Source organism: Podarcis erhardii (genome assembly GCF_964252035.2).
Source record: "Podarcis erhardii genome assembly, chromosome: 2".
Classification (NCBI taxonomy): Eukaryota; Metazoa; Chordata; class Lepidosauria; order Squamata; family Lacertidae; genus Podarcis; species Podarcis erhardii.
Window position 1 is genome coordinate 53313430 of NC_138498.1, and position 72089 is coordinate 53385518.

Genomic DNA, 72089 nt, shown 5'->3' on the forward strand with positions numbered 1-72089 from the left:
TCTTTGGCGACAAGGCTCGTCCTGCTAAAGCCACAGATATTGCACGTCGCCCTGTCTAACGCCGGAGCCGTGCCCGTTTGCAAATGACATCATACCAGGCAGACGACGATGCACGCCTACTTGTTGGAGACGCGCATGCGATGCCGGGCCAGAAATCCAGCCGCGGGTTTCTCCGAGCTGCCTGTAGGCGTCGCGGTGGGTAAATGCCTCGTTTTCTGGGCGAGCTCTTGCGGCTCCGCTCTGCAGGCGGCAGGTGGCGCCAGATCCCGCCTAGAAGCCGCCGCCCCAGCTTGCGAGCGTTTGCGTTCCCGCAGGCTCGAGCTCCTTTCTCTTGCGCACTCGGTCCCAGCTTCGCCTTCAGTAGCATTTGCAAGCAGCCGGGCTGAGGAGCGAAGCGCTGTCCGTTCAGCACCACCTAGGCGAGAGCGCGGGGGGGAGAGCAGAGCCAGCCCTTTTGCGCAATCCGGACAGAACCTCCTTCTGAGAGCGCGGTGTGCCCTGCAGTAAGTAGCCAGCGCGGGAGACTGGCGGGCTCCGAGGTGGCTGGGCTGGGCTGGGCTGGGCTGGGGGTCTTGCGTGGGCGTTTGGCTCGGTCTTTCTGCTGGTGAAGCGCCCGTTCGCTTGTGCCTCTGCCGCCCAGCACTCCTGGCGCAGATTTATCAGCTCTCCGGAGAAAACGAGGGCTTTCCGATTCCCTTCCTGTTCAAAATGCAGCCCCAGACGCAAGCGTGCCCATCCTCGAACGGCAGGCTCGGAACAGGGGGGTGGCTAAAATAATGATTCTGATTAAACACCACACCCCAAGGGGTTAATGCAGCAGTCGTGATTAAAACAACAACGCAGAGCGCAACACACACACGCACACACAAAAGCCCCAGGCCAGAACCACGCTTTCCTTGTGCAAGCCTCCTGGTTTCCTTGGGTTTCTAACAAAGCAGCAAGGCGGGGTTCGCTCATCTGACATGATCGTGATTTATCGCTTTGCTTATTATGTTTGGATCTAAGCAAGGGGAGGCTTGATCTGGACTCTCTTGGAAGGCGGCTCCAGAAGCATGCTTGGTAATGATGTTCTGTTGTTTTAAATGGTGCCCAGAGATTGCTACCAAATGTGAGATGCTTCCCCCGCACCCACCAGTAACTTCCTCCAGTGATCTAGCAGAGACATTCAAATGGAAAGGAAGGGGTGATAGGCAAGGTTGATGGAAGCAAGGCAAAGCAACATCTCTCTTCCTTAATTTCCAGTTTTCTCCCTCCCTCTTAACACTAGTCGTCTCTATATGTTTTTAGGTCTGGAAAGTGAGGTCTAAGGATGGTGAAACTTGGGAGCAATTTGAATGACAAGAACAAGCAGCAGCCGTCCAATGAGGATGGCTTTCAGACGGTTCCATTGATAACACCCTTGGAAGTAAATCATTTGCAGTTCCCAGCTCCGGAAAAGGTAAATGGAACAGAACAGAACAAAACAAAACAAAACAGGAGCAGGCAACACTGTCTTCCCACTAGTTTGTTCTGTTGTCCCTTGGAAGCGTTTTTTTTTTTTTTTTAAAGCACAGCTATGGTTCCAATTAAATGCTACCTTATAAAAAGGGATTGACTGTTTCCTGTGTGTGTGTTTGTGTGTGTGAGAGAGAGAGATTTAAAGCCCAGCAGACACACCACCTAAACCTGGGAAATGGTTCGTGACTGAAGTCTTCAAAATGGCAGAGTCGGTTCAACAGATTATTCACTCAAATTTAGTGGGGGAAGAAATAAAGCTGCATCTGATCCACTAAAATGATTTTATGAATCATTGTGTTCTGTGCCTGCTCTGAGATTGTGATGATTTGGGGTGTTTTATTTTACAATTCTCAGGAGTGTGGTTAATATCTGCAATCCATATTGGTTATTCAATATTACACTAACCTTCTATAGATGAGCAGGTAAAATAATGCAGAGGGTCATTCAGTGCCTTCATCTCCTCCCCCCCCCCCATAAATGGGCTTCTGGGAAGTGATCGCTTTTGTGAAACTCATAATCAAACCTCGTAGCTTTCGACTGGCATGCTGAAAAGTGGGCATCATTGATTAGCTTTGCATCGACCTGTTATCTTTATATAGTCTGTTTTGTATTCCATACACATGGCTAACTCCCAACTGTATTATATTTGGAGAGATAATGCAATGCCATCAACACATCTCACCATAATACTGTGTGCCCAGAGCATCTATGTAGCATTAATCCTTATTGGAAAAAGAGAGCCACTGCAGTGCTGCGTTTTTTTATTTTAATGAAGTATATACAATACAAAGAAGGTGTTGCCCTCATGGAGTAATGACAGAGTAAATGCATTTGATTCTCAAATTGCACATGTCATAAATGTTCAGAAAAACATGTTGATATGGGTGGTGTAATGCTAATATATCTGTTGGCAAATAGAAAAGGGGAAAGGCGCAAGAGCCTGGGCTCGATTACTTCAGTAAAATCAGACTTGTGGCAAAGGACTGTAATATGCCTAGTGAATCATTATAACAATATAGAGGAACTCCGTTAATGCAACCTGGGACTATGCTATGGTAACTGAGGGAGGACTGAGTTTGGTATAAGCAAGGAGAGATGAAGACAAGCTGAGCACCCACAATTTTGGTTGCAAGAAGGTAGAATCCAAACTGATTTCTCAGAAGCAAAGAACACACAGTTTGCAAGATGAGTGTTCGTACTGTGGTGTTAAACTTCTGGAAGCAGGTCTGACATTGGGGTTTGGAATTGAATATTTCTTTTCTTTTCTTATATTTTTCAAAAAATAAGGAAGAGGGTTGCTTCCTAAGTGCCAGTTTTGGGGAGTTGTTCCTTTCCTGTTGTCGCTGCAAAATAAGACTGCAATTCTTTGTCCGTCCTCTACCTCCCAAATCTTATAAACCAAGGCACACATTTTGCCAAGTAGATTAAACATTTCAACGAAAATAAAATAAAAATGTGGAAATGCAAATCTGCCCCTCCCCCATTCTTTCCTTTTCTAAATGAAAACAGTTCCTCTGAATTCCACAGGAGTAGCCTAGTGACTGACACATCAGTTGTAGCATGTAGGCAAGAGCCTGTCTGCTTCATCAGGGGCATGCAGTGGACTCTTTCCCTGTCCACTTCAGATATATGATATGAATAAAAACCTTGCCTATGAAATCAATTTGCTGTAGTTTTGCATGAACCTAAATGGTTGGTTCACCAAAAAGCATGTTTTGCCTGGGGCTTCAAGGTCCAGTGAGTAGCATTAGCAAATCATTTTATCACCCTCATCACTCCATTTCTCAAAATGGGAAGAGGAGGCAACTACTGCTGGCCTGGCTCTATTTAGGCAAAAGCTCTTGGACCAAGTGGATGAACCAGATCTTAGAATTGCAGCCTGTTGTAGGTTGTGCAGCCCCAAGATCTGGCAGGCAAGCGCTTAAGCAGGTATACACAGGGGGACAGAAAGCTGCAAGGTCAGCATGAACGACAGCAGCTTAAGTAGAGTCCGGGGAGCTAGGCTAAAATAAGTTGTTGCACAAGCAACTGCTGGGTTCACACTGACCACCTTCATAATGCTGCAGCTCAGCTGTGTGATTGATGACAGTGTGAGTCGAGAGCTGAATCAGAGTCTTCATTTAACATTTGCTGCCTCATGGGTGGGTCAGATTAATTTGGCCTCCAGGGCGTGTAAGTAAGGCATAACATCCTGGTTGTTGCTGTTGTGGTGGTGATGCTTTTTGGAGGAGTGAGAAGGATCTCATGGTTTTGTGATGCAGAACCAGGAGGTTTGGGGTGCGGGATGCTGTTCGAAGGAGACACACAGCACAGTGCAACTAAATCCTTATGGTGTGAGGACTCAGTATCTGTTGAGGAACCAGCAAGCTAAATAGTGTGGAAGGCTGTTTTGGAAACCCGACTAATGTCTCAGATAAAGCAATTGTTTTATCATTACTTTCCAAACCCCTTTTGTCTCATTCCAACAATTTCTTCCGGTCCTGAACGCATCAACTCATGTAAGGGCAGCTCACCTTTTATTTGATTGGCAAGGTGGACAGCAAAAAAAGATCACACTTGAAGCTGGCCCACCTACTAGGATGGAAAGAGAACTTAAATTACCTTGAAGCTCCACATGCATCTTTGAGCACAAGTGGAGCTTTTGACCGAGGACTGAATAATAATGAACAGTCATGATGATGATGCTAATAACAGCCAGCATTACGTTGTTGTTATACTTTAAATTTTCATATCAAACAACTAAGAAGCTTTTAGTGAAAAAGACTTTCTCTCCTTTAGTGACAGCACAAGGCAAAACAAGGTGTTAGATGTATCACATTTTATTATTTTAAACAAATTAGCAGGTGTTTCTGCTTGAAAATACAAGAAAACTTTCCATTATGTGCAGCCAGGCCACTGATTTTTTTTATACTGAAAAAGAATACTGTTGTACTGAAGTACTGAAGAAGAATACTACTGAAAAATCATTTGAACAGTATGGATCCGTTGTCTGGTTCCCCACTCAATGTGACTTCTGAGAATAAATGTGCTATTCTCATGCCAACTCTTCCATGGATGTGTAGTTAATAAGTAAATATTTCTTACAGCCAGTTGACAGAGGTTTCATATGTAGGAGCTATAAGTAAGAGGTCAGCTCTTAAAAATACTGAGTATTTCAAAGTAGGTTGTGGGATGCTCTGGCCCACACTATAACTTACTTAAAATGGATTAAATTGAACATAGGCACTTGAATGGTGAGTAGCCAAAGAATAGTAACTGAATAAAATGATGATGGAATCACCACTGTATATTCTAATTGTTTCCTTTTCTTTTGATAGATCTGAAATTGGTCAGTGTTGGAAACATGTTAGTAGGTGAGATAGACTTAGCTAAGTGTAGCTCTTATCTATGGGAACTCTGGAGCTGATTGGAAGCACACTGGTTTGTTTTATATTGAGTGTGGATTGGTATCAGTTGCCCAGGAGACAGATCCTTAAGAAGTTCCTATTAATTAAATGAGGCTTTGTTTGAGAAGAGGTTAAGTAAGGAAGGAAATTTTCCCCAACTAGAATATCAGCATGTCCTCCAGCAACCTGTTGATGCCCATGAGGGTTTTCCTGTAGCTGAACTACAATGGCCTTTCCAAATTCTCCATGCTATTTGTGTGTGGCAAAATAGTATGCATGTGGTTGGGGGCATATTTCCCTCAGAAAACCCTTACAAGAAATTTTGCTCAGGGGTAGTGTACATCTGCTTGGGATGCAGAAGGTTCCAAGTTCAGTGTGTGCCATCTCTCAGGACCAGTTATCCAGTGGTGGGAAAACCCTTCTCCCAAGACCCTGAGGAGCCATTCCTAGTCCCAGCAGGACCAGATGGGCTAATTCTTGGACCTGATCCTAGTCTTATGTTCTTGCCTCTGTTCCTGTAACCACGCTCCTGCCCTGCAGAACTCATAATTCATTGGTTTTCCAAAATCCATCCCTCTTGTTCTGATACATCATTCTGTACTTTTTAGATAACCTGGGTTTCAAGTACAGAATATGTTAAATAATAATAATAGTAAAGCAGAGAGGTGTATGTTTGCTTAATTTGCACAAAGGATAGTAGTGGCTGATGCAGAATGTTTGTATTTTTGAAGGAGCTCTGTGTGCAAGCCAAGGTGGGGTGGGGCCTCTCTCACCAAGGCCTCCCTTTTCTAAGCTGTGTGCTGAGCGCTTCTTTCTCCTACGTGTGTCACTGAGCAGCAGCCTTCGGTGGACATTTTGTGAGCATTTGCACATGAATATGTGAACAAAAATGTGGCAGCCGCAGAAGGAGTAGAGAAGAGAAAATGTGTGCATGAATGTGAGAAAAGAAAAGGGGGGGGTGGTAAATGAGAGAAAGGCAGTGGTTTGTTTGGGTTGCAGGGTTTTTGCTTTTGTTTCCCCAGTGGTAAGTGTTTTCTCTTTTCAGTTTTCCCAAACAGCCTCCTTAAAATGGTACTTTAAGGTTTCAGTTCTATATCTGCTTTCCTGGGAGTAAGCACCTTTGAACTCAATGGGGTTTAATTCTGAGTAGACTTGTGCTCTTAGAATGTGCTGTTAAAGCACTTGTTGAGGTTTCATAATCTCGCTATCTATCCTGACGATGTGCTTTGTAAGCTTTTCTTTCTTAGAAACCCAGTGTTCTCCCAGGCTACTAGCCTATTGTAAATGTGTGCAATAAATTGGGTTGAGCATTATCCCCATGGCATTTCTGAATGTGGATTTTAGCTGATGAATCCATTTTTCATCTTGTCTTAATGGGGATTTTTACTGCATCCTTCTTTAGCTCTCCCAGTGAAAGTGTGACAATCCAAAAGGCATTTAAACCACTTCAAGGATTTTGTTGTAGAGCCAGAGCCAGTTGATACCGTTTGTTAGAGGTTGTTATCTAGTGGGTTTGTTTATGGATTTTTCTGCTAGGCTTATTTATGGGTTAATGCAGGTGTGGGAAACCTCCAGTCTGTGGGCCAAATTTGGCTTGACACAGTCCCCAGTTCAGATTGTGAGGCTGATTAATGCAAACCATGCCCACTTGCCCCACACCTGGTGTCATATATGATTGTCAGATGCAGGGCAGGTGGTAGAGACCCAGCTGATCTCAGCAGAAAGCAGGGTTGAAGTCACCACCCATAAGCATCTGGGTTATGAGTTTGAGCCTACTGGCTTGTCTGCATGACTGAGTTTCCTGCAGCTGATTCAACCAGAAAGCAGCTTTGCCAACCCTGTGGGAAGTACTAAGTATCAGTCTAGTGAAGGGTTTTGCAAATGGGTCTCCAGCTGTTTTTGGACTACAATTCCCATCATCCCTGACTACTGGGCTTGCTAGTTAGAGATGTTGGGAGTTGTAGTCCAAAAACAGCTGGAGACCCAAGTTTGGGAAACACCATTCTAGTGGTTCAAGTGTTGGGACCTGGAAGACCAGTGTTCAAATCCCAACTCAATCACAAAACTTCCTGGGTGATATTAGGACTGTCATTTCTTAGCCTAACCTGCCTCATGTGGCCATTGGCAGGATAAAGTGGGAGGGGGGGGAGAGAAACTATGTATGTCACCCAAAACTCATTGGAGGAAAAGCTGGGATTGAAATGAAATAAATCATAGGGAAAGTTGCCAACAACTGAGTCCACCACAGATTTGTTTTTAATGGAGAATTAATGAGAGCAGTGCTCCATGAATTTTGTGTTCCGGTTGTGTGTCCTTTGCTTTGGTGGCATTAAATGCCAGTACGTTGTGATGATAAACGACCAATTCCCAGCTGATTTGCAACATACACAGGCAAGCGGTTTTCTGACACTGGTGGGTCACATGTGGAGCATGGGTAAATGCATGACAGATTGGAGAACAGAACAAACGGGCCTGCCCTCAAAAGCTCCGTAGACCTACCAGTGTTCAGTTCCAGGTTTTGATGGATAGGCAATGTGCTCTTACTCATTGGGCCCCATTCCCCAAGTGTCCCCAGCTCCTTATCCTCACCCCTGCTGTTGCGGTGGCACCCATTCACTTGCCTCCCATGTGTGCAGCATGTGTGCTCAGATATTTCCATTCAACTGGAGTTGGTCTGAAGGAGAAGGTGCACAGTGTTCTCAATGTGGCTCTGTGACTGATGGAACATGCAGCACATGACACCAGTTCCTTCTTGAATGTCCTAGGATATGAGGAATCTGCACTTTGACATCAAAGTATTGCTTTTTATATCCCCTGCTTGTTTAAGATATAGGAGCATTATTATTATGTTTTATTCAAAAGGATAGTGCCAATCTGGTGGTGTTCTCTGCAGGTTCAAATGCACTACACCCCATATAGACTTTAGGTTTCATATTGCTTTCTGTCAGATTAGGAAGGCTCTCTGCACATGCCTGGAGGTAATCAGCACTTCATTTCATTTTTAATAGAACCTGGGGCTGGATTCATCTAATGAGATCCACCAGCATAAATGTTCTGCTAGTGAACTAGGGCTTTTTTGCCTCTTCTCTTTGTCTCACATGCCCCCTGCCCCCCAATTGGCTTTGGGGTGTGTGTATCAAGGGAACCCTCAGAAGAGTGCATGGGAGGAGGAGAGGAGAGATAATTCCATCTGGGAAAATGAAATGCTTGCATTGATGGAACAATCTCCTTAGTGCTCTGCTGAATTCCTTCTGGTGTTCCTTCACAATGCACAATGGAGCAACATTCTGTTCATGGTCAGAGGAACTTTGTGTGTGTGGTGTGTGTGTGTGTGTGTGTATATATATATATATATATATATATGTATATGTGTATGTGTATGTGTATATATATGTATATGTGTATATATATATATATATACAGTGGTACCTCGGGTTACATACACTTCAGGTTACATACGCTTCAGGTTACAGACTCCTCTAACCCAGAAATAGTACCTCGGGTTAAGAACTTTGCTTCAGGATGAGAACAGAAATTGTGCTCCGGCAGTGCGAAAGCAGCAGGAGGCCCCATTAGCTAAAGTGGTGCTTCAGGTTAAGAACAGTTTCAGGTTAAGAACGGACCTCTGGAACGAATTAAGTACTTAACCCGAGGTACGACTATATATATATATATTGTTCCCTATGGGGGAAATATTTTGTTTGTGCCCAGAGGCATTCAGCTCGATATACTGAGTTGGCAAACCTATTCATAATAGCAGCCAGAGGCACATGCATACTTATTATGAGAAATAGATGTGTGCTTGGTTCCCTTGAAAGCAAGAAATTGCTTTCTCTGAGGGCCAGGTGAGATGTTAATTAGGTTGGATTCATTCCAACTAGAGAGGGCTCCATTCCACCCCCTGCCCCAACCCTAGCACATGCTCCCGATAGTGTGGGCACTTCAGGACTGCAGTTAATGGAAGAGTAGGCCTCAAAATGGCCAATAATGCCCATGCTAAAAAGTACACAGAGATGTAACTTGTGAAAAAAAGAAAAAGAAAACCGGTATCCTAGTTACATATCAATGATGACTGCTTATACATGAGTTGCTACCCCTCAAAAAGAAACCTTGAATAACTTACTGAATGTGATAGCTCAATGTGTTGCAGTCGCCAGAAACCTGAACAAGCTGTTAGGAACAACTGGGGGGGGGGGGAATGTCATTAAAATAATCAAAAGGTGCTTCTGCTATAAACTGCTAAGGTATCTTTAACATGAAGTAGGAATGGGGGACCCTGGTGTGCTACAGATACTGGACTACAACTCCCATCATCTCTGACCATTGGCCCTGCTGGCTAAGGCTAATGGGAGTTGGAGTCCAACAACATCTGGAGGTACAGAGTTTCCTCATCCCTGACCTAGAGCCATCCAGTTTAAAGAGGAGATAATAAAAATGAGAAATACTGACATACTGGGGGATAAAAGTGAATAGAAACCAGCAGTTTCCTCTTTCACAATACAAGCGTTAGAGGGCCAGTGCTAATAACATACAACAAAAATACTCCCACACAGGTTAATAGCATGCATAGCATGTACAGCTCATTCGCCCAGGGTGCAGCCTATAGCAAACTGGAGCGGGGGGTGGCGGCGGAAATAAGTCTGAATAAATCCATAGGAAAGAGGAATAGTTAGCAGGGGTGGATATTCTTGTGCTTAAAGTATCTCTGCATGTTAGAAAATCCTATCAGAGTGTCCTCCTGTGGTTTCTCTATCCCTTCTTTCTTATGTCTGTCAGCACTTCCTGTCAGACTCTAACAGCCGATTGTGGGCGCAGGCAAAAATGGCTCGCTTGATGTTATAGTGATGGCAGGTGAATGACAAGTGGGTGGCCCTATGGTGTGTGGGGGAGACAAGGAACCTGCCCACTGGCCGTATCCAGTTCCCTGACACTGTGTTAGGGAATTGGTGGACCAATAGGTGCTTCACCTGACTCTGCGGTGCTGTCTGTACATTGCTGTGCAGACAGAAAACGTTTTCTTTAAAAAATGGAGATCCTCCCCGCAGCAAACAAAGCATGGAGTCATGTTTCAGGATATGGACTGTGGATTTGGAAATTGAAGTACTGCATGAGGCAATGCCTTTTCATACCAAGAACTTCAAACTAGAGGTGATGGGATTGTCTGCGGCCAGCTTTAGATATGCAGCAGAAGGACTTGGTAGGATGCTGAGATGACAGAGTGGACTGTACCACTTCTGGCTGCAAAAGGTAAAGGTAAAGGGACCCCTGACCATTAGGTCCAGTCGCGAATGACTCTGGGGTTGCAGCGCTCATCTCACTTTATTGGCTGAGGGAGCCGGCGTACAGCTTCTGGGTCATGTGGCCAGCATGACTAAGCTGCTTCTGGGGAACCAGAGCAGTGCACGGAAACACTGTTTACCTTCCCGCCAGAGCTGTACCTATTTATCTACTTGCACTTTGATGTGCTTTCAAACTGCTAGGTTGGCAGGAGCAGGGACTGAAGAATGGGAGCTCACCCTGTTGCGGGGATTCAAACCGCCGACCTTCTGATTGGCAAGTCCTATGCTCTGTGGTTTAACCCACAGCGCCACCTGTGTCCCTCTGGCTGCAAAAGGGGGTGCAATTTTGTAATACTTCCCTGACATCAAACACATGCACCCATCCTCCTCCCTGCACATATCATATCAGGGAGAAAGAGTCTAGCATAGCCACCTCCTTTCTGTGTGTATCTCCTTGCAGGATTCAAAGCCTTGATTTCAACTCCACTAGCTGTCTGAAAGGAATATGGTCCATCCTCTCAGGACTCCACCACCTCATCCTCTTGTGCATTTAGATCAGGCCTGAGACTCTCTAGGAATAGTAACAGAGCCATTTTGAAAACAACTCGTATGTTCTGTCACTCAGACCTACCTAAGGAAGTTGCCTTGTATGGAATCAGACTATTGGTCCATTCAGCTCAGTATTGTCTATACTGTCTGGCAGGCTTTCAGACAATGACATCTCCCAGTCCTACCCGGAGATGCCAGGGATTGAACTGGGGATCTTCTGCGTGCAAAGCAGGGGCTATGAAGCTATTTTGGGACTAATGATGTGGGTAGGACTACTTCTGTATTAGTCTCCCTTCCCTTGAAGGACAAATGTCTTTCAGTAAAACCATAAGGGAATAATTCAGCATTCCACTAAGGAGATGTTCTGCCCATGCAAGCATTTCAGCTTTTGGCTGTGCTGGAGGTTTTTCCAATCCCCTCAGAGCCAATTCCAGGGGTGCAGGAGGGGTGCAGTGTAGGGAAGCCCCATTGTGCAGGTGGAGGTCCTGGCGCAGGGCTTTGGCTGATGGGGCTCATTAGGTGTGTCCCATCCTAAGGCTGGGTATGTTTAGCCTGTAAAAGAGGAGGCTGAGAGGAGATATGATAGCCATCTTCAAATAGCTTAAGGGCCATCTCATGTAAGGTAGAGCAAACTTGTTTTCTCCTGCTCCAGAGGGTTGGACCCAAACCAATGACTTCAAGTTACAAGAAAGGAGATTCTGACTAAACATCAAGAGGAACCTTCTGACAGTAAGAGCTGTTTGACAGTGGAATAGACTCTCACAGGAGGTGGTGGAGTCTCCTTCCTTGGAGGTTTTTAAGCAGAGGTTGGATGGCCGTCTGTCATGGACGCTTCTGCTTTGGAGAGGGTTGGACTAGATGACCCTTGGGTCCCTTCCAACTCTAGGATTCTTTGCTTCTTCATCAAAAACCAGATGCAGCAAACACATAGCATTCTACTTAATAGAGAGTTTACAGAGTTTAAAAAAGCAGCATGGAATTAGGTCCAAAGAAGACCACAGTATCTGAAGTCACATATTAGGTCTCACTTCTATTTGCTGCAATACTAAGCTGCTTATAAGGAGTTTCTATATGTCCACGGGCTCTTTCTAGTGCTGCTGTAATATAATTCGTGTCCCAGGCCCAAAGGGTTGGATTATTCTGAGGCTTCTGCAATTCACGATAATTCGGGGACGCGTGGCTTGCCCCATCCCCTGCAATGAGGCAAACCCTGCTAGACCTGAAGATGCAGTGTCTGGAAAATAATGAGTCGTCTTTTTCTGAAATAAGCCTCCTCCAGCAGTTAAGACTGCAGCTTCTGTAGGCACTAGCCAATTGCTGATATTGGTTGTAGTCTTGTGTGCACTTCAGTCTCTGTCAATCCACTGCTTTCATTTTAAACTGAACTTCTTGGTGTGTAGCTCAGTTGCACACTGCAGTCATGGGCCATGTGCAACAGATACATGAGTGTGTGCTTAACTTTCTCCCGTTGAAACTTTGCTGGATCATGCTTATAGTTAGGAAGACACTTCCCTGCAGTTTAAACCCATTGCATCTTGTCCCTGGCAACAGAGAGGACAAAATGATGCCTCCATCCTGCCAAGGAGATCCATGTGTGGAGCCACATCTTGCATTATGATCTGTGGGTGTGAACAAGCTGTGCATCATAATATACATCTGATTGTGCATTGGGCATGCATGCTTACTCCCCACATGCCATAGCTTTCAATGGGATGTGCATTTTGAAACCATAGTCCCCCAGTACATATTCAGGTACATATTCAGTCATGTATCAAAATACCCTTTTACCTCATGGTTAGATCAAAGTTGTTTATTCTATGAGGTGTTCGCGGATTGTCGATGCTTGACTTAAGAGATAGCAAACATATAACATCATGAAATGGTATTACTTCCCCTATCTCAGAGGGGATGCATTTCTGATACTGTGTTCTGATAGCAGTATTTTTCTTACTGGCAGCAACAGTTCAGTTTTTTGTCCAATAGAATCCTCCTGCCCCTCAAAAAATAACACAAAAAGCTATTTTGTTGTGTTATCCCTTTAGTTTGTGGTGGAAAGCTTAATTCACCCTTACCCATCCACACCGGTTCTCTCACAGTCTGTGTTTGCATTTGTTTTTTGCTGATTTCTATATATTGTTTGGAGCCAAAGTTTCCAGTTTGCCTTCATAGAATCGTAGAATTGTAGAGATGACCCTGAGGGCCATCCAGCCCAGCCCCCTGCAATGCAGGAATCTCGACTGAAGCATCCATGACAGAGGGCCATCCAGCCTCTGCTTAAAAACCTCCAAGGAAGGAGAGTCCACAACCTCCCAAGGGAGACCGTTCCACTGTTGTTCAAAACGTCAGTCCATCTTCCCATCACCAGTCCTGATGGGCTTATTTTCTGTGGTTTTAAAAAACATATGTGGTTCATAAAGATGAGCTGTGCAAATAAATAGATTGCCTTTTAAATTTACATATAATGACAGCCGTTTTTGGGAAGAGTTGTAGCTCGGTGGTAGAGCATTTGCCTTGCAGGTAGAAGGTCCTTCGTTCAATCCTCAGCATCTTTGGGTAGGGCTGAGGAAAAGCCTTTTCTGAAACTCCAGAGAACTGCTGCCAGCCAACTGTTCAGATCTGGGTGGACCAACAGACCGAGTCACTAGAACGCTGCTTCCTATATAAGCTGAGTATGTACATGAATCCATGAGGGCATGTTGGTCAGGGGATGTTTGTGTTGTATGCCTCAATAAATCTGGCTCTGGCTCAGATGGAGGATTGATTCATGGACTCACTTTTCTCCCATCATAAGGCCTTTTTTTTGTAACTACCCCTTCATGAGTTCCATGTGGGACTGGGCGTTGTGAAGAATTCAGCATACACTCAGTTTTTCCAGACATCATGCATTATCAGAGGGATAAGAAACTCCCGTTGCTTCCTGCCGCCGAGGAAATGCATTAATAAAAGGGCTTTGAATTATTTTATTTTTGGGGGTGGGTAAGTGAATTACTTCAGTATGAGAAATGGAAGGGATGAAAGCTAAAGAGTGGCAGCTTCTCTGCAGAGATTTATAAAGTAGTGTCATCTAGATATTCTAGATGTCAACATAGCACCAAGCGTTGATGGGCTCTTCATAACATGGAAATGTCCACTGTCTCTGCCTAGTAAGCACATCTGCATTGGATGGAGAAGACTGAAGGAGAGATCAAGGTCAGAGAGCATCACATGGCAAAGAGAAGGCAGGCAAGATGAGGCTAGGATAATCCAGGCAGGGATTTGTTGTTAGAGAAGCGGGTTTCTAGAGAAGTAACATGGAGGAGAAAAAAGAGAGTGAGCAAAAGACATCAAGCCTGATGGAGAGAGAAGAAGAGGCTTTTCTAGGTAGAGGAAGTGCAGCCTGGCAGATGGCATGGAGACTCAGGGGATCAGAGAAATGACATTGAGAGCAGAGGGGTGACTGAGAAAGGCAGGGCCACCCCAACATATTTTGTTGCCTGAAGTGGAAAAGCCCCCACTCCCTCTAGACATTAGATACCTAGTACCCAATGTCAGCCAAGATATTCTGGCATCCAACAAGTACCACTCAGACTTCCAGACAATAAAAATAAAATAGCAACAACATCAACATTATTTGCTGCTCTTTCATGACACCCCAGATTGGTTGTTTGAGATGCCTGTCTCACTCTGTCTAATGATAGGGCTGGCCTGAGAGAAGGGGTGTAAAAAGAAGTGGGAAAAGGGATGCAGAGCTGACCCACAATGCTGATTCAGACTGCAGATAGTCTACTACTATAAATTTGAATGCTCTCTTCTTACAAAAACATACTGCCTGTGAAAAGCTCACATGCCAAGGGTCAAGTCTTTCTACAGGCAAGAACAGCTTGATGTAGGAAAGCATTTCAAACACGCTGTGTGAAGTGATGTCGTCTCCGGAGGGGCAGTACTGTGTGACACTCTTGAATGTATAGTTCAGCCCATAGCAAGGGCTTGAGAAGGGGAATGCTATAGGACTCAAACTTTCATGTCAAGTGTTACAAAAAGACAGTGAAAAGACTTAAGGAGCTGAATGACATGGTCATAGTAACTGGAGAAAAAAGCCTAATAGTGACTTTCTGAACCAAACTGGAGTAGAGATATTTGGCAGGAGGGAAGGACAGTTAGGAAGATACCCCAGGAGGTTTGGTAGGCAACCACAGCTTGGACACAGGCTTTATTGGCCGTCAGTAAAAGAGAAGTGTAGCTATTGGAGATGCTTGAAACTACAAATTTGGTGACTGAATGGACATGGGAGAAGGAAGGTGGGAGGTCATTCATTGATGAATCTCAGGTTGTTTGACTCAAATGGTAGATAGATGACTGTCTTATTCATGGAGAAGGGAGGGATTGGTTGAGGAAAACCGTCCTGTTTTGACCTTCTTCAACTGGTGACATTGATGGAATATCTAAAAAGAAATCTCTAGAAATTTCTTTGCATACCATGTGAAATATTCTCAGAACGTCAAAATGTTACTCAGAATCAGGGATTTCCTGCTCCTTGAGCTTTTGGTGCAGTATGTCACGTGGGACCTCATGCGTCTCCCATGCGGTATGAGTTGCACTCACATCGGATAGGAGATGCAGGAGTTTCACCTTCAGATGTCACACTAGGAACATATGAAGAGGAAGACACAGACATCTGAGAACATAAGGAGAAGCTACTCAGTTTGGTTAGAGGAAAGTCACTGGAAACAACAAGCAAGTGAGAATGGCAAAAACTAGACAGAAGAGGGTCAAGGTACGCGTTGGAAGATGATATGTGATGGCCATTGTTGTGGATAGGATATATGAAGGATTTAAAGGTGAAATGAAAGATGACGTTGGTTTGTTTGTGTACTTCTTTTCAGCCCAAAGTGGTAAAGATGGGGACAGCATAGCAGCAGCAGAGAGAGTCTGTTGTTTCTTTATTCCAGATGGAGGAAGACAGAAGCGTGTTTGAAAGCAGAGAGGAAGGAGCCAGCAAGCAGGAGGAGAGTAAAGATGAGGGCGAGATGGGGGTGGTGGTGGAGATGGAAGCAAAGAGAAAGGACATTGTATTTTAATACAGCATTTTACTATTTTATGCTTCCCAGAGAACAATGCCGTTGGATGGCCTATATAAATGCCACAAATGAATAAATAATAAATGCAAGCTTTAGGGCGAAACTTTACTATGTATCTAAAAGACTGGTGCAATCCTATACATGCTTTCTCAGAATTAATTCCCCCTGTGCTCAGCAGAGCTTTTCTTCAGGAAAGTTTGTGTGTAGGATTGCAACCTTGAGTGAAAAGTTATGTAGGCTGTCTCTTGACATCCTTCTGTGGGATTCTGAAGGTGAAATTCAGGTGACCTCTCCCTCACTACCTCCAAGCTGGGCACATTAAAACCTAGAGTCCAGTTTGGCCACAATGACTGTCCTTGCCACAGAGATTGGAGCTGAGAGAACAACAGAAACATGCATGCGAAAGCAACATGAGCTTTGAATATAGACAAAACAAAAGAAAAGAAAAAAAATTCCTTCCAGTAGCACCTTAAAGACCAACTAAGTTAGTTCTAGGTATGAGCTTTCGTGTGCATGCACACTTCTTCAGATACACTGAAACAGAAGTCACCAGACCCTTCTATATGAATATAGAGTTAGATGAGTCAGAATTCACCAGCAAAATGTATGAAACCCCTTAGTTTGCTTTTCTCGTTCCTGCTCGGGGAATGCCCTGACCGTGAGCCTTGGAAGAGGGCACAGGCCAATCCTGAACCTGGAAGCAATCAATCTCCTTGGCAGGAACAATGTGTTTTATTTATCAGTCTTGCCAATCCCCGGGACTCCTGCAGCGAGCGAGACTTTCTATTATTAATAATCCCGAGGAGCAGTATTTTAAAATTTCATGATCTGCACTTTTTTTTGCACCACCTGACCTACAACATATTATATACTCCTTGGCGGCAAAGCGAGAATTACATCAGGGCTACATATCCTTTCCTGAAATGAAAAATTTAGGAGCATTCACGATGCCCAGCTCTGTTAAATGTTATCACTCTATCTTGGGCAAAGAAGGAAAGGAAGAGTTTTAAGTGCAAGCATAAATGATCCTGGATTTCCTCAAGTGATGGAAGGATTCTGAATAATTGCAAATCAGAGTGCTGGGTCTTCTTATTCTTCAACATGGAAAGCAAGCTATTGTAATCCTTTTTAAAGGTCTCCTATCTTCTTTCACTCGTTTGGGTTTCCATCAAAGGAGCGTCCTTGTTTTGACCTCGTTCATTGGTCCATTAGTACTGTTGCTTTTTAATTGGGAGCCTTCTCTAAGGCCTCAGAGCTCTTTCCCAGCCCTGCTAGCTGAGCGCTTTCAAGTGGAGAATACGGGAAAGCCATTTCTCTTCCCTGGGGAAATGGAGTTGTGGGCTGGACACAATCCTGCCCTGTGTGGCTAGCCCCTGCATCATAGGGAGTCCCCCCCCCCATGCCACATCCTAGGCCAATGAATCCGGTTGGCCGGGGGCGTGGCGTGCAGCATTTAAAGCCCCTTTTTCTGCTTCAAGTTGGTTTCCATCAACGGAGCTCCCCCTACTGATGGTTAACCCTTCTGAGACTTCCTGCATGTAGCCAGGAGTCAGATATAGTCTGTTCCAATGCCTAAGCCAATACCACTCACTTTCTGTACCCAATAAAGTTGCGGCCCTTTTTAGCCCATTAACCTAAAATATTGGTGTCAAGTGTCTTTATTCCAACATAGGGGGAGGGTTCGGGGCCTTGCCATACAATTGAGCTCATTCCTACAAAGCTGGTGATCTGCTGCTAGTCGTGGGGCAAACTGCCCCCCGTCAGAACTGAACTCAGAAAAATCAAATATCTCCACTCCACAAAGCTGGAAAATAGCATATTTTATTCTGAGCCCAAATCTGACCAAACACTCTTAACCACCCCCTGCTCCAGACTGCTTTTTCTATTGTGGGTGTACGAAGTAATACGTTGTGGTCCTAGTCACAGTGCCCCCCCCCCACTTCTGTGTGAGGTGTGGAAACCATGTGCTGCCAGCCTTTTAACCCCCTTTTAAACCTTTAGGGGATTTTAGCAGGAAACCAAGGGGCACACCTCAGTGGAAGCTGAAGCCATATAACCACCCTGAAGTTTTTGCAGGTACAAATGGCATTGAAAGTGTAATTGCATACAGCCACCCTGAAAGCATCATGAGCACAAATGATAATGCACAATAAAAACAACATCTGGAGGGGCCCTTAATGTAATCAAAAACACAAAGGAGAAAACCTTTGCATTGTGGAACATTCTTAGAGCACCATGTTGCATACAATCCATAGTTCTGAGACCATGAAGTAGGTATAATTTAGCAAGTTGTGAAAAGGAGAAAGGAGAGATTGCCTGTGAAGGATCCAGGGTGGAGTGAGACTTGCCAGCCCCTCTGGGATTGTTGGTGGGAAGGGCAGAGGAGTGCAGCTTCAGAATGAGATTGAAGTAACATGCCTTTGGAACTCATTAACATCAGCTAGTTAGCAGGGGCTCAGGTGTTAGTGGAGATTGGCCTGCAGGTAGGAAACAAACTAGCTCTGAGGGAATCCTTCAAAGTATATGGGAGACATGCAAGAATGTGGGACTCCTTTTTGAACATCACACAGTACTGAGGAAGTAAGATCTAGAGTTGGAGTCAAGTGATGTGAACGTTCCATTTAAGCCTTATTAACGACCATGATTTTGGAATGGCACTAGTTTGGCTCAGTGAGTATTGAAATCAGGCTGAGTTGCAGATCTCTTGGTGACTATAGGCAAGTCACTATCTCAGTCTCCATTCCTTGATATGAAGTATTCCTGTCTCATTCTGTGAGTCATATTAGTCACTGTAGAACCTTCTTGGAGAGGTTATAGCAGAAGTCATTAATGTTCTTACCTTCAAAGAGGAGCAGAAAGCCTCTTAGATAATAGTCCTTAATTTAGCCTGGTCTGTTTTTAAATCTAGGTCAACCCAAGTTTATTTTTGTGAATGACATGTTCTTGTTCTTTTTACCTACCCCATGGTTCTGTAAAGGGGGTTTAGCAAACATTCCACGTGTTACTCAGCAGCAGGGACCCACACCTGTTCTTGAGCATCTGGTGCAATGTGTCTTGTGGGATCTCCTGCCTAGCATCAGATGTCACACTAGGAGCGTCCAGCACATTTGTCCTACCCTGATCCTGTTTCTGTTGTAACACCCATGACTTCTCCTCCTGTGAGCTGGAGCACTCCGTAGCCTAAGTTCATAATAAAACACTTCCGTCATAGGCGAGGTTCTCTCCTTCAAGTCTCATGCTGAAACAATCCCTTATGTTTTGTGGCTCCTTGTGTGCACGTTAGCTTCAGTTTCTACCCGGCTATTCATAACTTCATTTTTATTAGGTTCTTTCAGGGAGCATTTTGAATTCTACCATTCTGCTTCAAGGGTGTTAGGCAGGTGTTAATTGTTTTGCCTTGTTTGAACAGCCTGGGCAGTATCTAAAGGGAATCAGTAGAGCGAGCACATACACTTTTATCCTTAACCATTGGGCTCCATCTCTGGAGGGGCACCTGCTGTGAGATCGAAAGAACATAGGGGCTTAGGAAGCTGCCTTACAATGAGCCAGACCCCAGCTCCATCTACTGCAGAGTTGCCTATTTTTATTTATTTCATAAATGTATATACCGCTTGATCGTAGTTTACAAAAGCGGTTTACAAAAAGAATAAAACAATAAAATTATTGGTGAAAACAGCTACTCAAAACATTCAAATAATAATTACAAGAAAGCTAAAAACAGATTAAAACACATGGAGCACATGTCCACACCGACTAGCAGTGGCTCTCCAAGGTTTCAGGCACCATACCTGGAGATGCTGGGGACTAAACTGGGTCCCTCCTGCAGGCAAAGCAGATGCTTTAACGCTGAGCCTTTCCCTAGGGAGGAGAAATGGAAGTATTGCCTGCTGGATCAAGTTTGGGAAGTGGGAAGACACAATGGGTGGTGGATGAATGGAGTGGGACATAAGAGGACCTCCAGGTTGCAATTTGGCATGCTCATGCTGGTTACAGATGAGCTACTGAATGTCATGAACGAAGCCATTGGAATCCATTAGGCATCATCAAGTGTCATATTAGCACCTCTCCCGCCCCGAGGACTAACGGTGGGATGATGAACAGTTTGAAAGAAAGGGGGGGGGGGAATACAACACTCTGAGCTTTATTACATTTGGTTTCCTTAAAGGGAATTCTTCTGGAATGATTAATTAAGTTCCGAGTCAAAGATCTGAAAATAATTTGATTCTGCAAATGTATTTGTGTACATGATATACGGGCTTTGAGAAATCAGGTCTAATAAGAGAGAACGGTCGCCACATTTATTTATTTAACTTAAAACTGTGCTAGCCCATTTTCTATAAAAATATTCACAGTGTGTCTTTCAAAAGCAGTACATTAACAGGGTATGATACAAACAGCAGACATAAAAAATAAACTACGGTGAATAAAACTCATTAAGATCTTAAAAAGCAGAGGAGCAGAAAGCAGTAAAATCTATAGGAGCGGCAGTAAAATAATTTGTAAAAAAACAATGAGCCTGCTAAGATCCTTGGAGAACAAAGAGGTTTTTATGGAGGCAATGAGCTAAAAGTATCAGGGCTTCCACAATTGGTTGGGGGAATGGTAATCTGTAGGCAGGGGGCCACCACAGAGAAGCCCCTTTTCCCAGTTTCCACATGGTGCAAGTGCCATGAGGAGGACATCTGAAGCAAATCTTAGGTATCAGATGGGTTCTCATTAAAGGTGGTGTTTTAGATGCCCTGCTCACAAATAATTTAGGGCTTAAAGGTAAAAACTAATTCTTCTTCTTATTATTATTATTAAATGATGGTTTGATAGCATAGTGGTGATAGCATACTATAAAATGTTCTTACATGATCTTTCTTTACTGATGAATATGAGGTTCATGAAACTAGTTTTGGAAGGTTCAAAAGACTGATGATAGCTCATAATCCCTCAAGAACAGAATTCCGCTGGTAACATTTATTCCCCGTCACAAGAACACCTTTAAGATAAGGTACAACTCCATGCATGTGCTTCTGGTTTATATTGCTTCCCCACACCCCCAGAGGAGTGTATACTTGAGGAAGGCTCCGAACTGTTTGCATGTTGTAGGAAAATTAACTGAGATGGACCACCATGTCTGTTCATTGATGGGAATTGGATATAGGTAAGCTGGCAGCTGCTGGAAGTTGAATGTATATAAACCTGCTCACAACAGAAAACATTGTGGGTTATAATGGTAGCAAGGATGGCATGCTAAATACCAATGTATTTAGATAGCCAGGGTGGCTATCTAAAGAACTTTTAACTGAGTTAAGATTAAAAAAGGATGTGTACAAAAAATGGAAAAGGGGGGAAACCACCAAAGAGGAATTCAAACAAATAGCCAGCACGTCTGACAAAGTCAGAAAAGCTAAAGCACAGAATGAACTCAGGCTTGCTAGAGAGGTTAAAAGCAACAAAAAAGGCTTTTATGGGTATGTTCGTAGCAAAAGGAAGAACAAAGAAACAGTGGGGTCACTCAGAGGAGAAGATGGTGAAAGAAAACAATGCCCGACCTGAAGAATTTGGAGCAAATGATTCAGCAGAGGAAACACAGCCCAGAATAACTAAGGAGATAGTACAAGAATACTTGGCTAGTTTAGATGTATTCAAGTCTCCAGGGCCAGATGAACTGCATCCAAGAGTATTAAAAGAATTGGCAGATGTGATCTCAGAACCACTGGCAGTCATCTTTGAGAATTCCTGGAGAACAGGCGAAGTCCCGGCAGACTGGAGGAGGGCAAATGTTGTCCCTATTTTCAAAAAGGGGAAAAGAGAGGACCCAAATAATTACCGCCCAGTCAGTCTGACATCAATACCAGGGAAGATTCTGGAGCAGATCATTAAGCAAACAGTCTGTGAGCACCTAGAAAGGAATGCTGTGATCACCAATAGTCAGCATGGATTTCTGAAAAATAAGTCATGTCAGACTAACCTGATCTCGTTTCTTGACAGAATTACAACCCTGGTAGATGAAGGGAACGCAGTGGATGTAGCCTACCTTGATTTCAGCAAGGCATTTGACGGGTTGCCCCATGATATTCTTGTAAAGAAGCTGGTAAAATGCGGTCTTGACTATGCTACCACTCAGTGGATTTGTAACTGGCTGACTGACCAAACCCAAAGGGTGCTCATCAATGGTTCCTCTTCATCCTGGAGAAGAGTGACTAGTGGGGTGCCACAGGGTTCTGTCTTGGGCCCGGTCTTGTTCAACATCTTTATCAACGACTTGGATGATGGACTCAAGGGCATCCTGATCAAATTTGCAGATGACATCAAACTGGGAGGGGTGGCTAACACTCCAGAGGACAGGATCACACTTCAAAACGACCTTGACAGATTAGAGAACTGGGCCAAAACAAACAAGATGAATTTTAACAGGGAGAAATGTAAAGTATTGCACTTGGGCAAAAAAAATGAGAGGCACAAATACAAGATGGGAGAGCAGTACATGTGAAAAGGATCTAGGAGTCTTGGTTGACCACAAACTTGACATGAGCCAACAGTGTGACGCGGCAGCTAAAAAAGCCAATGCAATTCTGGGCTGCATCAATAGGAGTATAGCATCTAGATCAAGGGAAGTAATAGTGCCACTGTATTCTGTTCTGGTCAGACCTCACCTGGAGTACTGTGTCCAGTTCTGGGCACCACAGTTCAAGAAGGACACTGACAAACTGGAACATGTCCAGAGGAGGGCAACCAAAATTGTCAAAGGCCTGGAAACGATGCCTTATGAGGAACGGCTAAGGGAGCTGGGCATGTTTAGCCTGGAGAAGAGGAGGTTAAGGGGTGATATGATAGCCATGTTCAAATATATAAAAGGATGTCACATAGAGGAGGGAGAAAGGTTGTTTTCTGCTGCTCCAGAGAAGCGGACACGGAGCAATGGTTCCAAACTACAAGAAAGAAGATTCCACCTAACACTAGGAAGAACTTCCTGACAGTAAGAGCTGTTCGACAGTGGAATTTGCTGCCAAGGAGTGTGGTGGAGTCTCCTTCTTTGGAGGTCTTTAAGCAGAGGCTTGACAACCATATGTCAGGAGTAGTTATATGGCTTTGGCAGAAATGTTATAAGGAACTGGGTACAGATAGACTGTTAATGTATTAAAGGGGAAAAATAAGGTTAGAATATGTTAAGATTCATTACAGGACAGAAAACAGAGGAAGATGGAAAGGAATTGCTGAAACAGTTAATTGAAATGTAATACAAAAAGGGAGGCGTGAGGAAGTCAATGAAACAAGTGAATGAAAGCTAAGATTGAAAATATTGGAAGTGTTTTTAATTGTTTTTGTTTTGTTTTGTTAATTCAATGTTCTATGTAGTGTTTTTGTTTTTGTATTGTTTAATTCTTTTTCTTTCTTTTTGTAACCTTTAAATTCTTAATAAATATTATTTTAAAAAAAGACAACCATATGCCAGGAGTGCTCTGATGGTGTTTCCTGCTTGGCAGGGGGTTGGACTCGATGGCCCTTGTGGTCTCTTCCAACTCTATGATTCTATGATTCTAATGTACAATACTATAGAGAAATTTTAATGGAGACCAAATGTAACTGAATGGAAGGAAAGTTCAATAATTAAATTCTGTTTAGGCACTTTAATTATAAGGATTATATGAGCATGCAGCACACCTACAGGTCCAGGGTGAGGCAAGTTCCTTTTGGTGTCATGTAAATTACCGTATACAGTGAATCTGGGTTGTGGAATGGATCTGGCTGGCAAGCGGCATCCTGAGTGACCCTGGTGGGCAGGGCACCTGACATTACAGTATAGTGGTTATCAGTCATCTGATGTCAGATAACACACTGTCAGAAGACCCTTTTCAACACTCGTTTGAATTCAGAAAAAGATGCTGATTTTTCAATTTGATAAAAATGTGACTTCTTGATGCAAAGCAAGTATTAATCTCCATAGCTACTTCTTGACATTTCTCACACTTAACATAATATATGATGTCAGCCTGGCAGGCCAAATGACCCATGAGCTAGAGGTCCACACCAGTGTGCTAAATGGTAGAAAGTGTGCAAATGGTAATGAAACATTTGGGGGGGTGTCAAGGCATAACTCCTCCTTATGAATGCATTTGATGAAGCAGACTCTTTGCCACACACATTTATGCAGTTCAGTTTCTGCTGTAATTAGGCAGTTTCTTCATGCAGGAAATTGAAGCATTAATTAAAGGCCCTGAGTTCAACGACAGTCTATAAAACAAAAGTTCATCTAAACATGTTCAAATGCACCCCCCTCGCTGTTCAACAATCTACACACGTGGTCTGCCATTCCAAGTCAAAGGCAAGCTTTCAAGCTGCCAACTCCTTCTTGAGAAATTATCCGCTGGCTATATGCTCTCTAAACATACAGCAGTACCTCCTGGTACAGACGCTTCAGGTTACAGACTCCGCTAACCCAGAAATAGTACCTCGGGTTAAGAACTTTGCTTCAGGATAAGAACATAAATCGTGCAGTGGCAGTGGGAGGCCCCATTAGCTAAAGTGGTACCTCAGGTTAAGAACAGTTTCAGGTTTAGAACGGACCTCCTGAACGAATTAGGTTCTTAACACGAGGTACCACTGTACTTGCAATGTGTGCAAAATTCAGTCCCAGTGTGACGCATTCCCAGGTAAGTGTGCATAGGAGCCTTAGTACATCTTGTATCTCCTTGATTTCCAAAGTACATTAATAGATGCTTGATGTCCTTGAGTATGGGAGGGAAGTCCTCCTGTATCGATTCCAATAGGTCATCTACAAACCAGATATAAATTAAACAAGGGAATAAAAGATTTAAAGGGAGACTAAGGAATTAAACCTGGAAAGAAGTCAGACACTACAGAGGGAAAATGGATGCTCTGGCAGAGCTTCTGCAGTGCATTTTATGATGAGATAGTGGGAAATGTGCATCCACACGCTGCAGAGCTGCAAGGGCCTGGGTGATATGCCTGATTGGTTTATAAATAGAACACAGATGCATTTTCTGAAGAACATTACTTAGCAGGTGCTAATGGGACACTTCTATAATTAATGGTCCAGGCTGCACAAAGGGCATGGAGAAAACAAATGGAACGCTGCCTAAGGGCCCAGCTATGAACAGAAGACACTGCAGCAAGGAACAAAGCATGAGAGAGGGATGTGAACACTGCTTGGTGCCTTTACGGCTGGCATAACCAGCAGGCAAGACTGCAGAGCTCAGAGATCTTAATGGTATTTCAAAAGATCTATATTTTGGCCATCTGTGGTTTTTTGTTGGGGAGTTTTTGGGTGTATATTCTGCACAAATAATCTCCACATGCAACGAGCCGTGTGAAATTCTCTCGTTTTGTCAAATCGTTCTTAATAAAGGATAAAGCTCCTCTCATGCTACGCTACCTGTCAAACCACAGAGTGTGGTGGTGCTCTCAACAAGGTATTCCCTACTGATGTTAAAAGCAAGACAGGGTTGTTCCTTCAAATATTTGGATCCTCCGCCATTTTGTTTGTTAGCAAATGGCAACATGCCAGTTACGTTTCTGTAGCAGTATTTTAGGGCCTGTGGTTCATATGGAAGACACTTAACTATGTTACAGCTGGTTTCAAGTATACGGCTGTCTGATCTACAGTACTACTGGGAACAGCTTCATGTAAGCTAGGGGAAATGAAGTCGAAAGCATGTCCGCAACACATATAAGGCAACCTGTGTATTCAGGGTCAATCTGATGCATGCTGGAGTCAGGATTATCATGCTCATTCAGAATGCTAAAGTCAAAGGCCAGGGGTTGACTAGACAAATCAGGCAGTACTGGATAGTTACTACTAAAGTGATGCAAGTTGTCAGGATCCACATGAGTACCTGCTCAGTATATGAAGGCTTAGAGTCTGTGATGGATTGGTGGTGATAGAGGTTTTTCTTAATGGCAGACTCCCTTTGTGAAGAAGAGGTCCCTTTTAAATGAATGTCTGTAGGCTGCCACCAGACAGGACAAACATCCAGCCCCAGCCTCTGGTTTGTCTAACTGCTTGGGGGACTTTCTGCTCCCCTACCTCCAGCCCAGCTCTTGGAGGAAAAAATATGCTTTGGATTTGCTCTCCCAAAGGACACAGAACTTAATAAAACATCCTCCAGACTCTGGGACATTTCTTAAAATGTTCTTTTTTTTAACTTCTAAAAAAGTTTCTTAAAAAAATAACAGCAAAGCAGTGGATCAGTCCTGCTTTGTGTCAATGCAAGGCAGAAATCAGGCTGTGAACAGGGTGAGATTCTGACTGGATACCAGGGAAACTAAGGCAATACAGTCATGTTGTTGTTGTTTAGTCGTTTAGTTGTGTCCGACTCTTCGTTACCCCATGGACCAGAGCACGCCAGGCACTCTTGTCTTCCGCTGCCTCCCGCAGTTTGGTCAAACTCATGTTCGTAGCTTTGAGAACACTGTCCAACCATCTCGAATACAGTCATACCTCGGGTTAAAGTCACTTCAGGTTGAGCATTTTCAGGTTGCGCGCTGCGGTGACCCGGAAGTAATGGAATGGGTTACTTCTGTGTTTCACTGCCTGCGCATGCGCAGACGCTCAAAATGACATCACGCGCATGCGCAGAAGCAGCGAATCGTGACCCGCAGATGCGGGTTGCATTCTGCTCAGGATGTGAATGGAGCTCCGGAACGGATCTCGTTTGCATCCAGAGGTACCACTGTACAAAGTAGGGAAGGGCTCAGGCTTTGCTCAGGAAACACAGAACTCCCATGTTGCTTCAGCAAGGACAAAATTGAGACTCAGCCCTAAATAGTAGCAGCCCTATATAGTAGCCACAACAGCAGCAGCTGCTGTATCCTGATTGTTAGCCCCCCCCATTGGAAGATGCTGCTTTGCTTAAAGGCGCAGTAGTCTCCTAGTATGGCGGACCCTCTGGTCTCACTGTGTCTTCAGTGAAGTTCTCTGCATCTACGAATGGCAGTGTCACAGTTTCTCGTGATGTTGCAGTGCTTCTAGGGCTGGCTCTGCATGGCTTTCTGCTTTTGGTTCAGAGTCCCCAGCTCCATCACCCAAAGAGGAATCTGACTCCTGGCCCCTGACAAAACCAACAGATTAATGTACAAACCTTTGCTTGATGCTTTTTACATGCCTTCTGACATCTGATCTGGATGCTGCCATTAGAGCAGAAGGAGTGAGATCCTTTCTGCAAATAACCGCTCTGCTCAGAGGTGTGCCCACTTGCTGCCAGAACAAGTTCAAAGTGTTACTGTTAGCATTTCATGGATCAAAACAGAACGGGGCTTACATCTGAGTAGCCAGGCATAGGATTACACTGCCAATTAAAAAAAAGATAACTTCAGAGTGGCAGGAGGGAGACTAGTTACAAAGGGGGAGGGCAAGGGGAGAATTATTGATTGATGATTTTTAATTATAAGCCACCTTTCATCAAAGAATCACAGGGCAAATTACAAAATATGACAGAGAGGAGATTGCTGTCAGTTCATCCTACTTAAATCTCTCAGCATACTTCTCTCTCTCCCTCTCCCTCTCCCACTCGCTATCTCTCTCTTGGCAAGGTGAAACATTGAAAATGACTTCCTTGTTGATAAGTCCTAGTGGTTCACTCCTTATCAGTGCTCACTCTAAGAGCTCCTTTTTCAGAAAAACGAAAAGGATCAGCAGTCACTCCTGTGAGTTCTTAGTTGTAGGTGAGAAGGGTGGGCTACTGACGATAAGAGCTTTTCCGGCTCGTGGGTTTTAAAATGATTCAAGTGTTTGGAACAAGGTGAAAGCAAGTAGCCAGCCATGCTGCTGAGGGAGGTTCTTATGAACAACACCATGTAAATCTAGAACACAAATCCTGGATGGAAAATCTAAATACCTGCTTAGTTATTCACACAGTAGTGTTCACTCCTGGAAAAAAACAACAACAGAAAAAAAGACTTTCTTCTCTCAAATATATTTAATTTTATTTTCCCTTTCAGCTAAAAATGGGCTCCCAAGGTGACCCACTGAAATTAAAATGCAATACAAAACACAATGAAGACCTGGGAAGCATGTTTGTATTGTATAAGTGAACCAAAATGACCAGCATTAAGGCTGGCTGCTCTTCGGGGTGGGGAGTCAAGGAATATGGCAGACAGGATACAAATTAGTTTTAAACAAGAGCAGAGGAAGAAGGATCTATATCAAGGATGGGGAAGCTTTTTGAAACTGAGGACCACATTCCCTTCTGGACAACCTTTCAAAAGTCACATGCCAGTGATAGGCAGGGCTAGAGGCAAAGCGAGATGACCGAAACATGCAAATTTGCCTTTGAACATTAAGCTAGTTTTGCCACACTTTCATATACCCATCTCTATCTTTCATCTAGACAAGCAAGTTCAGTTACATGTTCCAACCAGGCAAAAATACTTAGGTATGAAGCAGGGAAGGCTGTTGCCTGTGGAGAGGAGGTGCAGCCTCAGAAGAATTCTGAGGGCCATAAAGAAAGGTATGGAGGGCCGCACCTGCTCCCCAAGCCTGCGGTTCCCCACCTCTGGTCTATATGGAGCCTTAAGGTTTAAAATGGAAGATCTCTGTTCTCTGACATCTTTCATCTATGAATTTCTGAACCTCTGGTCTCTATGGAGGCAGGAAAAACACAGTGCAAAGAGGAAAGGATTTGGTTTAGTTGCACAACATGTATGGAGGGGAAGAAGGGGACTCAGCAAAGAGGCCGCCATCTCCATCAGTAGCTCCTTGTAACGTTTGATTCCAACCTTAATTAGACTGCAAATTTTCAGCACTGTTCTGGATTCAGATTGCTGAAATATCCACAGAGGGCAGAGCAGCAAATGAAAAATATACAATAGGATGCAGTTTGTTAGGAAGACAAAGCTGGAGATGACAGATTATTACTACATTTGCACCCCACCTTTTTTTCAGAAGAGCAGAAGGTGGCATAGATGATTCTCCCCTCTTCACTTTGTCTTCATAACAACCTTGTGAGGTTGGATGCACTGAGATACAGTAATTGTTCCATGGTCACCCAGTGAGCTCCAGGGAGATACGTTTTTGAGAGCAGGTAGATGGAAAGAGTCAGTTAGAATGATGCTTGTTAGCATTGCCAAGTGGTTGCAAGGCTAGCGCCACAATCTGGGTCACAAGTAACTTGAACAGCATCAAGAGTGTGGAGCGCCCAGGTCTTCCATGCCCCAAATTGCCCTGGCATGCTGTTTCTGCATAGTTATCTGGGAGAGAGAAGAAGCAGGCTTCTGTTGAGCCCTAAGCAGATCCTACCACATGTAGGATGCTCATGCACTTAAAACAAACATTCCATCTTTCAGAGTTGTGAGGTTTTAATGATGCACTTAGTTGACCTCCTCCTCCTTGCTTTTTAGAAATAAAAATTATGTTGATTGCAGTATACATGAGGTTATCTGAGGAGAGGGTTTGTGGGAAAGTAAAATTTCTGCCAACAAAACCGTGCTTGCTTTGTTCTGAAAGCTTAAGATGTCAACATTTGCTCCTAGGTGATTGTGAAAACGAGAACAGAATATCAGCCAGACCAGAAGAACAAAGGAAAACTCAGAGTGCCCAAAATTGCTGAATTCACAGTCAGTTTCACTGATGGTGTAACAGAAAGATTAAAGGTAAGAAATGCTACTTGCTAACTGGCTATATTCAGTGCTAATTACCATGGAATAATTAATAGACGACAGCTGCCTTGATTCTGGTTTTAAAATAGCACAACTTGGTCCCATACATAGTCCATTATTTTGGGGTCATGGGATTAGAATTCTCAACGTGATTTTGTTCTTTGGATTTATTTTTATTTTCTTACATTTATATCCCACTTTACTTCCATTGTGGAACCCAAGGTAGTGTACATGGAGGGTTCTCAGGTCGCCACTCTTCCAGGCACCAGCCAGACCTGCTCTTCTTTAGCTTCAGCTTCAAGTTATCAACCTTCAGCCCCTACTCCAAGACCTAGGCAGGGACTACAGCTGCACAAAAGCAGCTGTGGGGTGGGGAGGAGATTGGATCAGTCATGACATGGGTGAAAGGGGTTCAGCCCACCCCCCCCCCCATACTGTGGTCCCAGCTGCTAGCTCCCTTCAGCTGCTGCTAGTCACAGAAGGGGGGAAATATGAGCACAAAAATGTATTATGTGCGGCAAGGGAGAGGAGAATTGACCCTTCTCCCCCTGTACTGCAACCCTGATCCAGATCACCCCTCCCTTTGGCTGCTTTTTGAAGACCAAACTGACATTGGAAGCAAGCAAGGATCTTGTGGCACATTAAAGACTAGCACATTCGTGATGACATAAGCCTTTGTGGACCACAACTCGCGTTAACAGATACATTGCAAGATCCAGTCCCAGAACTCAAACATAACATGACGTGTGGCCCTCAGTGCTGGTCCAAGGTGTTTAATTTTGCAGCCCTTCCCAAACATGGAAAGCGAAAGGTACTTGGCTTTCACAATGCACTTCCAGAATTAATTTTTTTCGTGAAAGAGCCAGACATTAGCTCTAATGTCGATCTTACAGGTACTTTTCAGAGCAGGTGGGTGAGTGATCCAGTGAGGAAACTGTGTGTGAAGGTCGGGGTGGGCCTTTTAAAATGGCCAGGGAGCAAAACCAATTGAAGCCTGCAGGCTCAGTTGGTCCTGCCCCCTGAGGAGCGCCTGTCCCAGAAGCTGCCTGCCATTGGCCAATTTGGCAGGTGGGATCAATTCTCCTGATTGGCAAAGAAGCCTGTTTTAGACCCCTGCCAACCAAGAGAAGCCTCTGCACAACCCTCCTCTGCTGGGCCAGTGTTTGGGGTAGCCAGTGGCCAGCCTGCAATGCTGTTTGTAGCTTTAAAGAGGTAAGCAGACTTCTCTGACTTCCTCTATGCCAGTGATGGCCAAACTCGGCCCTCCAGCTGTTTTGGGAATACATTTCCAATCACCCCTGACCACTGGTCCTGTTAGCTAGGGATGATGGGAGCTGTAATCCCCAAACAGCTGGAGGGCCGAGTTTAGCCATCACTGCTCTATGCTATGCCATAATCAAAACTGTAAAGCTGTGCCAGAGCAAGGAAGGTTCCCCAATTATCCTGGTGTTGCTGCAGATGATGTCATAATTCCTGCTCTGGAAAAAAACACCCTGGAATTGCCCTTCCCTGCATTCCTCCTCCCTTGCACTGCTGCAGAGATCAATGAAGCATCAGATTGACTACAGAAAGGAGTTCCCCCTTTGCTTTTTTATGAGTGCAGTGGTAGAATCAACTCTTTCCCCTCCTCAACCTGACAGTTTCATTTCCAAGCCTTTTCCTTTCTCCATAGTCCATATGATTTCTATTCCATGCCTCTCAGTGTCACTTATTAATCGCCCATCATAGCAACTGCCAGCAGATAAGGTTGTAAGCTTCTCCTGCCTGTTTTTCATAAGGCTCACATGCACCATATTAACTTTGCGGTATTATTTCCTGACCAAAATGAGCTGAGATAATAGATTATATTTTATTGCCTTCTGTACTTCTCCTGTACTGAATCCAGTGCATATTTTAGGCAAGTTATTAAATATACCTCCCTCTGGTTATGTGCATATCTATTATCTAGAGCTGATGAAATCATCTTGCATTTGTGTTTTTGTAGCGGGAAGGAAAAGAGTAAAATGCTTAAGTTTTATTAACTCAGCTTTTGGCGATGGGTAGATAGATATAGTCGTAGAGACATTACAAATGTGATCATCATATTTTCTGTTGCTGGGTGGATGCTCTCTCAATGGCCCTCCAGTGAGCAATGTACTAGAAATTTCATTTCCACCTTCCTGTAATATTACAGTAAAATATGAAACGCTTATACATACACAGAGGCCATGCCTTCATCTTCTCTAAATTGGAGTATGATTTGGCTCTATAGATATTTTCTAGGCCAAATGAGTCATCATCCCATTGACTGGAATAGGAGTGACAATAATCCAAGCTGTCTAGAGAGATCCCTGAGTGAAGAGAGGGGGGGGGGAAGAGATTTTTCTCTTAAAGTTCACAATGATGTGATTTTGAATTTGATTAGGGGTGCAATTGCGGACATATTTTACTGAGAAACACCCCCCCACCCCATGCTCAATGAGACTTACAAGTAGGAGTGTATGGAATTGCATCCTTAGTTATGCTTACGCGCAGCTCTAAATCATTTCCGGCTCTTGTAAGATAATCCTGAAATACTGTGTCAGTAGAAGATAAAAAAGGAAGGGACTTGCTTCTGGCTTTTCCCGCCATGGCATTGCCAAGTGAGCAATGCCACTTCAGGGGATCAGTGATGCAGGAATACTGCAAAGTCTGCCTCTTCTCTGTTACCATGAAGGGAAAGGAGCAGCTGACATTGCTTCACCTCTTCCTGATGAGCTGTTGAAGCCTTTCCCCCTCCCTCTCTTGAGAAAATGGTTGCCAGGGTTCTCTGCACTCTGCAAAATACTCTGCACCAAGAAAAGCTGCATTCAAGCCTGTCTGAAATATGCAAATCAAGACAAATGTTCAAATTTGCTTATTTTGCATAATGTGCTGCGGTGTTGTTATCAGGGTGGAAGGGCAGGAACTCTGGAGGGTATTTATGCTCCCCTGACTCCTGGAGTTCTTTTTCAAGCTCCCTGTGCCTCTGGGCCTTCAGAAATTTCAGCTGGTGGTATGTATGCATTGTCAAGCATATCTCTGCTTTCAGAAGCATGCCGTTTTTCAAAAAACCCAAACCTGAGGCTTTGCACTCACTATTACAGGGTGTGCTTCATGTGCACATTTCATGGCATAGACACTCCCTTAACCATTGCCTTCAAACAGCCTGACATACAAGAATGGCTATATCTTTTATTTAGAAAACTCTAACCTTCGGAAAAGTGAAGACAGGAACCCCAAGTAAAGCTCCCACAGCAATAATGTGTGAACCCAAAGTCTCTGAGAGCCTTTCATGGCTAAGAACGGCAGTTGTAGAAGAGGAAGTAGGTTTTCTGCCTTCCCAAGATGCAAATTGGCACCTTCGTTATATCTCAGTCTGTTGGCTCTGCTGGAAGAAGAGCTTGAGGAAGCTAGGGAGGCAAAGCGAGAGGGTGTTTGCTTTCCATTTTGTTTTCTTCCAAATGTTTTGTGTCCAGCTTTTAAAATTTGTTTAAAATAAGAATAAAAACACACTTATTTGTATTAAGAACATAGCAGCTTTTAAAACCAACATAAACTGATTGTCCAGAAAGAGAGAATTCCATAGCTGTGGTGCTACCACTGAGAAGGCCCTGCCACTGGTCTCTCCCCTCCTTGAATCTCTGCTAAAGATGGGCCAGAGAAAAGGGCCTGTGACCCTAATCTTAAGATTGGCTGGTTCACAGGGGCAAAGCTGGTCCTTAAGCTAACCTGACCCCAGGCTATTCAGGCCTCTAATTGTTAAAACTTAAGACTAACATTCACACTGACCCTGGAAACAAACTGATAACCAATGTAATTAGTGCAAGATTGATGTCATGTGCTTCAACTGCCTTTCCCCCACCAGCATTCTGGAGGCCCCCTTTTATACCACTGTCTTTAAAGGCAGCCCTGCAATGGTCCAGTCTGGATGTACATGGGCAGAACAAAGCATTATAAGAAGCATGAGACTGCTGCTGAAACTGGCAGCTCTGTGTCAAATTCTTTCCTCCCTGCTCCACAGCACCTAGTGCAACTTGCCTTGATGTCCTTATGCCATGTGCTTTCTTGTCTCCACATCATTGGCTGCCCCTACAGGGGGCAAGGAAATAAGCAGCGTCATCCCGCAAGGACATGGGCTAAATTGCAGTAGAAATTACAAAGAGGGAGAGGAGAGAGAGCAGCCAAGGGCTTTTTTCAGTAGCATCCCTCTCCCACCCCTGACTCCTGTTCCAGGACTAGAAAGATAAAATGGCAAGAAGGAAGTTTTGCTTTTCCTGGGAGGGTTGCTTCACCCTTGCAGGAAATTTCAGAACTCTATGTGCTTGGTAGGTAGCTCTGAAGATGACCTCTATTCTGTGCCCAGTGGTGATCATTTATTGAACAAGCTAATGAATGATTAGACATCCTTTTATCTCGAAGAGGCTGGAGTTTTCCATAGAAGGGAAGCTTACGCAACTGCATCTGTCATCCATCTAGGATAGCACTGATATGATCTCTTTAATTGTGGTAGCATCTGACAGGAGCTGTTGTCCCTAGGCAACTGCTGCTCGCTCACTCTTCCTCTTGCTGAAATCTTGTGTAATTTCTGCTGCTTGTCACTTTTGAAATATGATACTATATTTTTCTTGTAGCTCAGCTCAATTACAGAGCATCCCGGAACTTTGACCAATTACTCTGCAACTGCATGACTCATCTTGTACATACATTATGACAAACATCATTGCTACTCTGCGTAGGTGGAGTACAAGAAAATGATGTTAAAATGACATTAAGGCCCAGCCACCAATGCCCCAAAGTAATTTCTTTCATTGCTGAGTTTGCCCTGCAGAAAGGCATGTCAAAATGTTCTTAATTTAGAATTCTTTACTTCTGCGCTGCAAGAATGCGTTTGAAAAGGTCGTCTAGAACAGAGATGGGGAAGTGAATAAAGAGAAGTTTTTCTCCCTCTCTCATAATACTAAAACCCAGGGCCATCCAATGAATCTGAATGTTGGACATGTATCATTTCATCTGTCCTGAATCTCCCTTCTTCACGCAGAATATCGTTAAACGAATTCACTCCTGTAAGATGGCTGTCAACTTGGATGGCTTTAAAAGATGGTTAGAAAATTCATGGAAGACAAAGAACATACCTATGAGGGCTATGTTCTACCTGCACTGTCAGAGAGATAATGCTTCTGAATTCCAGTTGCTGGGAATCGCAAGTAGGGAGAGTGCTGTCGTGTTCAGAGTTTGCTTGTATGTTTCCCATAGACATCTGGTTGATTACTGTGATGCTGGATGAATGAGCCTTTCAGGGTTCTTAGTATGTTGGTCTCCAAATCCCATCAGCCTTACCCACATGGCCAATGGTCAGGGTGCTCAGAATTGTAGTCCAGCACCATCTAGAAGGCCATAGCTTCGCCATCCCTGCTGAACAAGGTTTTTGTTCTTCAAAAATGTTCTACTTTACAAGGAACCCATTGAACAAGCCAGGCTGAACACACAGTGAACATACATTGAATACTCTGCAGTTGTCCATCTTACTTGAATCGCTTTGGAGTTACTTGGTTTGGTTTGGGGTGCTTGAAGGTGTTTTGAGTCTTCTGAAAGTTTCCTATGGTTCCCTGACAAACACTCCAGGATTTACACAGAAGCCACCAGAAGCTTTTGATTCCCTTTGCATTCCAGGGGGTTGGACAAGATGACCCTCAGGGTCCCTTCCAACTCTAAAATTCTATGCTTCTATGAGCCAAACACATAGGCAATTTAGTTGTGCTGTTAAGCATCACCGTTACTAATCACTGAATCCTGCCAGAGCTGTTCTGTTAACCTTGCTCTGCCCAGCTCCATGGTTTCTTGAATCATTTGAGGTGACGGCCTGCAGATTCCAGCCTTCACAGTACCTATACTGGCCTTTTCCTCTTCTGGATCTTTCTTTCATAGAAGCCAAATAGTCAGTCAGTCCTCTGAACTTGATGTAAACGAAAGCCACAGTCTTGGGACAGATGGCAGCAATGGACTGAGACAGAATCTGGGGACACAGAAAGCTCTCTTGCCTTGAATCAGACCACCGGTGCATATATCTCATATTTGTCCACACTGACTAGCAAGCAGGGTTCTCTCCCAGCTCTAGCTGGAGATGCCAGAGACTGAAATTGCATGCAGAGCAGGTGCTCCATCACTGAGGGGTTAAAAAGCCCTTCCCTCTTTAGTGTTTGCTGTTCTGACTGGAGAGAAACAGAAATAGAAATAGCCTCGTATGAGTGAATTTTCTAGAGTCTTTTGCTTAAACCAGGTTTCAAGGGGTGTCCTGAGAAGCATAATAATAAGCAGGCATCTCTCACTTTCATTCTGGTGTATGTTTCTGCCCTCCCATCTCATTTGTTAGGATGTTGAACAATGCCGGTACTCCATTCAGGCATCCTTCAAGGGCGAACAAAATGGATGAGTCAATTATATAAGGAAAATACCCCTGAAGTGCAGGCTTGTGAGTTTTCAATCTGTCTATTCAGTGCAACTCATTTAAACAAATAGTTACAGGCTCAGGCAACAACCGGTTCACGGTAGGAAAATAAGTTGACGCCATGACAACTATCAGGCCTCGTGCCCAATGTATTTGAGGCACAGAGATACTGCTGAAAAACCCTGTTGCTTCCGGAAGAGGGCATAATCAAATGAGCATAGACTGTCCCCTCTCACTTAAGTGAATTGCCAAGCACAGTTGGGTCACTTAAGCACAGGGGTTGTGTAATGTGTTCAGTTTTTCAAAAATTATTTTAGGAAAGTTAGGAGCAAAGGGAAGGGGGGTGAATGGCACAGAAAGGGCAGTGAGGTTACTGAACAGTAAAAAGACCCTGATCCAGTAATACTTTTCGTGTTCTTTTTACTTCCTCATCCAACACATTTGTGGGTGACATTTGTTGTCACAAGGTGTGAGCCACTGGCTTTAAAAGGGGACTAGAGATGATGGATAGATCAGCCAATGGCTACCAGTCAGGATAACTAAATATAAATTATTCATGTTTAGAGGCAATAATCCACTGACTACCCATTGCTGGTAGCTATGGCCTTCATGCCCTACCTATGGAGTTCCCAGGAGCATCTGGGTGGCCACTGTGGGAAATGGAATACTGGCTTTGATGAGTCACATTCCGTGTACCTATTTTTTAGCAAAGCAATGCTCCTAATATAACACGTTATTGTATGTTATTTTCACTAGTAAATATGCTTTTGTACGCATTGCTTGGTTGGCGAACTGCACAACAATATTTGGAGAAGTGCAAATTTTGCAGGATGGTTGCACGTTAGTTTGTGTAATGCTTCGGAAAGTACAAATTAGGTAGATTCACCTTTAAAAGTGAGGTGAATCGAATTTCTGCCCCATCCATAAAGCGGAGGCTGTTGCCACAGTTTCATGGCTTGGACTGGATGGCCTTCAGATGCCTTCCATGCACCTATAATAATGTGTTCAGTAGAAGGGAAATCAGTGTACCATCTGTGAATTCAGCTTTTTAAAAAGTTCTGCTTCATGACCTACGATGATATACACAGAGCAAAGTGCATTTGATTACATCAGCTTTTTCAAAACAAACAAACAAATCTAAAACATACTTCAGAGTACTGCCTTTGATTTCATTTCAAGTGAAAAGATCACTGGCTTTGGGATGGAGGAATGATTCCTCTGCATTTTTGATCTGTGTACAAGTTTCAGGCTTTTCTAGGGCTCTTGATATCGAGGCCCCACTTCTGAGGGATGTCGTACTAAATGTCAGAGGCACATGAACAACTGAAATGTTAAAATGTGATCTGAGGACAAAAACCCCTCAACCTCGGAAAATTCATCTTGGATTCGTATAGTTGCTTCGTTGCTCCAAATAGTGACGTGGCAGGAAGAAGCAATCCATGTTTGGGTAATTTTATAATCTGTGCAATGTGTATAACATATATAATGAAAGCCGGGTGTAGAGTAATGGAAGAGTCAAGTCAAACATTTGTAAATTAGCAGTCATTCATTTTTGTGTTCCTGTTTTAGCTGATTCAGTGCTGTGAAGTCGCACTCCCAACTGTGTTCCAAATGGATCTTTTGATTTCATAGCTGCACTTTATTATTTTATTGGTGTCATATTTATTCTCATCCTACCTCGGCTGATTTGTCTTGTAATGCACACAATGAACTTGTGTTATCAATTGCACATACACACAAACAACCTGCAGATTCACCCTTGTTGCAAATATGAACCCCTTTCATGGCCAATGGTCAGAGTTGATGGAAGTTGTAGTCTAGCAACAGCTAGAGGGCCACAGTTTCCCCACCCCTGGTGTAAGGTTTCTGAGGCATTCATGGGCAATGCCCCTATTCTCAATACTTGCTACCACACTTGTGGACCCCCCCCCCCCAAATCTGTGCAGCTGATCTGTGCTGAGGCAAAAGTTCAGTCTTCAAATTGAGCATGCTCTGCTCAGGCCTCCTACTTGTGAGAGTTGTGAACTGTATGTTTGAGAGCTCCCCTGTTTGATTTTTGCGCAACATGTGAGGAAGGAGGCACTGGTCTTTGAAAGTTTATGCCATGATTAATGTGTTGGTCTTTAGAAGGTGCCACGAGACACTTTGCTATAGGTCACCCTTGCTGATTGGATTGTGTTGACTGCTGATTATTTCCCCTTCATTTTATTACTATTATTTTGCAGCAGCAAAAGCTTAAAATGGACTCCTTTCAGTAATTAAATCTGAGATTCTGGGAGATTGAACAGTAATGCACCAGCCGCCAGATGTTGCAACTCATGAGCTTCCCTCGTGGCCACAGAGGATTCTAACTTCCCTAGACGTATCTTTGCTGAGCTGTAGTCACTGTTGCATCTAAAAAGGCTCCTTGCAGCTCTGAGGCTTCTGTTAATGCAAAATCCCAGATGTAGCCAGGGTGGCAAAGTGCCACATTGCACAAGCTGATGGGAAGTTATGAGATGTCACTAATGAAAGGTCAGCAGCAGGATGATATGCCCCTATGCAGTAATCCCATTAATTGAATCACCTGCTCAAATTAGTGATTTGAAAGGCAAGTCAGCTCCAATTTTTCTCAACACGCTCCCCCCCTTCCTAATGATCCACTTTTTTTTTTAAAAAAAAAAAAAGATAAAGCTTTTCTGCACCTGGGCATTAATTGGGAACACTGGCAGGAAATTCTTAGCAGGAAAAACAACAGATGCTTTTGCAGATCCCAAAGACCAGAAACCGTGAATTTAAGGAGAAACTGCATTGTTCACATATTGAGTTCAAACTACTCATCCGCTTGTGCTAAATCTAAAGGATATGTAATATTCTTGTCAGCTACATGCATTGTAGACCCTTTCCAGAGCCACAACAGTGGTCTTGGAGGAAAGCAGCTGTAATAATGACAACAAAAGACTCTCTGATATTATCTCCTACTAACAGTTATTAATGTTTCTCCTGTTAATTGTTACTAACACTGCCACAGACATGACTGTGAGTAGCAGAAATAACCCTTTGATGCATGACAACAAGGCAGCTTCACAGAGATCCGGCATATTTGCATATTTCACAGCAAAAGTCACATGTCAGGTGGACAGCGTCTAGCTCTGGTCTCCGTCACACCAACCGAGTAGATGGGCATGCTGAAACCCTTAAGCTTCCACTCAAAAGACAGGTAATGCAGGGCCGGCTCACCCATGAGGTGGGCTAAGGCAGCTGCCTCAGGCACAGAAACCCAAGAGGGGGTGCTCCCATAGAGGCCCTGCCCACCTCTGCCATCAGCAGAGAAGCAGAACCAGTAGTGGGGGCCATTTCCAGTGAAATCACACTGAGAGCTCGCAAGAGCTTCACAAGATCTTGTGGGAACTTGCTGGAACCTATTGTTGCTGCTGCTACTTTGTGGGAACCACCATGTGATCTGGGTAAGGGAGGCTTCGGGGGAGTGGTGATGGTAGGGTGTTTTGGGGTGACACCTTCCAGTTTTGCCTCAGGTGGTGAAACAGAACCCACCCTCTCTGATCAAACAGGTACTCTTTGGCCATTTGCCTCACTCTGCCTAATGACAGGGCCGGTCCTATCCTCATCACGCTGCCATGACTCTTGTGTTTAATTCCGCTTGCTTGTTTCTGTTCAGCCACTGTGAGAACAGGATGTTGGACTAGATGGGCCATTGGCCTGATCCAGCAGGCTCTTATTTTGTTTGTATGTTCTTATAGCTGCCTTTTTGACTTTGCCAGAAATGGTGCCTCAACCAGCCTGTAAGCCACTCTCTGCTTTTCACTGTCCAGCTGCATTGTGGGAGTAGGAGATGAGACCCTGCAGGAAACAACTATGGGATGCTGCTGCTTTGTAGATACAGTGGTGCCTCGCAAGACGAAATTAATCCGTTCCGCGAGTCTCTTCGTCTAGCGGTTTTTTCGTCTTGCGAAGCAAGCCCATTGACGGCTTAGTGGATTAGCGCTATTAGCGGCTTTTAGCGGCTTTTAGCGGCTTTTAGCGGCTTTTAGCGGCTTAGTGGATTAGCGGATAAGCAGATAAGTGGCTTAGCGGCTTAGAAAAGGGGGGGGAGGAGAAACCCCCCTCAGGAACTCGCAAGACATTTTCGTCTTGTGAAGCAAGCCCATAGGAAATTCGTTTTGCGAAACACCTCCAAAACGGAAAACCCTTTCGTCTAGCGGGTTTTCCGTCTTGCGAGGCATTTGTCTTGCGGGGCACCACTGTATTCTCTTTGCCTCTTCCTAGTCTGTAGTGCTATGATGATAAAAGCATAGCCACTGCACCAGGCCTAATAATGATCTACCTGTTGCCTGCTCAGGAGGCATAGGATTGCAGTCTTATAGAATCGTAGAGTTGGAAGGGACCCCAAGGGTTATCTAGTCCAACCCCCTGCAATGCAGGAATCTCAGCTGAAACATCCATAACAGATGGAGTATTATTGGAGTAAATGAGCTCTTAGATCTGAACAGGGCTCCTAATTCACCACCACCCAAAATAAATGTTGACTTCTCTCTCTCCATCCTCCATCCACACTAGGCGTGGAATAGGAATAGCTCAGGAATAGGAAAATCAAACCCATTTCTACACTAAGAAATCAAATTTGCTAAGTAAGTTTAAAATGTGAAACTGTACCTGCACAGAATATTTTTGTGATGTAACCTGGCTGGCTAGATGTGTATGATTTATCTCCTGTATTTTTTTCCTGTAAAGTATGGACCATGACCATCATCAAAGCATGGAATTGGGGGCAGGGAGAAACCAGTAGCTCGCTTAACAAAATAATGTGCTCAGCAAAGAATATTTGCAGCCATTCTGACACTGTCAACCTTCTCCTTCAAGCCCACAATACGAGAACAGATTGCAGGAAAGCAAATCCCATTCCATTTTTTTTAATGTGCTAAAACTCAAAATATTTTAGGCTACTTCCCTGCTTGAATGATGGGGAGCAACATTCCAGGCTGTTCAGTGACAAAGTGGGGGGGGGGAACCAAGCTGTTAACTTTAAGGACTTTAAAGCATCTACCTAGAAATCACATTTTAGGACTTCTTTGGTGCTTGCACAGGGAAATGGTAGTTTTTGTTTGTGCCTAGGACTTGGCAGTGCCGTACATCACGTGGCTGCAGCTTGGCATTGCAAACATTTTAAGACATCAAATCCATTAGGACTGAAACAGCCTCTAGAAATCATATTATGTGATGGAGATTGGCCAGTCTAATTGAGCCAGCTACTTATTGCCCAGGCAATTTAATGATTTGACAAATTGCTTGGAAACATGGTGTACTTGTTTGTTTTGTGCTTTCACTGTGCCCACGGGACAGCGGGGCAGGGGAATTAGCGGCGGAGATGTCACCTCAGCTGATAAGCTCTTTCTTAATTACAAAATGTGCAGAAGAAGTAGGGCAAGGGTGTTGTGGGATAGCTCCGTGGGAGGGAGAAAAGTTTTTTTGTAAAAGTGGGAGGGAAATGTTTCGGAGAGTAAGAGCATTATTTTACACATCGAGTGCTTGGCTTGCAACATATTTCAAGTCTGTCCTTAACGTTGAGCCTTTGAATTCTACCAATGATCAATTTAGAAATCATCACAAGATGTAGGCTGCCATCTCCTCTAGGATTGCAAAAAACCATGGAGGATAAGGCTATCAATAGCTGCTAGTCATAATGGCTATATCTAACCTCCAGTAGCAGAGGTGGTATGCCTTTGAATACCAGGTCCTGGGAAACATGAGTAAGAAGAGCACTATTGTACTCAGGTCCTGCTTCTGGGCTTCCCATAATCCTCTGTGAGAATAGAATGTTGCCCTAGAGAGCCCTTTGGTCTGATCCTTCAGAGACCTTCTTATGTTCTTAACTTGCTAGCATAGCGTCAGAATTTCTCAATTTAATTTTTAAAAATATGATACAAAGAAAACGGAATACCAGAGAAGTTCTAGAGAGTTACCAACTTCAATATTAGATAAATAATGTATCATAATTCTTGCACTCCAACATACATGGATTATGCTTTATAAATTAAATATTTTTCTTTCTTTCTTTTTTTTTACATTTTCATTTCTGTGAATAATAAATCATCATAAAACCTCTAGCACGTTTTTTCATATTTTGATACTTATTTTAAGCTTCCAGTACAGAGTGGATTCATCACATTGTTCCAGATAATATTGTTTTGCAACCCACCCTTTCCAGATCAACTTAAAGTATGAAATCTTTTAGTACAGGCTATACATAATTTCCCCACTCTGAATAATTGTATTGTCAGGAGTCAGAAAACAGAAAGAACTGGGACAGATACATGGCTATGTGGAGGGAAATAAGATCATTAGGTATAGAGAGTTAGTTCAAAAAGGTATTTAAGAAGCCATTTTTTAATTTTTAAGAATTAAAAACAGCCATTCCAAAATAGCTAGAGCTAATTCATGTTCATTGCAAATCAAGCTCAGGTAAGATTTCTCATCTCTAAGCATTTATTGGGACAAGGGTGGAAGGATCTGCCAGTTTAGTTTCTCGCATTTTTCCATTTTTTCCAATCGTAAGTTCAGATTTCCACATTTTGCAGCTGGTTACAGTTTTTAAATGGCAATCCTCTTGAAAATTCATCAGCATTTTAGTACAAATTTCTCCTCATAAACATTTTCTTATATGCTGTTTTAAGACATACGTTTTGCAAGCAACTTTGTCCAATAAATTGCATTTCTGTATGTTTTCACTAATATCTTCATTTTTATGCACACTTTCCACTAACACATACATTTTTGTAAATGTTGTTGGGCCAGAGAACTGCATTACAAAATTCAGATAACTCTGAATTTTGAAGGCTAGCTGTGTGTTGGTTCACATATGGTTTCCGAAAGTGAAAATACAACAGTTTTGACCTTAAATATGTACTGAATAGAATGTCTCCTCGATTCCTAATTGGAACCCCTACCAGTAGCTGTCAAAAAAAGTGCCAATGGGATTTTCTGCACCCAGTATGCTGTATTTAGATTGGGTGCCCTGCTGCACTTGCCAAAGGAGACAAAAATTAGCATCCATTTTATGTCACTTGCAGGATTTACAGGTGGGGGAAAACACTCACAAAAATATCAGAGTAATGAGACAGAATATCAAAAGGTGGGAAACTCCCCATCATTGTAGTTCCACACTACAATGGAACTATGCCAAACCTAAACCAAGTAAAGAACTCAAGCTTCCTGAGCTGTAGATGTGTTGCGTTACTGTAGGTCTTTCACCTGCTGATTTTAGGCTGCGATACTACACTCAGTGCAACATCAGGCATAGAGGGGCTCAAAAGTGATCTAAGATTTACAGCAGTTCTGTTCAGATGCTCATGCTTGGATGAATTCAAGATTTAATTAGTCAGAAAGCAAGCCGTGTAGTCATTTGTTGTGGCTATTTATTAATACCTCATAATAACAACATTTTTTTCTTTTTCATTTTTGAGCTAAAACGATTTGAAATCCCCACTCAGCCAAGAAGCTCACTTGGTGCCCCTGAGCCAATCAGTGTCTCTTAGCCTAACCAAGCCTAGCCAAAGCCAGGAAAACAGGCATGCCTCCCTCCCTCTCCTCCTTGCTTTGGTTGCTGCCATCTAACTCTGATGTTTCTTGCAGCAAAAAACAAAACAGAAAACAGTCAGCCCTGATATAAAAGCCAGCCCTGATATAAAAAGTACTCTAAATACATACAGTTTTGCAGTATAAATTGATTTCGCTCATCATTGTTTTGCTCACTTCCTGCTCACAACCAGCAGCAAAACCTACCTTAGATTACCGTTGTGACTCTATAGAGGGAGGTATAAAATGGCTGTGAAAGGGGACTTAGTGTTTGTATTACAAGCATTAATTTTTGCTTTACTTAACCAGAATGATGCATCTTTGTAAAAGGACATATTTTGTTCTCTCTTTCTCCCTGCCACCTTGCCAAATTAGTACACCTCTGGGGCTTCAACCAATTTGGCCTGATTATTGTGTGTTTAAATGTGTAAGTCCCAACTGTATTCAACTATGCTGATGCATGAGCCACTTTCTGCCCCTTCCTCACAAGAAAGCCTAGGCTGCTGCAATCCTGTACCCACTTACCTTGGAGTAAGCCCTATGAAGCACAAGGAAGGTTACTTCTGATTGTCCTGTCTAGGAGAATCTGCGAAAAATAATTTATAGGTAACCGCTGATCTCAAATGGAGATTACATACAACAACCAATTTATGCACGGCCAATTGACGTGCAACACGCACATGCGCACATTGTGGCAACCCAGAAGTGGGTGGGAAAGGGGGAGGAATGGGGGAGGGGCACAATGGGCGGAGCTGGTTTATGTGTGCTCTGCTGTCGTGTGCAATGACCTGGAATGCAACCACCCCCACAAATTGGGGGTTGCATGTACAAGGAGATGGAAGCCACTAGACAGAAAAGAACTGAAGGTGGGAGAGACATTCCTTTTGTTCAAACAGCTCAGCTGTCACTCACAACCCTGATTTCATTTATTGACTAAAAACACTGAAATGCAGGAGCAGCTGGATCATCTCACAGAAATCATGGGTGTATTCTGGTTAAGACAAGTGCCCAAAAGGAAGCCCATCAGTTTCTGATTGTTTCATATTCAAGTGCTAAAGTCAGGATTTCATGGAATGAGATAAAAGTCATCTTGTAAAAGAACATAGATTGGATATTATCAAATAGGAAAATATGGTAATTGGTTGTTTTAAAAGACACCTACTTGTTGTATGAATCAAGAAACTTGTAAAGGAGGTTTCTTTTGAGCTAGAATTCCACTAAGGTTGGTGTGGAACAATGCTTTGATCTAATGTAAAACAATAGGAATTAGACAATGGCATGAAGGGGAAGTATCTTGGTTAGCAACATTATCAGGGCTACTTAGTTTAATAAATGTACAGGTCTCATAAATCTACACCATGTATTCATATTTGTTTATTTAGGAGATTCATTTAAACTCCCAGGATGGTTCACAGGAATGAAATATAGCAAAAACAAATCTTGTAAAATACAGCCCATACCCCCCAGAGAGCAGCATTATACAATATGCAAGCTAGAATCGTGTGTCACAGCAATCAAGGTTTTATACATAGCTGCAAGCCCATGACAACTGTTTTGGCAAAGAGAGTGATAAAATTAAGGCTGAGTACTTCCCCACCCCAATGGAAGAGACATGGAATGAGGGCATTAGTTTCCATAGCAATCCAGTGCAGCAATTAAGTACCATCTTTGATAAATCTTTGCTGATAGGGTAAGGGCAGTGTCTGCCTGCAAAGGATTCTGTCTATAATGTCTGTGAGTTTTATCTCCCTCCCTAATTTTTTATTTCTCTTTTGTGGGGATTTAGATTGCTTTGAGATTTGCCAAGGTTCATACTCTTCTTTAAAAAACACACCCCAGCCCTGAGTTTTATTAGGTAGTTCAGCTGCCTGATCATGCAGAATCTGAATGCTAATGAAGTCCTGTATTTCCTTGAGTATTCAGAGAGCTGTAACTCACCCTTGGCACCTTCCAGTCCATGCCCCCCCCAAAAAAAATTCTTTCTGGTTTTAAATGGCTGCTGACATTTTAATCCAGATCAATTGTGTGTTGTGCATTTTTCAGGTATAATGCAATGCCATGGAATATTTCTGTGGGTGTGTAGAAGAGGGAAGAGAGTAACTAAGGATGCCCAGAGAGAGGGGAAGCTAAGAACAGGAGGGAAGAGGGAGGGTTTGAATCTGGGAGATGAAACTGGAGGTTCACAGACAGATACAACAGTGCTAGAGTCCCTAAAGAGAATGTTTAAAGCCATAGTTATGGCAAGCGTTCTGTGCTGGTAGCCGTGGCACTTCTATCAATAATCAAAAGCTGGTGTGCAGGAAGATGAATGTTGGAGGAAGATGGAGCCTGGTGGGACAGAGAAGCAGGGACTGGAGGTTGGGATGCGCTAGTGAAGGAGGGAAGAATAGCAGACAAGTTGGGAGGGAAGAAAAACGTGGCTCAGTTTTGGAGGGTGTGTTAGGGACTCTTAGGGAGGGAGAAAAGCAATATTGTTGGTGGGGCAGGTTTTGGGGATGGATTGATAGGGGCAGGAGCTGTGGTCCTCAGCTGTTTGAAGCTTTGGCCATGGGATTTGTTGGCTGCCCTCTAGGCAATGCAACCTAACATTCCCTATGTTTGGATTGTACTGCATCCCATGACACTTCATTCCTTCTGCCACATTGACTGTCCTACAAGGTCATGCATTCTCCTTGATCAGTTCCCAGAACAATTCCTTTTACGCTCTTTCAGGGATCACTTTTCTTGTTTCCAGGTGCTGTAGTGCCCCAGATGCAACCTGGTAATGTTTAGCACAACCCAGTAATATTTCTATAGTGCTGAATTGCACATTTTCTGACTACATACTAGATGTCAGCTTGCTCATTTTATATGTGCTAAAGATTCAAGGAGTTCATAACTTCAAAATGTTAATAACTCTGACATTTCTCCTTGAATATTTGCCTGTTATTGTAACCCTTTCCAATTCAGCTTTCTATCCCAGCAACAACTCTGTATTTCATTGCTAATCTGCATTTTTATGGCAGATTTATACATTCAGAAAAAGCATGCCGTGCAGTCCTGCTGAGGGTGCACCACTTTGGAATGGAAATGGAGGGATCACATGAGTTAAGAGTCTTCCCTAATACAAATAATATCCCCCCTTTCTGTCAAAATGCCAGCCTGCCTCTTCTTCTGAGATGCTATTAGTTAGCATTGTGCAGGGAGGCTTTTACAAATTACTCTCAGACAACAATCTCCAGAGTAAACTGCAAGCATCTTGTAAATATGCTTTTATACATTTGAATGTGCTTTTGGTGTATTATTTTCATTGACTGTCTCTCAACTCCCTAAATTTGAAAGGTCTTGTGTGGGTTAGACTTAGCCAATTCTCTGAGAGTTCCTATTCTTTTTGTGCTCTTGTGAATGCATATTTGAGCAACTGATCCCTTGGCACATGCCAAGAAGCTCATGACCACATTTCTCTGTGTTAGGGTTTGGCTCTCCCTGGGTAATGAAAAGTGCTGCTGCCTATACATTGTTAGACTACAACTCCTATTATTGCTGACCAGTGGCCACGCTGACTGGGGGTGATGAGAGTTGTAGTCCAACAAGATCCGAGGGTTACTCATTGGCTATTCCTGGATTACATCATCTTTCACAGCTGGTCAGCCCTAGTGTCAGTTACTGCATTGGATTGTGATGGAATCGGGTCACATTGGCCAAATGGGCGCCCCTCAGGAAGCACCACATGGTCCAAATTTGGTCTCAAAGGCATGCAGCGAGTGCAAAGACCTAAGGCAGCCGTTTTGATATTTATATTTATCAGACTTGTTCAACCTTTCCCGGCATTAGCTCTAGACAGGTGCAGAACAAAAGGTTTCACTATTCTTAGATTGTTGTAGGTGGAAGGAACATACTGACCCTTTACTCATCTCAACTCCCTGTTCTTAGCACAAAAATACATTCAGCCACAGCAAGGTCTGTATGAGACGCTTCTGCTTATGTGAGAGGGCTCCATAAGAACAAGATATGTTGAGTTTTTTTTAACCTGGTTCTGAAGCTACTAACAGTGGCCTGGGATTATGTGCTAAATAAAACAGCACAAAAATGAAGTGTTTAGTTCTGAATAACTCTTTATTGCCTTTTTGTGTCTGCCAGTAGTCAAGCTCACTACAAACCCATCTGCCATCAACAGTCACTTATGCAAACTTGCTGCACAATTCAGAGCAGTGTTTATAACATTTAAAGCCCTATTGGTTTAGGACCATAGCTGTCAACGTTTTCCCTTTTTTAAGGGAAATTCCCTTATTCCGAATAGGATTCCTCACAAGAAAAGGCAAAAGTTGACAGCTATGTTTAGGACCAGGGTATTTAAAGGACACACAAATGTGACTACTCATTAAGATTGCCTGGAGAAGTTTCCCCCCACATCCCTTCAGCATCTTTGACATTGGAGATGAACTCCCCGCCAAGGGAGGGGCGCCTTGCTCCCACTCCCAATGATATTCCACAATCAAAAAGGCTGACCATGTCTTTTTAAAATGCTGCAATGTTTTACTCTTTTAAATGCTGCAGCCACCACAAATCTTAAAAAAACAAATACAACGGGAAGCTGGAGTGCCAATATTTTGAGAGGGAGGAAAAGAAAAACACCCTCGCCAAATTCCAAAGGAAAGTCTCCTTTGGCTAAATCTAAAAACACATCATAATTGTGCTTGGTCTGCAACAGAAGATGTAAAAGGAGGTGGTGAAGGCTTACAAGATGCACTTGGCTGCTTTTGAATGAACCGTGAATTGTTTCTCCCTTCCCACAATGCCACTAACAGTTACACGCTTGGTAGCACACAGGTTCTTACCATCAAGTGCCAAACAAGGCAAAATCTTCAAAATACTTTTCCAGTGTGAAACCAGCAGAAGTCAAAGGAGATGCAGCAGCAATTTTTGGTTTATGGTAAGAAAGCAAGGTGGGAGAAGGACAAACCCAGGCTTTATAGACAATGCATAGAGAAAAATGCACATCATCAGGGCCTTAATTTAGAGGGGAAATCAGCATAAAAACCTGGGGATATTGGATGTGGTATTCATTTAATTTCCATGCTTAGTTAAGCACTGCAAAGTGTGATAAAGACTGCAGTCTATTAGGCTGATTGTTAATATAAGTCATTTAACTGTGAGATGCTGCATATGTCAGTAGACTAATATTAGCCCTCTTTTGCAGGTCACTATTCTCATCAGTTTGGCTCTTGCGTTCCTCGCCTGCATAGTATTTCTTGTGGTATACAAAGCTTTTACCTACGACCACAGTTGCCCAGATGGATTTGTTTATAAGGTAAGAAGTCTGAGATGGATGAACTGTCTCTGCTAATGACAGAATCTAATTCACCGCACGGCTACAATTTAGTCCTGCATTTTCGCGTCAGGATCAAAGACACCATTTGTCAACAACATGCTGAAAAGCAGTTAGTGATTTAGGAAATAGGGGTTGGTAGCACCCTCTGCCAACCACAATTATTTTGAACTTGACAGGTTTAAATCTGCATGAAGCCAACCCCACATATTTCTAAATGAGCTCACATAAACCGGCCTTTAGAGTTTGCTCACTATGAAGATTAGCCACTGAACATTTTGGGATAGAGACTATGTGCAGTGCATTTCAGAGGTTTGGTGGCAACTCTCTGTAGATGCTGGATGTGTGCCCTTGGGGAGAAACGTGTGCTTATTCTAGCAGGATATTTGTCTTGAGGGTTGAGGCAACATAGGATATAGAAAACGTTAGGTGGTGGTTACCGTGCCAGTCCTCTAAAATGAGGGGGATTTAGTAGGAAGAGGTGATTTATTTTGCTGGATCAACTTGTGGATGAGGTAAGCTGGAAGAGCAAATTTCAAAGTCTCCTCATAACTGGGAGTGGTGGTGGTGGGGGAGAGGGATGAGGAAGTGAGGTTGGGGAAGGTTAAGTATGGACAGGTGTGAAATGAACACCTGCCACCCAGTGAGTTTTCTGGTTGACTGGAGATCTGAACCTGTTTTCCACATCCTAACAAGACAATCTGGCACACACTATATTTTATTCTAGAATCAGTGGAGACTGTGTACACTACTTGCTTTTTCTATGCAGTCCACGCAGAATCAGATCTGTTGCTTTTGGGGGGCAGGGGGCTGATTTCATTGTGAAAATAAAGGCTCAGCTCAGCTGGTTAGAGCATGGTGTTGATAATGCCAAGGTTGCAGGTTCGATCCCCATATAGGACAGCTGCAGGGGGTTGAACTAGATGATCCTCAGAGTCCTGGCCAACTCTATGATCTATTGATTTCAGACTGATTCTGCATTACCCTGCAGAGTGTCCATTTGAAAACAGATGTAGGTGGTCCTGGCAATGGAGGGCATAGCCACACCTTTCCAATGATGTTGTCAGTGGGCGTTTACCAAGATTTCAATCACCATGTACATGTGAAGGGAGTAAAAGGCATGGATAACCTAATTGAGGGGAGGTTTTCAAACATGTAACAAGTCACCACCCACCCACCCTTGTGGATGGCAGGATCTAGAATCAATCTTGATTGAAAGCATCATGTTGAGGATGAGCATGAACAATTCAGGACATGAAAAACTTCGCTTTTTGTGCTACAAACGGGTTAGTGTGCGCAGCCTCTGTCCCTTGCCCTGATACTGAATATATTGGGAGGGAGGGAAATGTTCAGAATTTCCTGGATCAATGCAGGATGAATAATGTTTATTTTTTAAAAAAAGTTTCTGTAAATGAGATTGCTACTTAATGGTCATGCTTCTCTTCCTTCCCTTCAGCATAAGCGGTGCATTCCAGCCTCTCTGGATGCTTACTATTCCGCTCAGGATTCCAACTCCAGGGGCAGATTCTACACCGTCATCAGCCACTACAGCATGGCCAAGCAAACCAGCTCACGGTCCGTCTCTCCCTGGCTTTCCTCCGGATCGGTAAATCACGAAGCCAAGGCCGCCAAGACAGAAGGCCATTAAAGCCAGCTGGTGGCCTAGGGGTGGAGGGGAATGGGGAAGAACAACATCATGTCTCTAAAGCATTGCTCTAGTTCAGCGAGGGCACTGGGCAATCAGTGCAGCAAGAATAAAGCAACTCCAAGTTCAGGTGTCATCTTAATGGATATTTCTCTCTCTTTCTTCTCTCTCTCTCACTCTTTCACTCTTTCTCTCTCCCCCCTCCTTTGGTGCATTGTTCTCGTTGATTTGTAACTAAGTCAAAATCCTGTACAAAGGCATGTTAGGTGTTGACTATATCTTAACAATGTACAAATATTTTTAAAATCATTGCTTAAGATTTGTTAGAAAAATGAAAAAAAATAATGAAAAAACACACAAACAAAAGCAAATCCAGAGAACATTTGCGAGGAAGTAGAAGAAATCACAAGCATAGTTTCTCAGGCCTTCCTTGCCCGCCCCCAAAGGGAAAACAGCAACAGCACACAATACTGTGGAATTTGTCTGTCAGATTAAAAGGGAAACTTGTGTTGATGGAGGGACACAATAGAATGTTACACTAGGCTGGGCAAAAGGGCATGAGCCTCTAGCCCAACTTAGGGCTTTACAGATCTGATCAATAAAATGAAAATGGATGCGGAAGCCTTTAATGCAATGCATTCATTGGAGTCCCCTGCATATGCAATGACCTAGTGGATCACGGCTACCATTTCTTTGGTTTCTCTCTCAGAGGGAAATACTGAGGAAGGGCCATAGCTCAGTGGCAAAGCATTTGCTCTGGATGCATAAAATCCCAGGTTCAATCCCCAGCATCTCCAGATAGGGCTGGAAATGTCCCCTGCCTGAAACCCTGGAAAGCCACTGCCAGTCAGTGCAGACGGTCCAGAACTAGATGGATCAGTTGTCTGACTCAGTAAAAGGAGACTCCTTATGTTTGTGCCAATTCACATGCCTATATTGACTAACAAACTGAGTTTAAAACGTTCACCCCCAAACCCCCACCAGGTAAATGCCCCAAAAGGGCAGGCCACAGTTGAGCTGGTCTGATGGCAACCTTCTTGCTTTCTAAAATACCTGTCCTATTAGATGTCGGAAAAGCTGAAACAGGAATATCTGAAATGACCTCTTTCTGCTTCAGAGGCCACAGGAGGATTGATTCTCCAGTGCAGTGAGCAGTATTTTGAGGAAGATAAGCCCCTGAAATTAGCTTATTCTGTAGATAATTAGTAGCTTACAAGAAAGATTCTATGAACACAATCCAGAGGTGAGCGCTTCTCAGACTTGCAAACCTAAATGGGTTTTTTTTCCTACTCTTTCTGCTTCAGCTGTTCCTCACCTCATTCAACCTCCAATTGTCTTATTTTTCAGACAAAGTGATTATTTTATATAAACCCCCCCCCCCCAATAATCTGCATGTTACTTGGAGGCGTTGTGGAAAGAACAGGCAGACAAACCCCTTGTGTACCATATGCATGTTTTTCCTTGCTGGATCATAGCTAGATTCCTTAGGATGATACGTTTTAATCCCTCTAGATTCATATTTTCACCATGAGCTATGAAGCCCAAAGCTAAATACTCAACTATTACCAATCAGATGGCAAAGAGACATGGGGCCACTTTGCATCTACCATTCCCCATTCACAAAGAAATAGTCTAATTCCTCTAATAGTTGGGGTGGGGGGAAGCTGAGCCTGGATAGCTCAGTTGGTTAGAGCCTGGTGCTGATAATGCCAAGGTTGCAGGTTTGATCCCCACATGGGGCAGCTATAGATTCCTGCATCGCAGGGGGTTGGAGCAGATGATCTTCAGGGTCCCTTCCAACTCTACAATTCTATAAGTCTATAAGTGTTTATTTTGCCAAGACTACTTGGCTACTGCATCTAGGAATCTGGTTTATACTGGGTCAGAGCGCTGGTCCATCTAGCCCAATGTTGTCTTCTCTGTCTGGTAGCAGCTCTCTGGGGTTTCAGGCAGAAAAAGAGAGAGAGGGCTCTTTCACATCATCTGCTACCTGATCCTGTACTTGGAGATGTCAGGGAATGAACCCAGGGCCTCTTGCATGCAGATGACATGTGCTACCACTGAGCCTCACCGTTTTCCTGCATAAAAGCCAACCTTTAATTGGTAAGACTTCAGGAAAAGGTGTTCATTTCCCATAAACAAGTCTTGCTAGGCTTGTCATTGGTGGGACGGAGACAAGTATATTTTGACCGCATCAAGAACAGTGGATTCCATGCCAGTCTCCGCCACCAGCTGACTGCACAAAACCACCTTGTTGTGAAAACAAAGTACTTGTGTGAATTGACCCTTAAGCCCAATATGCTTTACATGGTTTGGAGCAGGGGTGCTGCTTCCTTGGAGTGGATAGTGGTCATCAGGGCAGGGTATGGCGGCATTTCTGGCTTCCTAGTGTGGAGGTTGCTGCTGGTAACTGAGAGGGAGAGGGTTGAGGCAGCTGGGAGGTTGGCACGGTGTGGATGTAGCAGCAGGAACATCTCATCTCTGCTGCTGAACCCACAATCACACTCAACTTCACTGACACCTCCCCTCTTGGTTAGCAGCAGTGATCTCCTTGTTGGGAAGCCTGCTGGGCAAAGCTGTCCCCTGCCACTGGCTGCTACTGCTTGCATTATCAATTAAACGTCAAGGCTTACTAGCACCACCTTAGATGCCCAGATCATATGGGCACTTCAATGCAATTTGACGCCGTTGCAGGAAGTTCCAGGGCATAGTTTGAGGGCATGTAATGCAACCTCCTTGTTAAAGCTAAGCAGGTCTGGGTCTGGTCAGTGCCTGAATGGGAAACTGCCTGGGAACTCCATGTACACTGTCTTATGATGGATCACGGAGGGAAAGAAGGTTATAAACATACTGAAGAAATATTACAACTTCTTTGAGTGAATGATCATTCAATTAGATGTGCTGGAATTTGCTTGGGAGTGGTCAGGGGGAGCAACATTTCCATGATTATGCCCAAAGTGAACCAAATTAAAAGGAAAACTAAGCAAAGTGAAATTGAATCAAACCCAATCAAAGTGTTATACTGACTGCAAGTGAGAGTCCTAAAAAATGAACTCGGAAGTCAGATATCTTATTTAAGTCAAATATGTATATTTTGTTTGCCAAAAAAAAAGTCCATTGAGTTGGAGCTGGAGTACAAAAGGAGTTATGATAAATGGTTGTATAATGTAGCCAAAACTGTAGTGCCAAATCTCATTGTCTGACTTTTTATCCTTATCTCTCTACCCCCTTCCTGCTTCATACTTCACCTGTAAATCCATTTCTCACCTGAAATGTACAAATCCATGGGGAGGGGGGGTTAAGCCCCCAACAACAATGCCCAGAACAACTACTGGACAATTTATAATTTTGTGGTGTATTGTATGTCAGTAGGTAGAAGAGACTGAAGTATTTTTGGTGTAGTTCTTGACCTTTTCTGACAGGACAAATAAAGCTAGATGTGTCTGAGAGTCTCAGCTACTATGGTACGGTTATTTTTATTTTCTTCACTTAAAAGATGGGGGAGGCAAATAAAATGTGGGTGAATTAGTGTGCTTGGAACGGCAAAGCACTGATTGCTCACATTTGCCTTCTCTCTCTCTCTCTCTCTTTCAAAACATGATGGGCTGGCATAGGGATGTAGGAAGCTGCCTTATATTGAAGATTCGGTAGGATTCTTTCCTTGCCCTACCGGGAGATGCCAGAGATTAGACCTGGGACATTCTGCATGCAAAACATGTATTGTCCCACTGAGCTATGGGATTCATGAGCAAACATGCATAGGGTAGTACTGCACATTGCAGCAACCAAATGTAACTGAGTCCACAATTATTACTCATCTAGCATGAACCCAGTGGCACTTGTGCCCAGGAGACTTGCTGCCTCTGCTCAATGCATAGGCCAGCCCATTGTCAAGTAATATGTTGTGAACCACCCTGTAATACTTGGATGTAGAGCAGTATACAAATTAGGGGGGGGGGGTTGTCACACCATGATGTGACCTTTTCAGTTGACAGCTAGGATTATTTACTGCATCAGGCTGCCTGCTGGTCCTGAAACCTTTCTTTCCTCTGACATGCAAAATAAGAAGGGCTGCATTCATAAGAAATCATTGCCTTGTGAAACTGATAAGCTTCAATTACTTTATAGCGTCAGAAGTGAATGCCAGAATGGACCTTAGCACAAAAGGTCAGTCACAAAAAGATATCACAGTCTTGCCACAATCTTATCAGTGTTGCTGCTTAATTCCAGGATGATTAACAGACATTTAGAACCAAGCTAAAAGTCTGGAACGCAAGGCAGTTCTGCTTGATGAGTCATCGGCAATGATTGAGAGATGATAAAATTGTCCCTTTGAATCAAACAATCATGTCATGAAAACAGAGTTATATAAACCAAAGAAGTTAGGCTTCAAAATTAAGCATAGTGACAAGGTCTGTGACGAAACTCTTTCAACTTTCATAGAGGAGATTACTTCCTCAGAACTCTAGAATGATAGAGCTTTAATTTCCCTAGAGATCCAGTAGAATTGACCTAAGGTGGCTACAGGCTTTAAAAAAAGTCTGCCCTCTGGTGACATGGAGGACTCAAAAAATGGAAGAAGGAAACTAAAAACCCATCAACAGGTGCAAATGATTGGGCTGTTTGTCCAGCTGTGCCACTCTGCTCACAGAAGGCTTTTCAATCCCATGGAGGCGTCTCTGCAAGGAAGGCAGAAGGAGGCCATTTCTGTTGAATTTATTCCAGAAGAACACTTTATGGGAGACAGCACAGAGAAATGGTGGAATTTGTGAAAATCACACACTGTCTTCCATTTGCGGAAGTCCCTGCTGGAGCAAAGAGCCTTTCATGAGTGGAAGAACACATTTGAGCACACTTCTGATTATGGAAAGTTAGAAGGTGAGGCTGCAGCTCCATTAATGATTTTGCAGGCAAAGGACAATAGATCGGAATTGGTGTCATGTTTAAGGTATGGAGGAGAAATATAGCTGCTTTGAAGAGTACAGTGAATCACCTGTGTGGAAACTAATCAGCCTGTTTGAATGTGGTTGTCATGGAAGCTAGTGTGGGAAACCATCTTTCTGAATCTGAATTGCTGTGTGAATCAACTTTTATAAAGGCTGCTTAGGGCAGAACTATGAGGGGAAGGACTGCAGCTCAGTGGCAAAGTGCAATGTGAAATCGGCCCCTCAAAAGACAAAGAACAGGTGCCCTCAAGGAGGTGCAGAAGGCCTTTCCCTTATTGCAAAGCAGGGATGGGGAGCCTGTGGCTATTCAGAGGGTGCTGGGCTGCATCAGCTGAACGTACCTCCCAAATAAGGATGCTTCAGATGTCAGCTAACTGATACCTGACTCCCAACAAGTCTGTCTAAAGTTTCTTATATCCCAATGAAAAATATCCCATTCTCATATCCCAGACAACAGAACATCAAAAAGCATACTTTGTTATTCTCTGTTTGAAATTCCTTTTAAAATGTAGAACAGCTAACCATAAGAGAATAGATTATCTTGTCAAAATTGATACAATATCCCAGTTACCTTACCAGTTGCTCAATGAAAGTACCGTATTTTTCGCTCTATAACACGCACCCGACCATAACACGCACGTAGTTTTTAGAGGAGGAAAATCCGTAGGCATGCCACCCGTAGGCATTCCCTCCATAACATGCACAGACATTTCCCCTTACTTTCTAGGAGGAAGAAAGTGAGTGTTATGGTGCAAAAAATACGGTATAATGTGAACACTTTCCAAAAGGTAATTCTGATTTGCAAGTAATACATGGACGACAATGTAAACGTGTGTTAGAAATGGAGTTTTGTAAGGTTTTCCCCTCCCTAACCCCACTGCAGAATAAATAGGTAGAGGAGGACTGCTTCTAATTTTCATTCTGCTTCATATTTTTATGGACTCCACTTCCCCAGCCACCAGCAGAAAGTCTCTGTGGCTCAGTGGTGTCTCTCTATGACATTATTAAAAGGGAACATTTTTCTATTTTCAGCAACACTTGGGATTCTATAAGTGCCACACTTTTGACTTTCATATTGAGTATTCATAATAACTTGACAAAAAGAAATTGAGACCGTGGAGGGACCCAGACCCTTGAAATAACTGATATTGCTGTCAGGGGCTGTTTCTGTGATAGGTCATGCCCATTTAAAATGTAGAATAATTGGGATCCCTTGACTCAAAGCAGCACTGGCTGAATTTCTCAGCATCTAATTTCTCTGCAACTGCCAGGGCAGCCTGTTCTTCATTGGGTGGTCCTGGATAAATACTGCAGAATGATGGAACCTTTAACACATCTCTCTCTCTCTCTCTCTCTCTCTCTCTCTCTCTCTCTCTCTCTCTCTCACACACACACACACACACACACACACACCCTCTTGCATTGTCATTATTTTCCCAAATAATAGAACCAAGCACATGCCTCATAATAGCAAGAGCTTTTTTGTCTCCAAGGTAAGTGAAGAATTCTAATTTGGCTTATGGAGTTAGGAATGGTTGTACCCACCCCATTGCCAAGTGCCAAAGACATTGCATCTTCCTCCCTCCTCCTGGGAAATATTTATTTATTTATTTGTTTCGTAAGTTTTATATAGCACTTATTAGAATAGAAGACCTAACAGTGGTTTACAATACACAACCCCCCAAAATAATTAAAAATATCAACAAATCAAGTGATGTTTTAAAGAGTTGCTTAAATAAAAAAACACAACCAGCAATTATAAAACACCTATGCTTATTACTATCATGTATCAAGATGACAGGTTAAAGTTACGTGCCTGGTTGGAATAAAGCTGTTTTTTTGCAGGTGCCACAAACAATTGTTTAGTATCATTGGTCAGGAACAAGAACTTTGTTGTCTCTTTTAAACTAGAACAGAACAGCGACAGGAAATTTCTGACCTTGTGCTTCCTAGTACCTAAACTACAGAATGGCACTATCCACGCAGCTGCCATGCAATGAAATGGTCAACTGGCAGGTGAACCCTATCTTCATTGAAGGCTTCCTGTCTATCTTCTCATATAGCATATTGTATGAATGTTGTAAAAAGGGGAGATCTGATTTATGACCCAACCTCATACCCTTTAATGCAATGCTACAAATGGAGCTTGGGCAGTAAATTTTGGGTGTAACATTCTTCCTTATATTCCTGGAATCACTTCTCTGCAGTGGGTGGTAGTGATGAATATAAATATAAATATAAATATAAATATAAATATAAATATAAATATAAATATAAATATAAATATAAATATAAATATAAATATAAATATAAATATAAATATAAATATAAATATAAATATAAATTTCATGTGGTGTTAATGTCTTCACCAAAGCACCACATATTCTTGCAATCACAGACACCATGTGGACAGTTTTGAACTGGTGTAGCAGATAAACCAGTCTACTTGACTCCTGGGCATTAAAAATAAATTCAAGCTCCCCCTCAATGTGAGACACAAATCCAAAATAGCAGCATATGCAAAAAATGCAATATGGAGGAGTACATTGTCATTGGAGGCTCAGGTTACTAGGAGTGCCTATATCAGGCTCTGGGTGGTTTGCCAGCTCTGGCACCTTTTGGACAGAGATGACTTGGTCATTTAGTCTAGGCTAGGGTAACTTTCAGGCTGGATTATTGCAATACAGTTTAAATGGAACTGCCCTTGAAGATCACTCAGAAACTTCAACTTATCCGAAATGCAGAAGGCTGGGGTTCAGTTTAGAGCCCACATAACACCTGATTTTAAACAGATGCATTGGTAATATATAATGGTAATATATGTATATACTGGTATAACTCTCTCTCTCTGTAGAGAGAGAGAGAACTGTGTGAACTGATTTTGTATTTTTAAATTGCTGTTACTCATCCTGGGACCTTATTGGTGAAGGGTGGGTAAGAAATCAAATCAAATCAAATCAAATCAAATCAAATCAAATCAAATTCATTCATTCATTCATTCATTCATTCATTCATTTATTTCCCTCCTCTACTGAATGAGCCCAATCCTCTGTCTTTTCTGTAGCAAGCAGAACCTTGGAGGCAATGGATCTGTAATCCTTAAACATTTGCATTTAGAAAGGCAAAGAAGAGGCTGTACAAGACTGTTGCCAAGTACAGAGAGCAAACCCTGATGTGAGCCCTAAAAAAATGAGAACTTGTTACAACTGAGCGGAACCTCAAGCAGTGAAGGCAAATGATAATAAGAAAGCAGATAACTCGGTCTACTCTCGTGGCTTCCTCTTTCCACTATTACTCAACTCTGTCAAGAGTATGCAGAATGTAATTAATTGTAACAATTTGGCTGTGTTTATGAAAATAAATAAAAAACCAGGGAGCAGCTCAGATAGAGTAGACTGCTAATTGGTTCTGAGTTGCAGGGAATTGGTTTGGACAATGCAATGCAACCTGCATGAAAATGCAGGTCCTTCAGGGTTGGTCCTCACCCTCTGCCCTAAAACATCATACTCCACTTCTCCTGCTTCACAAATGAAATCAGAAGGGAAATCTAAACCAACTTATTTATGGTGGTGGTGTTTTTTAATTGATTTGTACTGATGTGTTGGGAAATCAGTCAAAGCAACTGACAAATGACCCCTTGGTTTGATATAGATTCAGCACAGAATCAAATTGATTACAGGCAGCTTCATATGTTTTGCTAGCAGTTTCTACCTAATTAGAAATCTTTAAAGCAGAAAAAACTCCTTTGTAGACTGTAGCCCTGTTCAAATGTTATATCATGGGGTGTGGAAATGACATGAGAAGAGGGAAACCAGGGTCACACATGCACACAGCGCTGCCAATTTGCCCCTGCTATTGAGGGGCCTCAATTTACAAAAGCATTTTTTCCTGTTCTGGTACCAGCTGGGAGTCAGCGAATGATCTAAAAATTCAGTTTGAGTTCTCTTCAGTGCACTTCCTAAAAAAGCCCTAGATTCAGTGTGTACTAAAAAAGAGATCATTATAATAGAGATGAAATGCTCCTGTGCTTCCCCTCAGAAGGAATGTCTTCATTTTCCTCACTAGCAGCCATTTTGCTTGCTTTTCAGGGAAACTCTTTCCCCCCACTTTAAATGGAACAGCCACTCAGACATCGTCCCCTTTTTCGATGCTGAGATGTATAGAGAAACAAGAGACAAAAGGCTTAGGATATGTGGGGGGGGGGGGCAGTGAGGGAAGCCCGCGCTACTAAAGATTTGCTTTGCGTTATTCGCTGTAAGAGATTTTCCTAGCAGGTGACTCTCCATGGAAACTTGAGTTTGCTAAACTGATGGCTAGGCCTAGAAAATTGTGAGAGGAGGAGGAAACCTTCTCTCCAAGCTGCTTTTTGCATGATGACTGAGGTAAACAAATGTGCTACCTTGAGAGAAAATCATTGCAACAGTCCTGCAAATGTGCATATGGTAGATTATATAGTGCTGAAACAACATGTCACTGCTCCCTTAGCCATCCTGACACCCAGGATGTGATGTTATGGGGGACTTTTCCAGACCCCTCAAGTGTCCTGAATGTACATAAGCTGCCATGGCTTCTGAACACATTCCGGGATGCCCCAATTTCCCCAGAATCTGCTCCAGGCCGCGCTGTGTTTACTGATGCGGTGCAGACTGGGGTGACCTTCCCAGGGCCACTCTAGGACTTGCAGCGTCTCTAGTTGTTGTGGGCAGTGCTTTTTTTCTGGGGGTGCTCAAGTGTACACAGTACAGACACCTTTTTTCCTGTGAGAAAATCACTGGTTCAAAATGTGGCACTTACTGTAACAACTTCATGGTGAGTACCAGCACCATTTTTTCTAGAAGAACAGCACTGGTTGTGGGGATTAAATGAACCCTGAATGCCACCTAGAACTCATTGGATGAAATTATGGGATATAAATGTAGTAGTGGCAGTAATACCCTGCGCAGCTGAGTCTCCACCCCTGAGTTATTAATATACATTGTTAATTGAGAACACACCTTTGAAATGATACTTCAAACAATGAATTGCCTTTGCTCAGTTCCACTACTTGTTTATTGCATTGTTTCCACTCTTCATTTTTCCTACTCTGCGGTTAAAATGTAGTGGTTGTGATGTCATATAAGCCAACAGGCTGCCCAGTGCTGCCATGTTCTTTTCTTGAACTTGACAGAACTTTCAGTTGCTTGCAGTAATTTTAAGAAGTGTCTGGAAAATGCAAGAGAAGTCACTAAGGGTACTGAAGGAAGTGAGAAGTCAGACCAAGGAAGCAGTGAAATGAGAGTTGAGCCAGGATTCTGACATTGACTGTGTTTGTTTTATTTGTGTGTTATTCCAAAACATGTCTTAGTGAATATTTATAAACCCCGTTCCACTGAAAGTATAATACAAAACAATATTATGTGCCATGAAGTGAAAAGCAGAAAATTAATTAGAAACAAAAAGTGTTGTTTAATAATGTAATAGAAAAACAAAGGTGACGCAAGTTACTAATTAACACATTATTATGCATTTAGCTCTGTTGTATTTTCGGACATAGTCATGTTTATTCAAGTGAATTAATAGGGCCCCCAAATGAGCTGTGCACAGGGTTCTGTGGACCATAAATCCACCACTGGGTCAGTCTAGAGATGGGTCTGTGCCATGTCTTAAGATTGTTGCCTAAATGGCTGGCTGCGAGCAGTTGCTGACACTTAGCCATTTAAGATATAAAAATCTGTGACTGTCTTATTCCCTTAATGCAAAGTACATAATAGGAACCAACATGGCCTCAGTTATAAATCAGCAGCGAGAGAGGGGAGTGAGTGGTGAAATATCAAGATGAGGATGGAGTTCTAAAAGAGCTAAGAGTTCGTGAGACATGAAATGGCCTGTCTGAATGAGGGGCTTTTGGGTCACTTTTCTGCAATTTTTTTTAGGGCCTGGCAAGTTTCAGGAGCTGAAGATTAAAAGAGAACAGCTTCATGTAGCTGCCCAACGTTTCAGTGGAATGAGCAAAGGCAGTTGCTTAAGAAAAAGCCTGCACTGCAGTTCTGTTCTGTCTTCATTTCACACTCTGTAAAATTCTATTTCCACCAGAGCTGCCTTCACGAGTGTTTCTGCAATGAACACACAAGCAAGCATCATTCAAGATAACACCAAAAGGCAGTTTTCCAATGTCCCACGGCTTCAGAAAGCTTATTTTTGAATTCCATTACATACAGTCATTCCAGAATTCAAAACAAGTGATTCATTTCTAAAAGGCTCTGCATTCATAAGAAAAGCCAGGTTGGCAATAACTGCATGTTGCAAATTATGGACATTGTGTTAACTTCACTCATTTGTGCTCATGTGAGCCAGGCTCACCAGCTTAATAATTCAGCCACTAACAAGAAAGGTCTATGATTGTCAAAGACCTTTTGAAGGATCATTGACCATACCCTTTCCAGATTCTCTCCTGGGTCTTCTGACCAGTTAGAAGATTTCAGATTCTATCCACTCAACCATTTATTTGTTAATTATGTGCATTTAATTTTTCACATGAATAAGTTGCTTTTTTCAGGTTTGCACAAGGCAACCTACAGAATTTGAGCATGATTATTAGCTTGTCTCCTAACGTTCCTTCCATACATAAAATAGTGTTAATTATATTCATGCAGAACAAGGGTTTCTTTCCTCCTTGCTGCACTTCCTGGGCCCCTCCCTTGTGCTCTGCACCCTGGGCTCCTATGGGGTGGGAGTACCCTTGGAAATGGTGTGAGACATGATGCATGGGGGCTGCAGATGGAAAAGGCTCCCACCAGAAATCACCTCCTTCCCAACTTGAGTGGAAGGGTTCCGGGATTGCAAACACCTTGCAGTAAAAGACAGGTAATGAAAGTATCACGCAGTGAACAGGGGCTATCAAAAAGTGTAAAATTAAACAGTTCATGCAAATGCTAGTCAACATGGTGACCCCAGAAATTGTTATACTCCAGTTCCCATCAGCCCCAGTCAATATGGCTAGTGGTCAGGGATGATGGGAGTTGTAGTTGGCTGTCACTTGTTTACTTTGTAACTAGGAAGCCAAAAACCAAAACAGGTGCAGCTTATTTTCACAAAAAATAAATGTTAATCTTTTGTTGCACACCAATACAAAAATGACAAGGGTGCAAACCAGTCAGAGTTAAATATTCCCAGATCTCATTTGTTTTCAGTGGAAGACATCAGTGATGCTGAGCACACATTCCAGAAAATAAATTATGAGATAACAAGGCAAATGGCTCATGCTTGGGGCATTGAGGAGGTAGAAAGTGTGTCCGGGTTTGGGAGCAGATTTTCCAGTCCTGGAAAGGAAGGGGAAGAGTTGCTGAATCTCCAACAGGTTCCAACAGGGCTATACTTTCTGGGACCTTACTTGATAAGGTGATTTGTCTCCATTCATTCAATGGCATGGAGCCCCCACGAGCAACATGCATATAATGAGGGAGGTGCCAACTGTTACCTTAAGAGTACTTAAGGTACTCCAATAACTCTAATTCAGGAGTGACTGCAAAGCTTTCTTGTCAAAATGGGAAGAGAGAAAAGGGCCAAGCCTGCTCCTACTGAAACTCTTGGCGATCTAGATGTCAAAAACATTGGTGGCCAGCAACGATGTCCCAGGACATCTTGGCAGCTAGTGTACTGAAACTTCACCAGTATTTGGTACTGCATTGGCAGCCATGGGTAATGTAGTTAGCCTCTCAACAGAAGGAAAGAAGACTGCGACTCCTCTCACCCACCCAAGGTGGACTTCCAGTCTAGGCCCATTTGCCCTCTGCAGGTGGTGAGTCCCACGGGAACTTGGCAAAAGGAGGAAAGCAATGAAAAGAAATGAGAGAACCAAGGAAATAGTTCTTGTTCTCTTTGATGTGCCGCATGGTGATGGATGTCACCCAGCTGCTAATCAAAAGTGATTTATAGGATATTAAAGAACATTTGCACTGTTGCTAACTACAGGAGACTCCAAATGTGCTTGGGCTGTCTGACTCCCTCAATTAAAGTCAATTGGAACCATGTACATATTTCACTCCTAGCATGGCCAGCTGATGAAGAGGTTATGAGCGCTTTAGAAGGAAGCAGCCCGTTACACTGAAAATGGGGCTGTTTCCTTGGCTCAAGAGAGGATGAAAAGAGGCAGTCAGGCTATGTTATTCTCATCCATTGAAAGCAAAAAGAAGCCTCTCCCAGCACTGATTCTGCCTTTGAGCCATACAAAATTCCCTTTTTTAAAAAAGCGTTTCAATGAGGCCACAAGGTTGGTAGACAAGGACAAAAATGACATTTGAGTACTTTAACTGCCCTTAGTACATCACAACTTCTTGGCTCCACCCTTTGGGCAGGTTAGGCATGTGGACAGTCTGTAGTCTTTTGCTCTTGCACTTGGCAGATTCATGTTCATCACTGAAGTCCAAGCTTGTGACATTTAATATTCTCTGCAGCTGAGAAATTGGTGAGAGGTTCTCCCTGCATGCATAATGTTGATGGTATTCTAGTCGTTTCCAATAAGGATGTAATGCAAGTGCTCTCATTAATGGATAATGGGCATGGCACAGAGACAAACTCTTGCATGGTCAAGATACCCAGTGATGAAAATCAGCAGTTGTCTTAGAATCATAGAACTGCAGAGTTGGAATGGATCCCTCTTGACTGGGAGACAGCAAAATAAATCTCACTGGACGGTAACTTTGCCATGACAACAACCCTGTGAGGTAGGTTAGGCTGAGAGTGAGTGACTATCCCAGTAAGCTTCATGTCTGAGTGGGCATTTGAACCCTCATCTCCCAGATCGTAGTCTGGCACTCTATCCACTGCAACACACTGGCTCTCAGCTGAATGTTTCTAAAGTTCTTAGTATGCAAAGCAGTTTATTTCTTTGATAATGTTACGATGCTGCTTACATTAAAAGAAATCTCAAAGGGTTTTAAAAGAATAAAATACTGTACAGATTAAAATAATTTAAAACAGGGATGCCAGCATCATAAGTAAGAGTTCTAGTGGTCCAGAAAAGCCAAGCAAACAAACATGCTTTTATTCAGTGGCAGAAGCACCCAATGGTTGGCGCCTCGCAATAACAGGGCTTGGGGAGGGTATTCCAGAGGGAAAGTGCTACAACAGAGAAAGTCTGCTTTTGTACTCGTGTTAGGCTGAGAGAACCATTACATGTCTTTTCAATTAATAGCAGCCACTAGCTCACTCTGCCACTGAGCCACAGGAACTAGGACAAGCTCTGCACCAAATTATGCACCTGTGTTTTAAACCAGTCCTAGTTTCTGAACAAACTTCAAGGGCTGCCCCACACAGAGTGCCTTGCAGCAGTCTAATCTGAGTATTACCAGGGCATGAATACATAGAGAGTTCTGCCTGGGACACCTCTCATTCTACTAGCACTGCTGGTAATGGTGACTTACCAAGAGTATGAGTGGCTGCTGCAAATATAATGGTCATGTAAAGGGGCTTTTCAAGAGACTGCCTTGGTTGAGTTTCTTCCCCACAGAGTTCATGGCTAAGTAGGAACCTAAACCCAGTCTTTGAAATTAATGCACTACGCTGGTTTCCAGTTATGATGTATTCGTGTCACTATGCCGTTTAAGTGGTCTACAGTGGTTGGCCCAACTGGCAGTGGGTAGCACTTCAATTTCCCCATGTTTAATAAAACATAATATGAAGAACAAGGTTCTGGTTTAATGAAATGGGCTTCTTTTCTGCCTGGCTCTCTGAAAACTGATTTAGCCTAATAATTGTGATTCGTAATGACTGCAGCTCCTCTGGGACAAAATATTCCACTTTGCAGAGGAATCATTTGGGCCTCACCACGTTAAGTGATGTTTAGCCAAGTGTTAAATAAGTCTGTGAATCCGAGCTTATTTCAGTACTTGATTGGTGTGTGCACTTAAATCCTTGTCTTGTGCTCGTTGGGAGGTGCTGGGAACCACCATTTGCTAAATGAGAAGATGGATGTAGATGGCTGTACAGTGGCTACGTAGATGTGTCCCCATTGGCCACTCTAACCACATAGCTAGCTGGTGATCTGTAGAGTCCATCCATGTAGTGAGCAGACTGTTGGCAGGAGGCTCTAGCTTGGAAGCAGAGAAGTTGTTTTGCATACAAAAGATTCCATGTTCAATTCCCAGATTATCCAGGTAGGACTGGGAAAGATTCCTTTCCCTGAAACAGTGAAAAGATATTGCCAGTTGCTGTGGATAATGCTGCACTAGATGTACCAATGGTCTTTGTGTTGGTATAATGCAAGACCATGTCATGGACTGGCTGGATGCAGAGGAGTGGTGGGAGGCATTCCCAAGGAAAGAAGGCTCAGAAAGGGAGAAAAGAGAGCAGACTGGGAGGAGAAGGTATTAGATGCTGAAGAGGTAGCAGGGTTCAGTGAGCAGGAAGAGGCTGTGGCAGAGAGCAGTCCAGGGTCGAGGGCAGAAGCAGAGGCTGCAGAAGAAGGGAGCCAAGAGGCAGAGATTAGGCAGACTGGTGAGGAAACCAGGCTGTCTCCCCCTGCTGCGATGGGCAGCTCCCCTCCTCCCTGGTCTCCCAGCACCGAAGAGGTATGAAGTCAAGAGCTAAGGAAAACCTGGAGGCCAGATTGAAGATCGGGGCAGCTCAGAACTAAAGAATGCATAACTCATTGCTGAAGCAAGGCTCAACAGGAACAGAAAACCCTCTTATACTCCTTCCTGCCCAGGACTGTACAGAGTCAGTCCACGGTTTGAGAGAACTTCACTGAGAAGCTGCCACCTGCAGCACCATGGTTCATCATGAGGGACAGCTGTTCACAGATCTCAGTTCTTTTTTTTAAAAAAAAGATTTTTATTAAAATTTTAAAGGTTACATAAGTAATAATAATAATAAAAAACAACAACAGAAAAACACCCAATTAAACCAAAAAAGAAAGCAAAACATAAAAACAAGTCACATCAAAGAAAAAAGATAAAAAATGGAAAACAGACAAGAAAGAAAAAAGGATGCATAGAATAATAAAAAAAAGAACAGATCAAACCTTTACATAACTTTCTTTCTTTAGCTTATTTCCTTGACCTCCTCACACCTCCCCTCTTTGTATTCTGGTTCAGTTAGATATTTCAGCAAATGCTTCATCTTTGTTTTTATCCTAATAATTTATCTTAATATACTGTAATTTGACATTCTCTTCTTTCACCAATTAATCATCCATTTTTACTTTATTTAATCTTATTTCTCATTAAAACGAATATATTTGAACTTAATCTCTTAAGACATTTCCCCTAGGGTCATAAAAATTTCATTCCACGATTTTTCCATTTCTCATTAAAAAAAATTTAAATCTCCATATATACACTTTAAATTCCCAATTTCCTTCCCCTGTCTCCCCTCCCCGGTTCCGGCCCCTGCCGTCAGTTCCATCAACCTCCCAGTGTCCATCAACCTGGAGATCTTATATCCGAGGCTCTTAACTCTTCTTCACTTCCCTTCTGCCGATCTTCTTGGTAGTCTTTGGTGCTAAAAAACAGATCTCGGGGGAGCTCCAACCCAACGATGCTTATATTCCTTCTTGACAGGTCTGCCAGATTTCCATAGTTAAAGCTAGGGCCCATAAAATATTCCAAACCTTGTTTCACAATTCTTCCAAGTCCAAAGGCCCCCGAAGCTCCAATCTCCTCCTGGCTCAAATTCATATTCCAAAAGTCATTTGATCCCTGCATAAAGGGATCTCTCCACCTTTCCTTTTCCAGATCAGGCCAGGCACCCATCTTCAAAAGCTGGCTTCTCCTAATTACAATCATATAAGGCCTCAAGTTGTAATCCTCCATTTGCCTCTTTAGGGTTAAGGCTCCCCCTTGTTTTGCTTTATATTCAACAACAGCAACTTTCTCCTTCTCTAATTCATCAATTTGTTCAGTTAGGAAAGATTCTTGTGCCAGGTTCTCATCGACTTCTATGCTGATGCCCGCTTTTATTCCCAAAATATCAATATTAGTAGCCATGACATCTATCTGTTTATGCAGCTTTCCCAACAGATAGATTGTCCTATTCAGAACAGACGCTACTTCTTCCTTTGCCGACATTCTTAAGATGTTCAAGGTCAAAACTAGATTCTCACAGTCTTTATCTTAAGACCAGTTTCCCAGCTGCACTCTTGTAACAATGTCCAAAAACTCCCTCTAGAGGAAGACAGTCTCAAATTTGTATCAATCCTTTCCAGCACAATTCCAAAAGTAAATTAGTAACAGTTTCCAGTTGCTTTTTCTTCTTTTTAAGTGCAGAAGCAGACAATAGAAACAATGTCTTTCTTTTAAAGCTAGCTGTCAAATTAAAGCCAGCTGTCAAATTAAAGCTAGCTGTCAAATTTGTCCTGTTTACTATCGATGGACCTTTTGCAAACCGTTCCCAGGTTCAGAGACGTGATGCTTCAATTTTAATTTTTCACCTTCTCCTGCAAGTTCACTTGGTCAAAATTAATAGTTTCAATCAGTGGAGTTTTAATCCTTTATGTAAGACTTTCCAAAACCTGAGTTAATAACTACTTTGCTTCAGTCTATTTACAGAAAGGGAAGGTGGACTTCCTGTTTAAACCTTCCCCGTTCGGTGCCAAATTAAATTATTTAAAAGCTCAATTTCCTGTTCTACTCACGGGTTGTTGTTTAAAATCCAATTGTCCACAGGAAAAAAGTCAGCGCTCTCCGACAGCAGCAATGTGGCTTCACTCTGTGAAATAAGCGGTCAATTCAAAGTACCGCGCCTCTCACCCCACGTCGCTCCGGATTCCCGATACCGGGTCTCCCCGCGAGTAGGGGGGCGCTGAAGGTGCCAGCCGAATCCCAGGTTCACAGACTTCTTCCGTCTGTGATTTCTAAGGGTCTCCGCCGTCGCCGTGGCGGTCAGACCCTGTTTTTCACGGAGCCGGTTCCTCCCGATTGGAGGAGCTCCGCCATTGCCGGAGGCGCTAACCCAGAAGTCTCCACAGATCTCAGTTCTTAATAGCTTTGAGTAAAACGTATGCTTCATTTTACACTGAAAAGAACCATTTTGGAGTTTATCTAGTTCAGCTATCCCAAAGTTATTACTCTTTCCAATGTTCTCCACCTCTTGCTTTTTGCTATTATTTCTGTTGCTGGCATGTTTCCTTTTCTACTATGCTGTGCCGGAACTATGAGCCAGCACATGTATGGAAGTCAGCATAAGGCTGGCCAAAGTCAGGAGAAGGAGGAGAGGAAAGGAAAGGAGGCACATGGCGCTGGTAAATTCACAGTTTGCAACTTGCAATGCTCTGCATGCTTCTAACATCAGAATAGGAAGTGACATTTTTCTCCCTTGACATACATATTTCATTGCTGAGGCAATGAAATGTTCATATAAGAATAAATGTTCTTCATGAAATATGTGTGCGTTGTAATTATAATTGAGGTTTGTACATAGCTTAAGGCTTGTCCACACATGCACATTTATCATGGATGCCTTGCACATGAATTAAGCAGCACAGATGACTTGATGCTGGTAGAACTTGTATGCCAACTGATGTCATCTTGGATGAAATTTTGTCCAGATTTCAGTAGGGTAAGCACAAACATGAGCTACTTCCTGCCAATCATAGAAAAAGATATCAAGCACATTACCACAAACTCCTTGCTTTGTTGATAACACTTTGGCCCCACCCCTCTAACGGTGTTGGCCATTTTTTCATAGGTTGCTGCTCTTTTTCATTTAATGTGCTCCACTAAAATGGTGCAAGGATGATCCAGGGGGAAATGGTATCAGACCCAGCAGGATGTAGGTCAGCAGCCGAGTAAAAGTAGCTGACTCCCTGGCATATGGAGAGAGGAAGCCAAAAGGGCATGATTTAGCCCAGGAATGGGCAGCCAGTGGCATCAAGGCAACATGTGGCCCATGATCTAATGCCATGTGAATGTGGGTGATCCTGTAGGGAGAAAACAAGGGCAGGAGAGGGAAAGCCACAGGGAAAAAGCCAAAATGGGTGGAATGGTGGAAGTCCTTTGCAACTGAAACCTCTGGCAAAAGCAAGCTGCTCTTTCCCTGGCAGCCTGCTGGGCAGAGAATGGGGAGAGGGAGACAGAGGATGCGCCAAGAAGAGAAGAGAAGAGAAAAAGAGTAGCTTCAGCTACTAGTAGCTCTGGCCCCTATCTAGCAAGCAGCCTCTGAGGGAATGTGGCCTTTGATAGAAAAGTGGTTCTTCACCACTGGGTTAGACAAATAGTTCACTACATGGCAAAGCTGTTCCTAAACTGTATCACTTCAATCTGCACATGATGGGTTTGCATGAGTTGCTGTCAAAAGAGTCTCTGCTGAAGAATAGGTTTTAATGTTTTATTTTTTAAAAAATACACACTGTTTTTATTTATGTTCATGGCACAGAAGATAAATTTTGAGAAAGGAATTGTTACAACAGTTAACAACAATTAACTTGTCCTGATAAAATTACAGACTTTTATCATGACAGTTTTAATGTTTGTTGAGACCGAATCAGAAGCATCATCTAGCCATGGTGTGATGAGGGATCCTTTTTCCTGATGATGTAAATCCATGAAGCCAATGCTGCTTTTGTCTTGCATTTTTTTTTAACACGGCAACTGGCCAGTTATTAATGGCTGTGGGTCCCAAGTCCCTGCTTTTAAAAGAAAGTTACAAAACACCCCCCCAAGCCTGTTTATCTCGGTGCTTACGTTCTGCCAGTGCCAGGACAGCAGAACAGGTGACACCAGCGGGAGGATAAGGGGATACAGGTAAGAATATCCAGATAGGATACTGAAGTGAAAGTACTTTTCACATAAAAATTATGATGGAATCATGAAGTGAAATTAAAATAAGGCTGCAAGCTTGCTTCCTTGAAAGTTAACCCCCACAAAATAAAAAAACGAATATGTATAGGATGGCAGCATTAGTGTGAAACATACCATTCTTTTTCTGTCAGAAATCTAACATCTGGGACAACTTGTCCCCAAAATGATGTTTGCCCCTTCTCTGTCTCCGCTGATATGGTTTTCTCATGGTACCACTTTATATCAGCAGCCTTTTGGCATTTCAAAACTCATACAGCGGTGCATATTTAATTTGCTAGGTAATATAGCTTTGCATTTCCTTTCTGCAAATGTCAATTAGGGGCCCAGCCTTTTATATTTCACATTCAGGAATATTTCTCTCAGCATTCCCATCGCCTCCTTCACTGAGCTTTCTCTACCTCTGTATAAATAATCCCTCCTGTGGGGAATCCTCATGGAGGATCGTACATTTGAAGAAACAAAGAGAGACTAAGCCTTCATGTTGGCTGAATAATCACTGGCTTATTGATGGAGACAGGCATATTCCGATATGATAATTCCCCTTGCTCACTGTTGATTAGATGGTGATAAACTGTGACGTTTGGTGATGGACTCAATATGGTTGGTTACGTACAACTGTTTTTTACAAAGCAACTATCCAATTATTTTTTCACGTGCCGGCTGAATTTGAAGGATAATGTAGAGGTTAGGAAACAAATTGAACACAGGGACATCTAAGCTGTTGTGGCAGATGAAGGTGTTATTTGCACATTCTCAAACCATTTGTGTATGATTTGTCACCTTACGCCTTCTGGAGGGAGGGGATTGATTACAAAAAGCTGAAACCCCAGAGAAGAATGAGATGGAGGCATGAATTGTGACTCATCTGGGGGATCTGATTGTAGGCTGCCGCTCCAAATCTACACACTCCAATAATTGTATCAACTTCAATCATACTACCTTGCAGCAGTGATGGGGTGCAAATGGTGATGAGATGCTGTCAGAAAAAGATACTCTCCCGGCTGTCAATTATTATTATTTGTTAAACAGGGCGATACGTTGCCTCCACTTTGTGGGTGATAGACAACTAAGGTCACATTCACACAATTTCTTTAAAACCCATTTAAAGCCCATGGCTCTCTCTTTTTTTTAAAAAATAATATTTATTAAATTTTCCAATAAAAACATACAAATACAAAACAACTACAATGAAAACAAACACAAACAAAAAATAACAAGTATAATTTCAAAACTTATTTTCTCAACCTTATTTCCCCGACTTCCTCATACCTCACCATTTTGTATTCTAATTTCATTATTCCATCAGCAAATCCCTTCCCTTATTTCCCAAAAATTGTAACTAATTCCATTTCTTTTCTTACTTTAATATCTCTGAAAACCAATATTTTTAGATCCATGTCAATCTAACATTCTTTAATCTTGTAATATTTATTAAAATAGTCCTTAAATTTCTTCCAATCTTCTTCCACTGTCTCTTTCTCCTGGTCTCAGATTCTGCCCGTCATCTCTGCGAGTCCCATGTAGTCTGTCATCTTCATCTGCCATTCTTCCAGAGTGGGTAGATCTGATGTCTTCCAATACTTTGCAATAAGGATCCTTGCTGCTGTTGTGGCATACAAAAACAAAGTTCTATCCTTTTTTAACACCACATGGCTTACCATACCCAGGAGAAAGGCCTCTGGTTTCTTCAGGAAAGTGTATTTAAACATCTTTTTCATTTCATTATATATCATTTCCCAGAAAGCCTTAATCCTTGGGCATGTCCACCAAAGGTGAAAAAATGTACCTTCATTCTCTTTACATTTCCAACATTTGTTATCTGACAAGTGGTTAATTTTTGCAAGCTTGACTGGGTTCATGTACCACCTATATATCATTTTCATAATATTTTCTCTCAAGGCATTACATGCCGTGAATTTCATGCTGGTGGTCCACAACCATGGGTAAAGCCCATGGCTCTCTCCACCCCCCCGAATCCCGCCAAATAAGTCCATTTATTTATGTATAAAAATACTTATACACTACA

The 72089-nt window shown here is 43.0% G+C and overlaps 1 protein-coding gene across 2 annotated transcripts; it reads left to right on the top strand.

Moving 5' to 3' along the window:
* Positions 1 to 246: 246 nt before the first annotated feature.
* Positions 247 to 53798, top strand: NSG2 (neuronal vesicle trafficking associated 2). Of its 2 annotated transcripts, none has more exons than XM_081852192.1 (5): positions 247 to 503; positions 1288 to 1438; positions 29248 to 29367; positions 48570 to 48680; positions 50155 to 53798. In XM_081852192.1, the coding sequence occupies exons 2-5, from the start codon at positions 1310 to 1312 to the stop codon at positions 50344 to 50346; spliced, it is 552 nt and encodes a 183-aa protein (XP_081708318.1). In that variant the 5' UTR covers positions 247 to 503; positions 1288 to 1309; the 3' UTR covers positions 50347 to 53798. The 2 variants fall into 2 exon arrangements, with proteins under 2 accessions (XP_081708318.1, XP_081708319.1); XM_081852193.1 differs by lacking the exon at positions 247 to 503 and adding an exon at positions 749 to 1059.
* Positions 53799 to 72089: the final 18291 nt, after the last annotated feature.

Bases quoted from the DNA above. Each gene is read 5' to 3' on its own strand.
- NSG2 (XM_081852192.1), top strand. From the start codon at position 1,310: ATGGTGAAACTTGGGAGCAATTTGAATGACAAGAACAAGCAGCAGCCG. The intron at 1,439-29,247 runs GTAAATGGAACA...ATTTGCTCCTAG, and splicing joins AGTTCCCAGCTCCGGAAAAG to GTGATTGTGAAAACGAGAAC. The intron at 29,368-48,569 runs GTAAGAAATGCT...CCTCTTTTGCAG, and splicing joins GTGTAACAGAAAGATTAAAG to GTCACTATTCTCATCAGTTT.